Raw genomic sequence first — 72089 nt, forward strand, 5'->3', positions numbered from 1 at the left:
GGGTTGGGCGCCCACAACTTGGGCTTAAGGCCCGACACGATACATGGCCAAGTTGGCCCAAATAGGTGACGCAGCACCTTGCCGTGGTCACACAGAATGATCCACGGACCTTCTGGAGCTGGGACCAGATCCAAAACGATGGCATCGTCGTCCCCTTTCCAACGCATCCAAGAACGGCCCGTTTCGATGTCGTATAAGGAAGTTATGACCGAAACAGTAACGACGTGTCTGCTGAATCCGAGGACGACGTGGCAGCTGAGTTGGAAACGAATTGCAACTTGGGGAAGACTATGGTGTCGGTGTGTCCAGCATGGCGATGTCCTCATCATCCTCCCCTTCTCGAATTGGATGATGAGTACAGGCCCGATCTTCCGAGAGGTAGCCGGTAACTTCGATTTGTGGAGATCTCGACGTTGGCGATCCAGCTTCAAATCAGACACGATTCAAACCCTGCAACCGTTACACCACCGCTCCGTTGGTTATCAACCAAGCACAACTTGATTGACCTCGCCAAGAAGGCTTTTCCTGCAAGCGAATCGAAGAGCACAAGCAAGAAGGTAAAACACGCAATCTGAAATTGCAAATATGAATGACGCGAATATCAATAGAGGGTTCAAGAACTCGGTTCCAAAGGACTAATCGACACAGTGGAGGAGATCAAGAACGGGGGCCCTGGATCACTGTAAAAGGATTTGTCACCACAGTTACAATGAACGATTCAGTTTCTCGAGGGAAAACTAAACTCTAAACAAAACCCCAATTGTGTAGCAGCAGCGGCGGCTGTGTTTATAGTCTAAGACTCGACCTAGGGTTGGGGACGGCCAGGGGTTGGGAGGATGATGAGGACATCGCCACGCTGGACACACCGACACCATGGTCTTCCCCAAGTTGCAATTCGTTTCCAACTCAGCTGCCACGTCGTCCTCGGATTCAGCAGACACGTCGTTACTGTTTCGGTCATAACTTCCTCATACGACATCGAAACGGGCCGTTCTTGGATGCGTTGGAAAGGGGACGACGATGCCGTCATTTTGGATCTGGTCCCAGCTCCAGAAGGTCCGTGGATCATTCTATGTGACCACGGCAAGGTGCTGCATCACCTATTTGGGCCAACTTGGCCATGTATCGTGTCGGGCCTTAAGCCCAAGTTGTGGGCGCCCAACCCCTGGCCGTCCCCAACCCTAGGTCGAGTCTTAGACTATAAACACAGCCGCCGCTGCTGCTACACAATTGGGTTTTGTTTAGAGTTTAGTTTTCCCTCGAGAAACTGAATCGTTCATTGTAACTGTGGTGACAAATCCTTTTACAGTGATCCAGGGCCCCCATTCTTGATCTCCTCCACTGTGTCGATTAGTCCTTTGGAACCGAGTTCTTGAACCCTCTATTGATATTCGCGTCATTCATATTTGCAATTTCAGATTGCGTGTTTTACCTTCTTGCTTGTGCTCTTCGATTCGCTTGCAGGAAAAGCCTTCTTGGCGAGGTCAATCAAGTTGTGCTTGGTTGATAACCAACGGAGCGGTGGTGTAATGGTTGCAGGGTTCGAATCGTGTCTGATTTGAAGCCGGATCGCCAACGTCGAGATCTCCACAAATCGAACTTACCGGCTACCTCTTGGAAGATCGGGCCTGTACTCATCAATTGGTATCAGATTGGTAAAGGCATGCATATACTCTGTTAGGCTCTTGGTACCCTATGTCAGCTTCATGAATTTTGTATGTGTCATGCTCATAAGACCCGGGGGAATATAATGTCCTCTAAATGTAGCCTTAAATTGGTTCTAGCTAATTTGAGCATTCTTAGGCAAAGTGGATTGATGATGACTCCACCACATGCCTGCCGGCCCGTACAGCTAGTGTGATGCGTACTCTGCCTTCATGTGCTCTGTCACCCTTAAGAGATGGAACTTCTATTCAATTGTATTCAGCCATTCATCTGCCTGCAATGGCTCCACTAATTCTTTCAAGATAGGAGGTTTGGTGTCAAGAAAGTCCTTAAAATCGCTGAACTGGTTAGGTTTAGGCCCTTGGCATTGGTCCCTTCCCCATCCATGGCTAGCATTTTGCATAAGACCGCACAACACTTCTCCCATGGAACATTGGGTTTCCATGAGCTGGGCCATCATCTCCACTGCCATGGGATGTGGTGGTGGTGGGAGGTCCTCATTGTCATTGCCATGGGAACCACTACCACCCGCATCATCTTCAGCAGCTCCCCTACAAGTGAGCGTAATCTACAAAATTGCAACCACAAGTAATTATTGTTGATGTCAGAAAAATTGTAGAGGAATTATATAATTATGCCAAACTAAATTTACTAGAGAGAATTTACATTCATATAATAAAATAGAGGCATAATAATTCATTTCCACAACACAACATCACCAATTATATTACTTAGCGATCACGCAATGCATTCCCGTACATGCCAAATGCTTGCCAGCACACAAACCAGCCATTTATTAAGGTTCAACAATGACATGGATTAAACATGCAAGGTTTTGAGATTACATCAAAGAAGTACATCATCAGATCAAAACCTAAATTATGAGTTCATTACATAAAGGATCGAAGATAGAGAGCTAGTGCATCTAGCTAGGTACTATACCTAAGCTACGCCTTGGAGTGGTCATTGTCAATGTTGGACACATCATCACCATAGTCGTCCTCAAAAAGGCTCGACCTCCTCCTACTTAGGCTCAGCCTTGGCGTCCACCTCCATGCCATCATCCTCAGCAATCAACACATTGAGCCCTTCTTCCACCGCTAGAGCTAGAGAAAGAATTGGATTCACCATGTTGTTGAGACAATGAACATCCAGCTGAAGCTCCTCAATCTAGCGTATGAGTTCCTACACTCTATGATCAAACTTCATTGCTTGCCTAGCAACCTGAAACACAGTCCTTATTCTAGCTGCCTCCCTAGCCTCAGCAAGGCGAATGACCTCATCCCTCTCAACATAGACATCCTATATCCTTGCCCTAGCTACATCTCTTTCTACAACAGCATTCACCAATTGAACCCGTGCAAGCTTCCAAAGCTATAATAGCATTATCGGTTTCCCACTAAGCCTCTCTAGCTACCCTCCGATGCCTACGCACATGCCCTCGTAGTTGGCGTTGCGCGGCCTATGCTCGCTAGAGCTCTAGCATGCAGCTGACGTAGCTGTCTTGGCGAGAGTAGAACATCTTTAGGATAGCGAACACAGCGCTCATAGCAGCACTAGAGCTCTTTGCTCGCTCATCATGGTCTCTCGCTTGTGCATTACCGCCCGGCTACATCCAAGCTGTCACCGATGGATCCATCCAGGGAAAGGTTCCAGCTGGACCATTGATGAGCTCATCACCAAACTCCTAACAGACCTCACTTAGTGCCTCCAAAGCTACCACTTGGGCACCTTCCCAAGGAGACTGCCCATCTAACTCAATACTCCAACCTTGCCACTATGAATTGTTTGCACGGTCTAGAATGGTCACCAACACATCATACCATGGCTGCCCCTCAGCTGCCACTAACCTCCAGAAGTAGCGGGGTGGCTCAGTGTACCCAACTGAGGTTAGCACCCTCCACAGCAAGGTAGGAGTGCCAAACACAACCAGCAATGTGTCACTATGAGGTGGGGCTCCTGGTGCTACCATCTGTAGAAAAGTGTGCAACTCTTGTGAGAGGATTTCATACGTGAGAAGAAATTTAATGAATGGGGTAAGCAATTATAAGGGAGGGAGGAATGCAAAAATGTAAATGCATGAGTGAACATGATGTATGCACGTTCCGTACATCCTCACGAATCTTAGAAAAAATTAAAATTCTAATGACATACACGATGGCATACATACGTTCTCTCAATATATGTAACTAATCGGGCTACACGTTTCGCTGTTAGTGTACCTGCACAAAAATTTTATTTCAGCCCAACCCAACAATTATATATGCCAAAATGTAAATCTAAGCTCTAGGTTGCAACTAAATACTTCCATATATATATACCCATACATATACTTATGTATCAAAGCTATCCAAAGTAAATACATGCCATTCATACATATAAATATGCATCTATAGCCGTATCAAAGCTAACCCACAATTAAATACCTTAGTATATATATATGGGACATATATATACCATAGTACCAAAGCTATCTCTCCCCTTAGACTGCATGCTCACCCTTGCGGTCTTGCCACTCTCACCTTGGGTGTAGAAGCAATTGATCCATACATTACCACTCAAGTAAATGGCATCCATACAATAGCACGACGTATGGACAACGAAAGTAAAAACCCCATGTTAGTACTAATTTAGCCACCTAATAGTCCTTAACTGGGTATAGAGGATATGACCACTGGCACACTCTAAATTTAAAATTCAGATATTAACACACCTATATACATAGCTATAAGTTGTCAAACTGATTTTATAAAACAAATCCTTTGTTTTAAATACCCATATGACAAGTTTAGTGTTGAACCTTGCTCTGATGCCAGCTCTAACAGAACCGTCTAATTTATAAGAGCACAAGTACACTAGCAATCACCGAAGTGATCAAACTATCATACTTGAGCCCATATAAACCTGGTAGTCCGTTGAAATCACGAAGGATCTCAATCCAACCAACATACAAGCCAAGATCGTACATGATTCAACATAACAAGTCACATGTTACATCAAAATTTACAAATGGTTCACAAGTATCTCACATACATCGGAGTTCACATAGTTATTACAAACCAAGTTCAAAATAGCAGAAGCAAAGTACTTTGACATCAACATCACACTTAGTTCAAATACATGCCAGTACAACGCTCCTTTCCAGTAAAAGCATAACAGAGAGGATAACTTTGGAGTACCATGCCCATGGTTTAGTCCTCATCCATGGCCAGATGAAGGTAGTTCTTACAGTACCCATAATACATCATATCATCGACAACAAGAGGGAATAAACCCTAACTATGAGAATGTACTTAGCTAGACTTACCCATCGTACACTAGAAATAATATGACACTAGCTCCCTGCATCCTCAGGGATACTACCAGTCTGCTAGGAAATTTAGGCCCGGCCAGCCCTTGGACTCATGCCACTGGCTCCCCGCACATCCTTACTTCCTCTACTGTGCACACTTTCACTTATCGGGTCCCATCCTGAGTTGAGCTACATGGCTTCATGGTCGAAATGGCTTATCCGGCCAACTAAGTGCTAAACATGCGTCCAACATGACATGAGGACGTATAGCGAATCGATCCTTAACCGACATAGACAAGGATAAATAGGCACTAAGAACTCCATGCCTTGTTGCTTCTCTATCAAAATCCCACTCGGTCTCCTTTTATTCATCAACACATGGTTATTCCCATGAGAGCAATTATAGCCAACCGTGACCAGATATCTACCTATATCTTGTAGGCGATAGGAAATCACTTGACTTCTACCAGACTAAGCATGTCTAAGTATATATTCATTCCTGGACCTACATAGGATTCAAGATATATTTGTCTAGACAAGGAAAGTATATGCAGCAAGTAGTTCCAATCAACCCCTAGTACTCAATGCATCAACAAAAAAGGACTCAAGTTGACATTTAGAAAACATAGGAGGCTTAGAATACTCTAGGGCTTGCCTTTCAAAAACGAGGAGGGTTGGTGATCAGGACACTCAGGAAGATCTTCCACATTGACTCCTCCTTCTGCCTGAACCTCCTACTCCTAGGCTGCCTGATGCTCCTCCTGACACTCGGGTTCAAACTCGAGTAGCGTCACTCCTTTCAGGGAACCTATTTCATGCATATGCACAAATGAGTATCATGAATGCATAAGAGATGAGATGACCTGATGAAGTGTATATGCATGAGCATGGTTATCTGCAATATGTATGATAAGTTTAACATTCGTTGACCAAGTAGATGTATAACTTTCTTCTAGCCGATCTTTACTGAGTAGGTGCATATCTCTTCTATAGTACAAGAAACATACACTCACCAAGCTCTAGTAACCTAAGGTAAAGTTGTTCATCATTAGTAAGAGGCTTAGAACCAGTAGCTAACAACTAATCTCAATTAGCCTAAGCATCTACATAAGCATCACATAAGACAAACAATTAAAATTTGACTTAGTCATTTTCTGAACTGTAAATAGCAGCTACTTATTTTGGCCATATCTAGAGTTCTACTCAATCAAATAATATGATCTTGCACTTTCTAGAAAGATTATAAAACTACCTTCAACTTTCTTATAGTCATCTCAAGATGATTCAATGGCTATCAAGGTCAAACAAAGCAATTTCCTAGATCTATCCAGAAAATCCAGAGAATAAGTATTTCTGGAGACCACCTTCTAATAGATATAACTCTCAAACCATTTAGTATATTTCCATGAAAATTTGACACAAGCAATATAAGTAAGTTATCTACAACTTTATTATTGACAAGATTCACAACAAACATTATTTTACCCATGTAATTTACTTAACAACAGAAACCATTCAAAACAGTCACTATAATTGAATTATAGAGCAATTAATATTTCACTACAAACAAGCAATTAAATGTAGCACCCGGTTTTAAAGACAAAACCAGATACACACTATATGTGAGCCTAGGAAGTCAAATCACACATATAGCCACAAATAAGGGTAATATCAAAAGACAATACTTATTACATAACGTATTAGTAAAAGGAAAATAACCTCAGAGTATAAGACAACGGAAAGTCGACTCCGATCTTCTAGCGAAGACTCCAAATCCATAGGGACGACTGACTGGTTGACCACAAGCCTTACTCCTCCAGACTGGCAATCTGGTACCCATCCGGGATTTTTATACAAGTATAGAAAAGTAAAGCAAGCATAAGTACATGTCGTACTTAACAATTATATCATGGGGTTCATGAGGCTCAAAAGGCTGACACTGGTTTAACTGCAATTAGCCTTTGTTTAGCACAATTTTAGCAATTGGTTGGCATCAAGTTTATCCCTAAGCCCATAAGCACATGATCAGGTAAACATGAATAATGTATAGCATAAAACAATTTAATCATTAGTACCATTATCCATTAGTGATCATCTCTATTCCATAAGGGTCCAAGGCCGCTCGTATCCATGAGCACGGCTGTTATAACAGTTTTACACTCTGCAGAGGTTGTACACATTCACTTTGAGTCATGATTTACCCTTTCGCTCGGGGTGATCAGCCCCTTGACCCACTTCCAAGGAAGGTTGGCAGGGTTCACTATGAAGCCTTTCAAAGGTTCGTCTAACAAGTTAGGGCCACTAAGGTTTACCCATAAATAAGCATGAACCCCCCTCCAAGTAGTGACTAGCAAGTGCACCTACTTGGCAGACCGAGATCATACCTGTTGAAGCCCCTCTTGCGCAGTAAAGGTAACCACTAACAAGCTAGAAAAGGTCCTCATACTAAGCTAAAGCCAGAGCCATATAGCCCTCATAGCTATACTATAAGCCCCGGATGATCACTTACAGATGAGTCCTTAGGGAGAGGAATCTAGAGCATTTAGAAAGTAGCTAAACACTCCAGCCCCCTGTTTCCATGTCACTAAAAAGTCATGTTTTAATGTTTATTGCATATATCATTAGTCAAGTTACAAGATCATGGTTTTGATTAAGCACTAGAAAAAACTATCCCATGCAATAACCCAAAGGTTTCAAGGTACAAGATATCAAATATCTAGGATATCCTTATTGGTAACAAGGTAGACACATGCAATATGAATTAAGTGATTAAATGTGAATAGGTAACAAGGATGGTCCCATGCTATACTTGCCTTAACTTGCTTTTCCCCAAAGCAATACGCTCAAAGGCCTTTAGTATTCCACTTTCAATCTTCTGCTTCCAATTCTCAGCTTCTAGTCTTCAGAGAACTGCTTGTTGATCACCACGCAAACCTCACCGATTGACTGAACCATATATCACCACACAAACATCCATACATGGCATACAAATGCATCTATATTAGAACAGTACACCAATCATAGAACAATAAGTAAAAGAGTTTGATATATGATTCTACGCATCGCTACGAACACACAGTTGCGAGAGACACGCTAGATTTGCGTTATAAAAGTAAGCTATAGGCTTTATTTATGTTAACCATATGAATTCATATATAAAAGATATTTTATAAATAATATAGATTAAATTAAGTCAATTTTAGATTTAAATTATAAAACAAAAGTGAAATAAATCATATTTTATTTATAAAATCTAGTTGCATAATCATTAATCAAGATATGATTTAAACTATGATATTTCAAAAATAACTATATAGTAAACACTATTACTAATGCATAGATCTCGTCGCCATGAATCTAACGCAACTTGAACGGACTATTTCGGAGTTAAAATAAATAAGTTATGACTTAAACAAGTTTTACTTAAGTTAAATAATAGATTAAATCTACTCATGAATTTCAAGTGTTGAAAACATATCTAATAGTTGTATAAACATGTAGATAACGTAAATACGGTCCTAACACAATTCGAACGGATCAAATCGGACTTAAAACGCAAAAGTTACGCATGAAATAAGGTGCAGTGGCATTCCTGTAAATAACTCGAACTCATTTTTGAATTAAAACAATTAAAATCTGAGTTTAAACGAATTTTGGACTGTGCTCACTAATTCTATAAACTACAGGGTCCTAAACGAATAAAAACAGGGCTGAATTGTAATTGATTTGAACTAGAACGGACTGCGGGTTGATTCTCGAAAACTAGAAGGGCTTGTCTACAAAAATGGTGCAGCTTGACTGGGGCTTTGACCGCGTCGGCTGACCATGCGCCATGCGGCAGCTGCTGGTTGGCGCGGTGTGCCACGCATGCGGTGGACGCGTGCTGACGCGGCGACGTGCACCGAGTCTATAGCTTGCTGTGGACCGAACCGGTAGGATCTAATCAAGGCCGTCCACGTGAATCCAACGGCGTGGGTGCATGCGGGTGATTCTCCGGTGCTGCTCCTCGTCTCCGGTGAGGGCGCCATGGCCGGCGGCGTTGGGCGCTTGTGCTACGGCATTCTAGGATGCCAAACCGTGAATGGATGGCACAGGAAAGCGGAGAACCTCACCATGATGAGTATGGAGGGGAGCGTAGCGTCCAGGGAGGCTCTAAAGGGGCAGGTCGACGACGACGGTGACATCTGAGAGAGAGAAGGGTGTGGGTGAGGTTGAATCCAAGGAAAACAAGACTACAACGTGAATTAGATGATACCTACTGCTTCAGGGGGACACGACGGAGGTCGTCGGTGCGTCGGCGATGTGGATTGAGGCGCGGGTGAGGGAGATTGCTGGCGGCGGGAGTTGCTGGACGCAAGTAGAGGAAAAGGGGAGAAGGGAGGTGCTCGGTTTAGGCTTTATAGGCGAGCAGCCGCTACGTATGAGGAAGGGGAGCAGGGCTGATTGGCCGCTTACCAAACGGGCGCGGCGGCTTGCCGTTCACGGACGCGCCATCGGCGGGCAAAGAAAGGAAAGGGGAGGAGCACGCCGGGGAAGAAAAGGAAAGGGACGGTGGCGGCTGACGGGTGGGGCCAGGAGTGCAGTGAGGGAGGAAGAGGTGGCATGCGGCGTCTAACCGAGAGGGCTGGGCGCTTGCACATGCGAGCGACGCGCTGGGTAGGCCAAGCAAAGCGGCCCGAGCGGAGCAGCAGGCGCGCGAAGGAAAAGCGCCAAGCAGTGGGCCGGTGCGGGAGCAGGCTAGCGCGCTAGAAAGAAGAAGGGGCGCGGGAGTGGGCCAGCGACGAGCTGGGCCGAGGCTGAGTAAATGGGAAAGAGGGGGGGGAAAGTGGCTGGGCCGCCAAGCAGCGGGCCAAGCCAGGAAGGGGAAGGGAGAAGAGGGCTGGGCCAAATCTGGAGTTGGGCTAAAAATGAGAAAAGGAATATTTTTCAAATACAAATCCCTTTTTCTACTTTGAGTTTCCAAATCCAAGCCAATTTCAAAACAAATTCAAGTATGTTTTCAATATACTTTTCATCTCAAATATAAATGAGTAATTTTTGGTAAGTTTCCAAAAAATAAATTTTACCATTTTTTTAAATCCTCTTATTTTCAATTTTTCTTTTATTTTATTTCAAAGCCATTTTTAATTTCATTTCAAAAGAATTTTAACCATTTTGACTTTTCAATTAAAACCATTCATCCAATAAAATCAAATGCAATGGCATGTATGCTCAAACATGTTGCTACCTTATGATGTATTTTAATTTGATGAAAATTTTTATTTCCCTATATTTCATGTGCACAAAAATTCCAACTTAAATTATTTTAACTCTATTTCAAAAGAGGCAATTTTTAGGGTGTTACAATTCTACCCCCCTTAAGATGAATCTCATCTCGAGATTCAAAAAGGCTAGGTACAAAGAAGGGAGACAGAACTTGGAATAGAACTCAGATAAACTTTCCAACATTTCAACTTGCATTGTAAACCAGCTTAACAAGTTACATCTGTCTCATCTGCAAAGCTTAAGAACAAAAAGATTTGGCTGCACGAACTACCCCTTTAAGTCAAGGGATACAGCTGTCTTGAATACAGAAATCTTAAACTCAAGGGCATAACTAACTTCATATGACACCCCCATCTTGACTTCTAACGTAGTTGTGTTACACCTCAAAGAGATGAGGAAAATCCATCTTCAATTGATTCTCATTTTCCCAAGTTGCACCTTCCTCTGATTGGTTATTCCTTTGAACTTTACACACATTAAGCACTTCTCCCTTAAGAGTTCCCTAGGCTCTTTCTAAGATTCTAACTGGATAATCACCATCTGTCGGATGGAGCTCCTCCAAGGGTGTTTGTTCCTCTACACCATCATCTAGAAACTCACAGTCCACTTTACTATCCTTAGTGTTCACACCTTCTATTAGATCATTTCCATTTCATATTCCTCAGGTGCAGGTTGAAAACCCTCATACTCAATTCTTTCTCCTAACGGTGTGGTTAGAAGCACCGAACGCTGGGCATACTTGATAACTCCTTTACATGCAGACATCCATCCCATTCCAAGAATAACATCAACATCCACTAACTCTAATACAATAAGGTTTGCTTCAAATTTTATCCCCTTTATGTCAAGACTAACTCTTGGGCATATGCGGTTTGCCTTCATTTCTCCTCCTAGGGACTTAACTATCACTGGTTTCCTCATTGGTAGCATAGTTATCTTATGTTCTTTTACGTATGCACTAGAGATAAACGAATGTGACACACTGGGGTCAAACATCACCATAGCATTGGCTGAACCTACTGCAATCCATCCATAAACGACCTCCTTAGCTCCATGAATGGTAGTCATATTCACATTGTTCAATCTTCCAAGGATGTAATTCCGTTTTAACTTATTTCCATGCACCTGCTTCCCATGGACATTATGTTCTCGCTCTTGAGAGCTGACCTGTTGCACTTCACCATTGGGTTGCTGATATTGATTCTGATCTATACTCACAAGTAGATTCATAGGATGTGACTGATATTCTGGTTGTGTAGCAAACCGAGGTTGAGTGTTCCTTAGCTGGCATTGAAGATCATGTTTTCTCTTTTTCTCTTCCATCAGCTGAGTCTGCATCATCAAAGCTTGCTCTTTAGTTGGGGGACTTGTTGGCGATGGGTTAGAAGTGGAAACATTCCTTCCAACATCTTGTGAAGCACTTCTCCTGGTAGAGGCCATCTATTTCCAACATATATGCATTAGGATTCAGTCATTCACAGCATTCTTTATTGTAGTTTTAAGAGATGACAAGAAAGGATTGATAATATAAAAGACTAGAGAAAACCCCAACCATCGAGATATCCAATTTTTCCACATGAAACACTAGAATGCAAGAAAACTTCATCTTGCAAACCCTTCAACTTGGCTACCCCCCTTAAGAAAAGATAAACAAGGGGACACCAAAGTATAGCTTGCATCTTCTTGTGGTTGAAGTCTACTGTTGTCCAAAATTTTTCTCATGACTTCTTTTTATCGTCCAAAATCAGAGATATGAATCGATAAAGATAGGCTGCTCTAAAGACAGGATAGGAAAAACAAAAGAAAACCATAACCCAACTATTTATTTCATTAATCCTTATACCTTAGGCCTATAAACTAAATGAAATTGTGGGAACACCCAATAAGATCATTGCAATCATTACAAAGATGCAAAACAAGCATAATCATAATGACAATTCAACAAGCAATAAAGATGCATAGTTCAATCATTGACTCAACTTACGATACTATTGTTTTTATTACATAAGGGGCACAAACTCCTATTCCCTAACTAAGGATCTTGAGTAGTCTAGCATGACTTCTCCATTCATCATTTTCACTAAATGCTTCTTTCGGGTTGGGTATCACTAACACTTCCTGGTGGAAGTCCGATAGTGATTTGACTCTGGCTACTTCCATGGTGTACTTATTGATTCTTCTGTGGGCAGGATTTAACATAATGTTCTTCCTGCTGGCAATGATGACACCTTCTCTTAGCTAGGTCTTTTGTGATGTCATACTCCATAGAATTGTTGCTTAGAGTATTGTTAGCTTGCTGACTCTGTAAGTTCATCTTTGTTTGACTAGACCGCTTTTTAGCTCACTTGATCTTTCGGGGTTGAAACTCCTTATAGGTGATAGTCCACCCATCTATGCATACCTCATGTGAAGTAGTTTTAGCTTGAGAAGCTTCTAACTCTTTATAGTTTAGATTCATCTGACTATGGGTCAGCGCTAGATGTGACAAATCCAAATGTTGATTGTTTCCCAATACTTGTTCTGTTGAGACCTCCTTTCTCTTCTTATCCATATTAGCTTCATAACTCGGGTTCACATTAACTTCCTCTTATTAGACTTATCCTAAAAACATGCAAAACCATAATGTTTACAGCACTGACATGGATCCTAACTTCCAAGAGTCTTGCTATGAACACCCTCATTATTTAATACTTTGAGTTCTCTCTTACATCCTTGAGTACCACCACACTTTCGCTGCACAAACTAGAACGTAGGACACTTCATCTTCTTCCAAGCTTCTACAACTTGTCTCTTCACTAGTCCCTTTGGTATGTTGGTTTGACCTTGTAACAAGCACTGTTGAAACTCCTATGTTGAGCAATTCCTTCTAGTACTTTGTTGTTGCATAGCTACAGGCTTCTCCTTGTCGAATGCAGTCACGGCTAATGTAGCTTGATCCTCCTGATCTCTAATGTTGGCAGTTAACTCATTACGTTCCATCTAATAGACCAAGAGAGAAGATTCAGAATAGAGACAAAGTTTTCATAACAGACACAGGCTGAAGTAAGCATAACTTTTCGCAAATAACAAGGTTAGAGAGAGAGCAAGAAGTAAGCAGAGATAAAGGCATGCCAATACATCCAGTTCTAACTAGGCTTGCATCCTACAGTCAGCATTGCTCTGATACCACTTTGTAGCACCCGGTTTTAAAGACAAAACCAGATACACACTATATGTGAGCCCAGGAAGTCAAATCTCACATATAGCCACAAATAAGGGTAATATCAAAAGACAATACTTATTACAAAATGTATTAGTAAAAGGAAAATAACCTCAGAGTATAAGACAGTGGAAAGTCGACTCCAATCTTCTAGCGAAGACTCCAAATCCACAGGGACGACTGACTGGTTGACCACAAGCCTTACTCCTCTAGACTAGCAATCTAGTACCCATCCTAGATTTTTATCCAAGTATAGAAAAGTAAAGCAAGCGTAAGTACATGTCGTACTTAACAATTATATCATGGGGTTCATGAGGCTCAAAAGGCTAACACTGGTTTAACTGTAATTAGCCTTTGTTTAGCACAATTTTAGCAATTGGTTGGCATCAAGTTTATCCCTAAGCCCATAAACACATGATCAGGTAAACATGAATAATGTATAGCATAAAACAATTTAATCATTAGTACCATTATCCATTAGTGATCATCTCTATTCCATAAGGGTCCATGGCCGCTCGTGTCCGTGAGCACGGCTGTTATAACAGTTTTACACTCTGCAGAGGTTGTACATGTTCACTGTGAGTCATGATTTACCCTATCGCTCGGGGTGATCAGCCCCATGACCCACTTCCAAGGAAGGTCAGTAGGGTTCACTATGAAGCCTTTCAATGGTTCATCTAACAAGTTAGGGCCACTAAGGTTTACCCATCAATAAGCATGAACCCCCCTCCAAGTAGTGACTAGCAAGTGCACCTACTTGGCAGACCGAGATCATACCCGTTGGAGCCCCTTTTGCGTAGTAAAGGTAACCACTAACAAGCTAGAAAAGGTCCTCATACTGAGCTAAAGTCAGAGCCATATAGCCCTCACAGCTGTACTGTAAGTCCCAGATGATCACTTACAGATGAGTTCTTAGGGAGAGGAATCTAGAGCATTTAGAAAGTAGCTAAACACTCCAGCCCCCTGTTTCCATGTCACTAAAAAGTCATGTTTTAATGTTTATTGCATATATCATTAGTCAAGTTACAAGATCATGGTTTTTATTAAGCACTAGCAAAAACTATCCCATGCAATAACCCAAAGGTTTCAAGGTACAAGATATCAAATATCTAGGATATCCTTATTGGTAACAAGGTAGATACATGCAATATGAATTAAGTGATTAAATGTGAATAGGTAACAAGGATGGTCCCATGCTATACTTGCCTTAACTTGCTTTTCCCCCAAAGCAATACACTCAAAGGCCTTTAGTATTCCACTTTCAATCTTCTGCTTCCAATTCTCAGCTTCTAGTCTTCAGAGAACTGCTTCTTGATCACCACGCAAACCTCACCGATTGATTGAACCATATATCACCACACAAACATCCATACATGGCATACAAATGCATCTATATTAGAATAGTACACCAATCATAGAACAATAAGTAAAAGAGTTTGATATACGATTCTACGCATCGCTACAAATACACAGTTGCGAGAGACACGCTAATCGAAGGTACGGTTGAAAAGTTACAACTACCGAGAGATGTGCGTTATAAAAGTAAGCTATAGGCTTTATTTATGTTAACCATATGAATTCATATATAAAAGATATTTTATAAATAATATAGATTAAATTAAGTCAATTTTAGATTTAAATTATAAAACAAAAGTGAAACAAATCATATTTTATTTATAAAATCTAGTTGCATAATCATTAATCAAGATATGATTTAAACTATGATATTTCATAAATAACTATATAGTAAACACTATTACTAATGCATAGATCTCATCGCCACGAATCTAACGCAACTTGAACGGACTATTTCTGAGTTAAAATAAATAAGTTATGATTTAAACTAGTTTTACTTAAGTTAAATAATAGATTAAATCTACTCATAAATTTCAAGTGTTAAAAACATGTCTAACAGTTGTATAAACATGTAGATAACATAAATACGGTCCTAACGCAATTCGAACGGATCAAATCGGACTTAAAACGCAAAAGTTACGCATGAAATAAGGTGCAGTGGCATTCCTGTAAATAACTCTAACTCATTTTTGAATTAAAATCTGAGTTTAAACGGATTTTGGACTGCGCTCACTAATTCTGTAAACTATAGAGTCCTAAACGAATAAAAACAGGGCTGAATTGTAATTGATTTGAACTAGAACGGACTGCGGGTTGATTCTCGAAAACTAGAACGGCTTGTCTGCAAAAATGGTGTGGCTTGACTGGGGGTTTGACCGCGTCGGCTGACCGTGCGCCACGCGGTAGCCGCTGGTTGGCGCGGTGTGGCACGCGTGCGGTGGACACGTGCTGACGCGGCGACGTGCACCGAGTCTATAGCTTACTGTGGACCGAACCGGTAGGATCTAATCAAGGCTGTCCATGTGAATCCGATGACGTGGGTGCATGCGGGTGATTCTCCGGCGCTGCTCCTCATCTCCGGCGAGGGCGCCATGGCCGGCGTCATTGGGCGCTTGTGCTATGGCGTTCTAGGAAGCCAAACCGCGAATGGATGGCACGGGAAAGCGGAGAACCTCACCACGATGCGTATGGAGGGGAGCGTAGCGTCCAGGGAGGCTCGGAAGGGGCGGGTCGACGGCGGCGGTGACGTCTGGAGAGAGAGAAGGGTGCGGGTGAGGTTGAATCCGAGGAAAACAAGACCACAACGCGAATTAGATGATACCTACTGCTTTGGGGGGATACGGCGGAGGTCACCGGCACGTCGGCGATGTGGATTGAGGCGCGGGTGAGGGAGATTGCCGGCGGCGGGGAGTTGCTGGATGCGAGCAGAGGAAAAGGGGAGAAGGGAGGCGCTCGGTTCGGGCTTTATAGGTGAGCAGCCGCTGCATATGAGGAAGGGGAGCGGGGTTGATTGGCTGCTTGCCAAACGGGCGTGGGGGCTTGCCGCTCACGGACGCGCCATCGGCGGGCAAAGAAAGGAAAGGGGAGGAGCGCGTCGGGGAAGAAAAGGAAAGGGACGGTGGCGGCTGATGGGTGGGGCCAGGAGTGCACTGAGGGAGGAAGAGGCAGTGTGCGGTGTCTGACCGAGTGGGCCGGGTGCTTACGCGTGCGAGCGACGCGCGGGGCAGGCCAAGCAGAGCGGCCAGAGCGGAGTAGCAGGCGCGCGAAGGAAAAGCGCCGAGCAGCGGGCCGGTGCGGGAGCAGGCTAGCACGCTAGAAAGAAGAAGGGGCGTGGGAGTGGGCCAGCGACGAGCTGGGCCGAGGCTGAGTAAACGGGAAAGAGAGGGGGAAAGCGGCTGGGCCGCCAAGCAGCGGGCCAAGCCAGGAAGGGGAAGGGAGAAGAGGGCTGGGCCAAATCTGGAGTTGGGCTGAAAATGAGAAAAGGAATATTTTTCAAATACAAATCCTTTTTTCTACTTTGAGTTTCCAAATCCAAGCCAATTTCAAAACAAATTCAAGTATGTTTTCAATATACTTTTCATCTCAAATATAAATGAGTAATTTTTGGTAAGTTTCCAAAAATAAATTTTACAATTTTTTTAAATCCTCTTATTTTCAATTTTTCTTTTCTTTTATTTCAAAGCCATTTTTAATTTCATTTCAAAATAATTTTAACCATTTTGACTTTTCAATTAAAACCATTCATCCAATAAAATCAAATGCAATGGCATGTATGCTCAAACATGTTGCTACCTTATGATGTATTTTAATTTGATGAAAATTTTTATTTCCCTATATTTCTTGTGCACAAAAATTCTAACTTAAATCATTTTAACTCTATTTCAAAAGAGGCAATTTTTAGGGTGTTACATTAAATCTAGGCACAACCAATGGTACCAGTTCATAGACATCATTTACACTTTAGAAAACATAATGGTCAAGCCCAAATAAATTATTTAGATGCCTTTAATAATTTATTTGGACACTAAGGTAAAATAAGAAACATATATCAAAAGTGTACAGTAAATTCTAAGAAAATGATAGTAGCGTACATATGACCATAAAAGTCTACTGTACAAATTTTATACCATTTGGATAAGTATAGCCATCTCTTAAAAAATGACAATTTCCACAGGCTTATTTTAGCAAAAATAGTTTAGCCTAGTGAAAAGTGTCAAACAAACAGATTTCATATTTTTGTTAGTTTCATCCAAGCACAATAACACCGTGTAAAACTTTGCATGATCATAAGTTATGTATTTTTGCCCCATTTATTTTCACTAGAAACTAGCAATTAATCCAGGTTAAATAGGAAGACCATATTACAGTTATACCTACAATAGGTTTACCATTTTTCCTAGTTATAGCATGTCAACACAAGACCAGTAAAATTGGAATGACAATTTTTGCACTTCCCTAGCTCAAGATATGCATTTTACAAGATGGAAACGAATTTAAACGCATTTATCTAGCCCAATTTAATTCCCCTAGAAAAATATCCCAAACAGTAGGTTTCATATTTTTATCAAATAGTACACTTCATAAAGAATCCAACAAAATTTGGATCACTCAATTTGGACACTCCTAGCTCTAGATATGAATTTTTGAAGTTTGCTACAAAATTTGGAATAATAAATATAGAAAATCAAATTTCAAATCGAGCTCACCTGCTAGGTGAACCTGGTCCAGTGCACCCACTACGACTGACAGCGGGGGCCTGTAGGTCAACAGGTCCCATCCGTCAGTGACACAGGAGCAGAGGACAGCGCTGACCGGCGAAAGCTCACCGACGGCGAGGTCTCTGGCGAAACCCCAGGCACCATCGTGTTCCTCTCATCAATTCGCACCTAGGGGTACCCTAGGTTGGTTTGGTAGCTCATCAAAGCAAGCTCACTGGCAAGCATGGCGGACAGCGATGGTCGCACGGTGGCATGTCGGCCGTCTCCAGCCACGATAGGCTCCGGCAAGAACGACCCTACCTCTATGGTGACCTAGCACAGTTCTAGAGCAAGATCTAGCCATGGTGGAGCTGTGGGGGAGCCTGACCACATGCACAATAGCACGGCGGCACCTAGCGCACATGGTGGGGCTCTCCATTCTGGCTAACCAATGGTGAGAGGTGGGTCTCCATCTTTACGGTAGGAGCTAGGGTTCATGGCCATGCACAAACATCTTTGAGTGGGGGATGGTGAGAACTAGTGGTTGCTGGCTATGCCGAACTTGAGCTCGTGGCCATGGCAGGCTTGGCGAGAGCGGCGGTGCGTTCTCGCATGATGGTACGGTAGCATCTACCCTAGCTTTGGCCTGAGCAGCAGTGACCAAAGGCAACTACAAACTAGAAGATAGGAAGGCGAGAGATATAGTGGAGTGGCCTAGCCATGGTGAGCTAAGAGCACGACGGCGCTCTAGTGATGTCACGGTGGCGGAAATGGCCATAGGCCTTTACCTTAGGCTCGAACGACAGCTCTACTAGGTTGAGGTGGTAGAGCAGAGCAAGGTGTAGCTATTGGCGTGGGTGATTTGGAAATGGAGCGGTGAGGGCTACGAGTGAGCTTGATGAAGCTCACGACGGCAATGGCACATGGCTTCGCCACGATGAGAGGGAGAGAGCGAAGTGAGGCGAGTGAAAGCGAGTGGGAGCGAGCAGCAGGGGCATGGCCCTCTTGTCTGCGCGCTGGCCCATCTAGCCTGGCCGTCACCAGTGTATGGCCACCACGTGCCTACCACATCCTGGCGCCATCGACCACTGACGCCGCGCACATTCGTGGCCATCAGGGCCCGGCGTGCATGTCTAATAGAGCAACTTTGTGACCATGTAACTCCTAATTCATGGTGAATCAATGAAAATGGTATTAGTGAAAGTTGTAGAGCTATGTGAGATCTATAACTTTGCTTTAGGGAGTAACATCTAATTCGTCATGGTTAGCAAGTTACAAAGCTCCAAAGTGGTGCACTTGAAACTAAAATCAGCATTTTGGACTTTGCAAAATTTCTATGTCTAGAAACAACATTTTGTTGATTCTTGTGAGCCCTATTTGGCTATGTTAGACACTAAATTAGCTCATGACCCTTAAATAAAGTTTGTTCCACATAAGATAAGCTACAACATTTATTAAGGGTGCACTACCATGCAAACACTCTATATTATAGTTCAACTTTGGTCAAAGTAGGATAATGAAAAATGACATTTTGAGTAAACTAGGACTTTGAAGCAAAATTGGCCCATGTCATGAATACAAACACTGTTCCATTTACCATCCTAGACATATCTATGGTGTTTTGTGATGTCACAATTGTCGATGAAATATGGTTGGCAGTCTACCTAGGGGTATGCTCAAGGTAGTAGATTGTTGGCACACAGATGCGTAAGCTACAAATAAGATGGTGACGCAAGACAGACATGAGGTTTTATCCAAGTTCGGCAGCCATGAAGGCGTAATACCTACGTCCTGCGTCTGATTATATTGCTGTATGTCAATGAGAGATGTTTTTTAGAGAGGTCCCCTGCCCGTCTTATATAGTTCGAGGGGCAGGGTTATTGATCTGGAAACTAATCCTAGCCAGTTACAATTGTTATAGGTGGCCGAATAAGGATTCGTATTCTAACCGACCAGGATCTTGCTTGACCTCCAAATCTGCCTTGATTCCTTGCGCGGGATTCTGAACAGATTGACCAGGCCGTGCGTCGTCTTCTAGTGGACCAGACCCCCTGATCCGGGCCGGCCCAAGCCTAGCCATAAGGGTATAGGGGTTAATACCCCCACAGCTAGTCCCCGAGCACCATGTATTATGCTGCGACACGCCGTTCGATCTCCTTCAACTAATGCAATCCATCGTCATGTCATCTCCAATTGGTTGAAATATTGACCAATCGAATATGCCAGCATTCTGGTCAGAACAGAAAGTAGTAGACCACGATTATAGCCGAAGATTCCGATTGTCCGAAGAATGCATGGTGCTCTAAAGAAAAAAGAAAAAGATTTCTTTCCTTATCAAGTGTGCCCACTTGTATTTCTAAAAAGAAATGTAAGTGACCCTTGGACAATAGTAGTTCTGGCGAACAGTCAGAGCGTAGGGGTCGATAAAATAAGCACATTCACCACAAGGTGAAGTGTGCCCACTTAGTCCCCGAGCCTGGTAGTAGGTGACATAGGCATGTGGTGCTAGGGTCTAAAAAGAATTTCCACTGAAGTTAAGAATCCAATCGTCGTACAAGCAATACGAGATGCATCGGCAGGTGCATCGTACCGATGTAGTCCCCAAGCTTGCTGGAAGGCAAAGTATAAGCCTTGTAGCAAGGTCCAAATAAATGCCTCTCGATTGTATGTGAGTACAAATCACATGTAGCCGAGGAGAGCAGTCTCCGAGCAGTGGTTAGAACAGTTCCCGAGCAGTATAGTGGTCGGAACAGTCCCCGAGCACGGTTGTGGTCGGAATAGTCCCTGAGCATGGTAGTGGTCTGGACAGTCCCTGAGCACAGTAGTGGTCTGGGTAGTCCCCGAGCATGATAGTGGTCTAGATAGTCCCTGAGCTTGATAGGTGCGGCGAAGAACCAAAGAACCAAATACCACTTGTATTATTATTTTGTGTATTTATTTATCTTCCTACTCTATAAAGTCCAATCTGACATGTCTGGTCAAAAAAGTAGACGGGTATAGCACATCATACTGCCTTCTTGTCCTTTCAAGCAAACAGTTACATGGCACCTGTAAGTAGGTGCGTCAGCGTGGGCCCTCTCACACTGGTAACAAAGAGGTGCATACACTGATAACGAAGAGGCGCATATATTGGCATAGATCTCAAGGTTGTGAAAACAACCGTCTGCGGCGCGTGCGCACGTCTCCCAAAAATCTCGGGCAGACAAAATGGAAGAACTCTTGGTTAAATACATTATAGAATTGGTAAGTTACTTTTTACTGAACCCCATTACCATTCGCCGCCACAGCCTTCTTCTTCCTCTTGCTAACCCTAATACCTCTAAAATCACCACCAATCAATCCTCCACCGTATACTCGTTCATCAGCAAGGTCGGATTCATGGTGAAAAGTGACGCCTAGAAGAAAGCAGGAGTCATGGCGAAGGAGTGGTGGAAATCAAGAAGCAACGAGCAGACCATCGAAGACCTCGTCATCATGGGAGTACTCCACAACAAGGAACTCGCAGGATGGCATACGTCGGAGGGTGAGGGGTACCCCGATCCACAACCAGGTGAGATTGTGGTTTTCAAAGACTTCTTTAAGTAGGGTTTTGGGGTTCTAGTGCACCCTTTCCTTCAGGGGCTCTGTTTGTACTATGAGATTGGGATTTGCAATCTGCATCCCAACTCGATTCTCCTTGTCTCCACCTTCATTCATCTTTGAGAAGCATATGGCGGCTTCTAGCCCCATTTCGACTTCTTTCGCCATCTTTTTTGTCTGCAGAAGAAAGGAAGCGGCGGCTCGAAGATAGCCAGAGGTGTGTACCTCAACCTCCATGACGGAATGAAGGCCCAGTACCTGCACTGCCCTTGGAACATGTCGCTTGACGACTGGTACAAGAAATGGTTCTACATCCACGAAGAGCCAAACACAATCACACTGTGCAACGTGGGGTTCATTCCAGAGAAGAAGACAAGCTAGTCAGAGAAGCCCGAGCACCTGGAGCAGATTTCAGAAATACTTGGGATGATCCCATGGAAGAAACTAGATGGCTCGAGCATGGTCAGGAGCTTCATCAGCCGATGGATCCAGCCCTGCCAAAGGAGGGTACATCCTGGCTATGAGTACCAAGGAAGCGCAGACCCGACGAGGATGAGGCAGGAGGCGCTTGACAAGATTGAGGTCAGGGCTAGAATTAGAGAGCTATTTAACTTGGCTGATCCAAATTATGTCAGATTAAGCGACATCGAGCACGCTTTCAAGCTCGCCCGACCTCCCTCAAAGGTAACTCATCTTGCCTTGTACCCATAGTCTTATATTGTAATAGGAACTTACTGTGTTATCTTCTATTTGTTTCCTAGATTAATGGTTGGGATAGAGCAACAGTGTTTGTGTCATCACCCCTAGGCATAGATTGGCTACAAGTTGCTGACCCAACCACCCAGACCAGTGCTAGGGTCGAAGACATCGACTGGGCCCTGCTCGGAGTTAGAGAGGAGGCAGCGGCCAAAGCTGCTGGTAAGCGGCCGGTGGCTAGCAAGTGTCGTTAGATGATCTTTACTCTGTCGAATGATGACACAGAGGAGGGAGAGGATGCAGACATCTTTCGACTCGTCCGTCGATAGAGGAGGAGGCAACTGGAGCTGATGGAGCAAGGTGGCTCCTCTGTGCCGGTGGGACCCACATCGCCGAGCACTGCGGCATGAAGGACAAGCGGCGGAGGGGTCGAGCACCAAGCCCCAGCATCGGTGCTAGATGTAGAGGGAGACCAGGTGTCATCCGCACAACATGTGGAGCAAGCACGGCCAAAGAGACATGACTTTGCCACATCATTCAACGCTTCCAACATGTAAGTATTTGTAACTTTGATGTAAGCATGCAATTTGTATTGATTATGGTTGCCTTCTGAACTTATCTCGGATGTACTAGTTCGGCGTCCACCAAAAATCCGGACCAACTAGCTGGGAGTGGTGTGGCTCCGCCATCAATTTCAGAGAAGACTGCCCAGCAGCCGGCCATGGAGGAACCCATAGCAGAAAGTCTGCTGGATCCTCAGAACACAAGCAGTCAGACAATAGTCCCTGAGTAGGGGGTCGAGGGAAGAGCCAAGCCAAGCACAAGTGCTCCGAGCACTAACCCTGCTGAGGGCAACACCTCAGCACCAAGGGTAACAGAACAACCCAAGGAGCAGTGGCCAGAGGTGATAGCACATAGCACGTTTGTCGATGCTACAGCCCGTGGGAAGGCCATAGTGATCGTAGAAGCTGCTAACTCTAGACCAGCACCGATACCCAAAGAAGAGGCCGAAGAGGACAAAGTAGAGGAGGTCCTAGGCCATCCACTGGACAAGCGACAACATGTATATGTGTTGCACTAGCGGAATGACCAATGGGTTGTTCATGAGGAAATCCCAGAGGTCGAAGAGACCATGAAAGTATAACGAGTGGCGAAACGACTGGTGATGGAGGTCCAGGTATGCTTTGCTTCACCACCTGATCTTGCTGTCTAGTCAAACTTTCTTACTTAGCTTTTTGCACGCAGGACTTAATGATGACCGCAAGGTACCGTAAGAAATGCTTCAACCAGATTGAGGGGATCACTGCAAGCAATAAAGAGCTGGCGGCCGAAGTGGAACACTTGCGCCACCAACTTGAAGCCGCCAACCATGAGAGGATGAAGCAAGAATCCCAGAACCAGAACCTGGTCATCCAGCTCAGTAACAAAGAGCAGGAAAGAACAAGTAAGTAGTCACTTTATTGCAATGAGTGCATGACAAGTGTTGTTGCGTTGTTGGTAGTAACAGCTGTAGTGCAGGCTTAGAAGCCGAAGTGATCCGTCTCCGAGAGGAGAACAGTCGTGCAGTCATAGAGTGTGATCGCCTAAAGGAGGACAACAGAAAACTGGCGCATGACCAGTCATAGCTCCGAGACCACACGACCAAGATGAAAGAGGAACTGAAAAGTAAGTTTTCCAAACCCCTTTGCTCACTTTTGTTGCCTGCCTTATCTTGTCGTGGTATGACGTTTTAATAGCTTGTGCGGTTTACAGTTTTAAAAGTTGATGCCAAGAAGCGTCTGGAGGCCATGATAAAAGATCATGACGGCTGGAAGGCGCAGTGTCAAGAGATCACCAAGGATTGGGACACATGGAAAAACCGGTGCCAGGAAGTGGCAACGGGCATTTTGCCGGTCCTCGACCTTATCGATCCAGCGCTTATAGAGGACATGCCAAAGACGCCACAGCTCGGACTGGTTGATAGATGCCGAAAGGCATGGGGATGCTTCCAGGAGTTCGTGAAGGAGGCGGGTGAGTACATAGGCGCACATATGCTAAGCATGGTGTGTGCTCACTATCCCTTGATCGATCTCAAGCGCCTGGGGGCTAGATACCCGAAGGAGGTAGATCCAGACAAGGCTAAGGAGCTTCGGATGACCCAGCTGGACTTGTCAACAAAAATAATTGGTGACATTAACCTGTGTGGAGGTGGGTTAGCACCTGTCCAGGGTACGCCATCGACAAGTCATCTGGAAGCGCCATCAGTTTTAAGCCAACTGACAAAGCCTACGGTCTCGACCAGCCAGGCATCGGTGGGGCCATCTTCTTCAGCTCGACCAGTACAAGAGTCCCCAAGACTCGAGCATGATGTCAGGCCTAGCGAGCAGCAGGTGCCGCGTGCCCCGACCAGCCAATAGGATAGGCTATAGCTGTTAGAAGAAGATGTAGTTGTGTTATTGTAAACTTAGACCTTTTTAGGCAAGCTTGTAATAATGTAATTGTATATCAGCATAAGCTTGTTTGTTTTGTAGAAAACATATTTAGGCTTGGATCTCGTGTTGGTGTAACTAAGTGAGAACATGTTAGCGTTCTGTTTAGTTGTACCAGTTTAGTCGACACGTCATCCTGACAGGTTTGTATGGCCCTGGTTTGTCCTATGGTCAGAGTGTGAGGTGCGTAGCCTGTGCACACGTAGACGCATGCAAGTCAAACCAGAGGGGACCTACCGATCACCCATAGCGTAGTGAGTAGATCCCATGCACGCATTGGGAGGAACCAGAGACAGGGCCTGCTCTGAAAACCTGGGAAGGAATGGTGGTCGGTTTTGACTAGTTGAGTTAGGATAACAATAGACTTCGAAGTGACACATTAGAGTGGTCGGAGAAATCATAATAGCTTTATTGAATTAAATGGAAAGTACAAGAAGAGTACATATCTTAGTAGTTAAGCATAGAAACGCCTAAGCTTGTCGATGTGCCATGAATTGGGTACGTCTGTACCGTCCAGGTGAGCTAACCTATAAGACGTTGGTCGTGTAACTTCCTTGATCATGAAGGGCCCTTCCCATGGAGTTGCGAGTTTGTGGACACCAGCTTGATTCGTCTTCCACTTCAGTACTAGGTCCCCAACCACAAAGAACCGCTCCTTAATGTTCTTGTTATAGTACCTACGCAAAATAGCAAGGTATTTGGTTGTACGTACGCAAGAATCAAGCCACTTCTCTTATGCACTATTCACTTCTAGCTCCCACACCTAATTGGCCTTGTCTTCATCGAAGTTCTCTACCCATGCTGATCTGAAGGCTATATCTGCTGGGAGCACTGCCTTAGCATCGTAAACCATAAAGTATGGTGATACGCTGGTATTGCGACTGGGCTGGGTTCTGAGGCCCCAGACCATGGCTGGTAACTCTTTGATCCATCTTCCAGGAGCCTTGTCATTTTCTCTATACATCCTCTTCTTAAGTGCGTCCAAGATCATACCATTTGCCCACTCGACCTGTCCATTAGCTCTAGAGTGCACCACCGAGACGTATTTTACTACTATGCTCCTTTCATTGCAGAAGTCCCAAAAAGCGTTCTCGGTGAACTGAGTACCCAGATCAGTGATGATGCTATTGGGTATGCTAAAGCGGTGGATGACCTGGTCGATGAACGTGACAGCCTTTTCTGAGGATGCCTATACCAGAGGCATGTACTCTATCCAGTTAGAAAATTTGTCGATCAGCACAAAGACACATGTAAATTTCCTAGGAGCTGGTTTGAAGGGCTCGATCATATCCAGTCCCTAGCATGTGAAGGGCCAAGAGGCTGGTATTGTCTAGATCTCGTATGCTGGTACGTGGATTCTCTTGGCGAAGAACTGACAACCCTCACAATGGCGGACTAGCTTCTCTGCGTCGGCTACAGCTGACAACCAATAGAACCCTGCTCGGAAAGCCTTGCCAACCAGCGTTCTTGAGGCCGCGTGGTTACTATAGGAGCTAGAGTGGATTTGGTCCAGGAGATGTTTGCCATCCTCCTGGGTTATACACTTCATCAAGATTTCCTCCTTTATGTTCTTTCGCCATAATTTGCCATCGACGAGCAGATACTGCTTACTGCGACATATCAGGCATTTGTTTTCTGTCTGATCGGTGTAACCGCTACCATCTATCAGGTACTTGATGAAAGGTACTCTCTAGTCAGGCTCATTAGTGGTTGGAGGCGGCTCAGTGGCGTTTGAGGCCGGAACCATAGCCACCAATGGCTGGTCTAGAGGCTTGATGACCGTGGGATCTTCCTCTTCGATGGAAGGCGTGAGCAGGTCTTGAACGAATACGCCATGTGGGACTTTGGCTCGGGATAATCCTAACTTTGACAGTGCATCTACTGCTTGATTTTTGTCCCAGACCACGTGTGTGTACTCGATGTCGTAGAACTTGCCTTCTAGCTTTCTAATCGATTTGTAGTATGCATCCATCTTTTCGCTGGTCGTTTCCCAGTCCTTATTGAGTTGGTTGATGACTAGAGCCGAGTCTCTGTAGACATAGAGATGTTTGACACCGAGCTCAATCGCAATGCGCAAACCATGTAGGCATGCTTCATACTCAGCGACGTTATTAGATGCTGGGAAATAAATCCTGAGGATGTACCGGAGCTGCTCCTTGGATGGTGACACGAAAAGGACTCCTGCTCCTACGCCGTCAATGTTGAGAGAGCCATCGAAGTACATCTTCCAATACTCATTGGGCCCCTAAGAGGCAGGTGTGCTTAAGTCTGTCCACTCAACGATGAAATTAACAAGTGCCTGAGACTTGATCGTAGTACGGCTTACAAATTCCAAGGAGAAAGGGCATAGCTCCATTGCCCATTTGACGATGCGCCCGTCTGCATCCTTGTTGCGAATGATGTCTCCTAGAGAGTACTCGGTCATGACCACCACACGATATCCGTCGAAGTAATGTTTCAACTTTTGGGATATTATCAGTATGGCGTAGATCAGTTTCTAAATCTGTGGGTACCTAGTCTTGGATTCATTGAGTACCTCACTGATGAAATAGATTGGTCATTGTACCTTGTAGGCGTGGCTAGGCTCATCGCGCTCCACCACCATGGCAGTGGAGACCACTCAATTAGTTGCCGCTATGTAAAGCAGGAGGGTTTCGTCTTCTCTGGGAGCAGTGAGGACCAAAGGTGATGTAAGGAATTGTTTCAACTGTGTGAAGGCAGCGTCTGCTTCCTCTGACCACTCAAACTTCTCGGATGCTTTGAGCAGCTTGAAAAATGATAGTCCTTTTTTGCCTAATCTTGATATGAAATGACTGAGAGCAGCCATGCATTCGGTAAGCTTCTAGACATCCTTCACCTTTTTGGGTGGCTTCATGTCTAAGACAACTTTAACTTTCTCTGGGTTAGGGCATATGCCATCATGACTGACGACGTTGCCAAGCAGTATACCAGAAGGAACACCAAAGATGCACTTCTTTGGGTTTAATTTCCATTGGAATGTATTAAGGGCTGCAAAGGTGTGTTCCAGGTTATCAACAAGGGTACGTGCTTCCTTGGTCTTGACAACTACATCATCAACATAAGCCTCAATGAGGTCATCTTTTATCTCGTCTTTGAGGCAGGCCTGTATGGCGCGTTGGTAGGTAGCCCCAGTGTTCTTGAGCCCGAACGACATGGTCGTGTAGCAGTAGGTGCCGAAAGGCGTGATGAAGGATGTCTTAATCTGGTCATCCTTTTTGAGAGCGATCTGGTGATAACTAGAGTAGCAATCGAGAAAGGAAAGCAGCTCACAACTAGCGGTTGAATCTATGACCTTGTCTTTAGGGCAGTGTTTGTTGAGATCAGTGTAATCAATGCACATTCTCCATTCATTATTCTTTTTGTGTACAAGAACCGGGTTAGCTAACCACTCTGGATGATACACTTCTTTGATAAATCTGGTTGCCAAAAGTCGTGTAACTTCTATCCTAATCGCCTCCTTTTTGTCGCGAGTGAACCGTCGTAGCTTCTACTTGATAGGTTTGGCCTTGCCATTGACATTCAAGGAGTGCTCGATCTAGTTCCGAGGTACACCGGGCATGTCAGAAGGTTTCCATGCGAACACACTCACGTTGCTCCTCAAGAACCTAACGAGCGCGTCTTCCTATTTAGGATCTAGGTTGGCCCCGATAAGGGCCATTTTGCTAGGATCATCGTCGACCAGCTAGATCACCTTGTGCTCCTTGGACTTGATGTTCTTGCGTGGAACCTCAAGCTCTGGGATCTCCAGGTGGTCGGCTAAGGTCTTCTTGGTGTCGAGCATGGTCTCAGCCATGCGAATAGAGAGGTCGTGAGCCTCTGCTATTTTGAAGCTATTGTCCTTGCAGGTATAAGCTGCGTATACGTTGCCCCTGAGAGTTAGAACCCCTTTCTCGGTAGGCATCTTGAGCACCAAATACCTATAGTGAGGTATGGCCATGAATTTGGTGAGCGATGGTCGACCAAGGATAGCATGGTAGGTGCCGTCGAAGTCAGCGATTCTCCATGGTATGGTTTGACTTGGGATGGAGCTGGCAGGGCCCTTTCAATGCTTTGGCATAGTCCTCTTCATAGTTATGACATCCGCCACCTTTTTTAATGGTGTTGACCTCGCCGTCGTCTTCCCAAGCACGCTTGCCCCTGTAATCGTCATGGCGGTTATGCTGCTGATTACGCTGGTCGCGGTGGTCGCGGGAGTCGTTGCGCTAGTTGCGGTGGTCAAAATTGTCGTTCCGACCATGGTTGCTGCGGTAGTCATCGCAGTGTGGGGGGTGGTCAGAGCGTGGAACCCTTGCTGCTTCTTCGATGATTATCTTTTTAGCATCGTCGGCGTCCGCATATTTCTTAGCAGTGGCCAGGAGCGCTGTGACTGATTCAGGTCTCTTGCGGAGGAGCTTGTCCCTTAGGGCATCGTGGAAGCGGAGGCCAGTGATGAAAGCCTCGATTGCCTCGTTGTCGGAGATTGACGGGACCTTGATGCGCATCTTCGAGAAACGCCGAACGTACTCGCGCAGTGGCTCATCTTTCTAATCTCGAATCCGCTGTAGATCATATTTGTTGCCGGGTTGCTCGCAAGTAGCAATGAAGTTGTTGATGAAAACTTGCTTGAGCTCCTACCATGAATCGAAGTAGTTCGCCAGCAAGCTGACCAGCCATTGGTGGCCTGCATGGCCGACGATGACTAGAAAGTAATTAGACATGATGTGCTCGTCAGCCATGGCTGATTTGCACGCGGTTTCATAGAGCATAACCCATAATTCGGGGTTCTCCTTGCCGTCATACTTCTAAAGTTTCTCGAGATTGAAGTTCTTGGGCCATATGACTTGGCAAAGGTGAGAAGTAAACTGCTTCAAACCCGGAGGGCCGTGGGTAGTATCGTATTCCATACGGCGATGGCTTTCGTGGGATGCACGATCGTGGGCTCTCTGGTTAATGCGATCGCGCAAATCGCGTTCTCTGAGGTAATGGCGGAAATCGTTATTGCCATCGCGGCGATCCCGGTTGCCACCCTGGTTAACCCTACGACCACGATTATCACGGCGATTGTCACGGTTGGCATGGTGGTTGTCGTCCCGGTAGTTGCGGCGGTTATTGTCCCGACCACCATCATGGCCACCGTTTCTGCCTTGACGGTTGTCTGAGGGGTCATCATTGCGCGAGCCACGTTGGTTGGGTGGCTGTGAGCGACTTGAGTACTGGCGGCTGTGGCTTGACTCGACTAAGATGGATGGAGCCCGGGCTTGATTTACAATCTCTGCGGTCTGGGCCATAGCAGCCGTCATGTAAGCTTGTATATCATCGCGAACTGCCTGGGTTTCTAGGGTATTGGGTAGTCGTTGCATTGTCACCATAGCGATAGCTACGTTGGCGCTTGGAGTCCTGAAGACCTGTTTGTCCCCACCCTATCGAAGGCATTGTTAAGGTCATGTGGTTGGACCCTTATGCATCGTGCCTCCTCTTCTGCCTTGGCTTCGATTTGTCGGTGATTAAACCGGTCAATATTGCGTGCTTCGTGTGCCAGCCTTTCTCATTCTGTTTTGCCAACTGCCGGTGGTTCGTCATTACTGACAACATTGATCAAGTCCCCTCGCCTTGGTGGGAAAGACGGAAATTGTGGGAACCCCAGGGCGTGGTCTAGGATATCCAGATCGTATTCAACGCCTTCATTGTCATGATGCTAGAGCTCGGTGTGGACGGAGGCATTAGATGCGACGCTAGACGAGGAGCTAGAGCCACCCTCTTGAACTGTGTGGACGAATCCTTCTTGATAATCCTCAATCCAGACCATGTTGACAAAGTTGCGCAGGCCATAGGGCTGGGCTTGGTAGTTCTCCATCGAGGCTTCGTACTCGAAGAGCTGGAGACCCGTCGCGGAGGCTGGCCGGCGACGAGCGGAGCGCCCTTCAGGAGTAGATGTGACCACGAGATCCGTACCGAGTCGTGCAGGATGACTGGCCCGAGCTGGTCGAGTAGATCTGTTGTCGGTAGCGATTACCTGCTCATTAGGTTGACTTTGAATTGAACTTACCAGAGCTAGGGTTTCAGCGAGTTTGGTGCCGACCCGATCGATGGAGTCGAGTAGGTCGGTGTTGTTGATCTGCTTCCCTTTGTAGCGAGGAAGCGGACGATGGGTTGTTGATGTGGCTGAAGACGATGCGAGCGTGGCTGGAGCCAGATCCACCATGGTCGGAGCCGTAGCCGATGCAGGTGAAGCAGTGGTCGACGCAGATTGAATCCGTGCCTCCTCCGTGGTCATGGCGATGAAGTCATCGGAGCCAGTGGTCCAAGTGATCTGGCCGATGGTGAACGTGAGGCCGTTCGGCGTAGCCATGGAGCCGGGGATGATGACCATCTTGTTCGCTTGGAGAGCAGTATGCACACCCCCTACCTAGCGCGCCACTGTCGATGAAATATGGTCGGCAGTCTACCTAGGGGTATGCCCAAGGTAGTAGATTGTCGGCAGATAGTTGCGCAAGCTACAAACAAGATGGTGACGCAAGACAGACACGAGGTTTTATCCAGGTTCGGCCGCCGTAAAGGCGTAATACCTACGTCCTACGTCTGATTGTATTGTTGTATATCAATGAGAGATGTTTTTTAGAGGGGTCCCCTGCCCGCCTTATATAGTCCGGAGGGCAGGGTTACAGATCTGGAAACTAATCCTAGCCAGTTACAATTGCCATAGGTAGCCGGATAAGGATTCCTATTCTAACCGACCAGGATCTTGCTTGACCTCCAAATCTGCCTTGATTCCTTGCGCGGGATTCCGAACAGATTGACCGGGCCGCGCGTCATCTTCTAATGGACTAGACCCCCTGATCCGGGCCGGCCCAAGCCTAGCCGTAAGGGTATAGGGGTTAATACCCCCACAACAACCATCTCTTGCATTGGTCATGCATGATCACAAGCATAAGCATGTATATAATCAACATCACATGTGATAATATGTTAAGAATAAGATGAAATTCCATATGCTCATATTCATGAATGCTTGGATGATGCTTGTGCTGATGAAATGCAAGTGTCAAATGCAATGCTTAATACTAGGGTGTTACAATGAGTGCGCTCCTGGGGCCTCACGGTGGTGTGAGCGACGACCCCCACAACTTTGTAGTTGATAACTTTTTTATTTGAAATCATCTATCCATGGAAAATTATGTTTGAAGTTCTCACATTTGAAATTCTAATTTTTCAAATGACTTTAGATAGAGAAATGACCAAAACGAAAGTTGTAGATCTAAAAAAGTTATAGAAATTTGTAGTTGGCAATGTTTTTATTTCAAATCATATATCTATGCAAAATTACGTTTGAAGTTATAAGAGTTGTAGATTTCAAAAAATTATAAAACTGTGTAGTTAAAAACTTTTTCGTTTGAAATCATCTGTACATGAAAAATTATGCTTAAATTTTTCAAATTTGAAATTCATAGTCTTCAAACTACCTTGGATGGGGAAATGATCAAAAGCAAAGTTGTAGATCTCAAAAAGTTATAAAACTTTGTAGTTGACAATTTTTTCTCTTGAATTCGTTTATTATCTCAAATATTCATTTTAAAATGCATGGAGTGGCAAAGGGAGAGGCTTGTGAAGGTTGAGGTCACGGATTCGAGCTCCGCGGCCAAAAATGCGTGGCTTGTGGAGCAGTCTGCGCGTGTGTGTGCGGTGGCCTGGTGAGTCTCCGGGGATTAAAAAATTATTTTGCTATTTTTTAGCCTAAATTTGAAATGGTCCCTACAGAGTCGCCGACCGCCCCAAAAAAGGCCGTTGTAGTAGTGTAAGGTAAAAGGGAACTTATTCTAGCACATTTTTAATTAGCACAAAAATGCCAAAATAGACAATGGTTCTCCAATATGAACAAAGCAAATCTTAGCAAATATTTATTTTTCATTTTTGTAGTTATAAATTTAGTAGATTCAAATACCAGTTATATTTAAGCACTCAAGGAAAAATGGGAGCATGGCTTGAATGCGATTAAACATTACCCCAAAAAATCATATTTCACTATGATACGAAATAAATGTTGCAAACTAGTGCTACTTGTGACACTCATGAAATGGAGCATGCCGTGCTGGAATTGACGAAGAGATAAGTGTACACAATATTTCAGACACTCATGAAATGGAGCATGCCGTGCTGGAATTGACGAAGAGATAAGTGTACACAATATTTCAGATGCCGGAAATAAATGTACAAATCTCTCTAGATTGCATTATTTAGCAGTGTAAATTAATTAATGTGTACGAAATATATTAGCTGTGCATTTATTCCTTCCTGCATGCTTTGACCAGTCAAGTCTTCTGGTTTAGTCTCACCTCTATCTAACTGTTGTTTGTTTGTGCCCTTAGAGACCCTTAAATTCCTCAGTAGCTTTTATTCAGACCACTCACACAGCTAGCTATAGGCATCGATAAAACCCCAAGGCTCAAGTTATTCTTTTTTTTTTTTGGGAATCAAGGCTCAAGTTATTCGGTCACCAAGTTCGAATTGGGGCCCGTGCTGGAGATCCCACCTCTCTGCAGCAGTTCTAAATCATTCTAGTGTGCTGAGGACAACTCCTGGAATCAAAGGTATACTTACCTGGAGAAAATTCTAAGTATCTCTTTGCATCTTTTAGAAGTACGTCCATGATTTCATCTAATCGTAGATCTCTAATTTCATGGGAAGAGAGCTATGCAATGCAACTAGTTGCTCTATTTTCTTGCGTGTGAAGAGAGATGTCTTTAATAACTATGGGAAGAAAAAGTCCGTGAGTACATCAAGGTCCACGTGTACGCCATATTGCACAATGCACGGGCTTATTTTTCTAGACGAGCAAGTTCAATTCATGGGACATCCTATTGCCCTATCTCTCTGAACATGACAACACACAATCTCCTCTGGGAGATCCTATTGCGCAATTGTTACCAACGACTTGGCATCATGAAACATACTGGACTCCACCTCAGATCCACTCGTCCTCAGTTGAATGCATTAACATTCAACTCAGATCCTAGGACCAGTCAGTTTCCTAAATTGTTATACACGCACTTGGAAAGTATCCTGTAGATGGTCTTTCTAGAGACTAACAATAGACACAACATTCTTCAGAACTTGTAGAATTCACGACACTCTACAGCACCGGCCTGATGTATTTCCGTGTTGCAGTAGATGTTAACAGTATAAGGATACGAGCAATACATGTTTCAGTAACACTGACATTCTTCAATCAGCAAAGATTTTCCTAATAGTCTGTGTTATCAACCTTAAGCATTACCCAGTTACTACGGAATAACTGTGCTAAAAAATCCATATATTTATATATATACTGCCCAGGGTCTTGAATTGGCGCTATATGAAAAAGAGTACTATGTAAAATTTATTATTGGTCAAGGGTTTGCAAAGCTTGCGGTTTATTTCTAATGTTAGTTTTTGTTGGTCCATAAGCATAGGCATTAGGTTCACCTCCACATCCAAAAGATTTTGAAACAACAAAAAAGTTATGAGAAAAGGAAAACTTATTGATTGATACTAGTGACTGAATTCTTCCTTCTTTAGGTTTTTTATCTTATATTACTTTGCTTTTCCAGGTGCCTTCACATGAAAATTTTGCATTACAGTCTCCTGTTCTAGCGTTCCTCAAAATCATAGGCACACCATGTCGTCTGTCTAAAGAGTTTGTTCCATGTCATGTGTCAGTCCATTTATCAGTTCACTGACTCCAAGGTTGTCTTGTGCTTTCAAATTATTGACAATCTATCATTCTATCCATATATGTTACTACTGATCCGAAGTAATTATCTTACACCATACTCTATATATGTGTTGCATACATAGTTCACCAAGAGTATATACCTTCAATTTATATATTTTGTTTCCTACTTTTTTTATTTCGTATGGATACATATACACCTATTAAATACTTTAGAGCTAATAACCAATACCATGATATGAAAAGTATTTTGAGGTACGTCAAAATTCAACACCATACATATATATGAAAGAAAGATAATTCTCTCATGGACAGAGCTAATCACTATTTTTTTTACTTGATGGGTCTATCTCTTAAAGCAGTCACATCAAACGTTAAAATTTGGCATGGTGGTTAGCCTCTGATTTTTTCAAATATTTTATAGTTTTTGAATAGTTCATAAAGAGTGTTTGAATATGATATTTACTGTTTATGCTACAATGTTTGATTTTCCCAATTTTAATTATGCTTTTCTTGTTATCAGGTTACTATGGAAAATGAGGGGCAGCAGAACAACAATAATGAACAGGATATCGGTGTCAACATGGGAGATGATGAGTTAATCTACCTGCCATTGGACATGAAAGAATGTGATATGGACGCTCTCATGGGAGAAGAGGATCACTTGAACAGTGATCAGGCTATGGGTGGCGAGGAACACAACATCAACAAGGGGTCATCATCCAAGCGTGCCAAACGCTTCAATGTGGACCAGCTTCAACAACTTGAATCGTAAAACAAACACATGCCATAAACATGAAACCACTGAACATTTTTGTACCCATAATATATTGTGTGAGCTTAGCTCTTCTTTTGTAATGCAGTTCGTTCCAAGAGTGTACCCACCCAGATGATGGAATGCGTCAGGAACTGGCTGCCAAGGTTGGCATAGAAACAAGGCAGGTCAAGTTTTGGTTTCAAAACCGACGCACTCAGAGTAAGGTATATCTCTAAGGGCATGTATAACGTACCTAGCTCGCTGCCATGGCATCATGGTCAGTAACTTTTACCATCTCCATGTCATTGTCTTTAATTTCAATAAAAGCTTCATTTAAAAAAAAAAAGAATCGTTGCCACGTTGGTGCACAAAACACGCAAACCAGGGTTCTTGTGGAGGTAATGGAGCTCTCTCAGGCGGAAAATACTCCCATGAGCTTCATGTGCATTTGGGAGTATTGTGCTTCAGATCTAAGGGAAAAAACAGAGAATGGATGTGCACATTGTGGCCAAGCGTTGCTTAAACAGCCATCTGTTTATTTTTTTTAAACTATCTAAGCATATTTTAATGGTTGGTACCATTGTGTGAGTTACGCCGGGCTCTTCAATATATGCTTCATCTATTCTATGCCATTAAGCATCTAATTAAGCGTCCTTGCATTGACAAGCCTTATAGTAACTTCATAACTATAAATTGCTGTACAGTGTTTTGTTCCCTTAATTTTCATTCACAATTGCTTAAACATGCTCATGTGTCATATGAAAAGTAGTTACATGTATTAATTCTTAAGTTCAAACAAGCAGGTGAAGTCCTGTGGAACTGAGAACAACAAACTTCGGCAACAAAATGCTGAACTTCTTGCAAAGAAGAGGGAACTCCAGGAGCATTTGAAAGAATTGACATGCCGCAGATGTCGCGACCCAACAGCAGAGAAATGGCAGCTGCTGGATGAAAATGCCAAGCTCAGCGAAATGCGCGGGCGCGCCATTGCAGATCTTTCCAAGCTCATGCAGGAGGCAGATCTTCCTCCCTCTGTGACACCGGAGGATCTGGCATTAGTTACTTCCATGAACCCATTGTCCAGCAATGTTGGTAGCAGTAGCACCAACAACCAGGTTACACTTCTCTCATATGCTGAATGTGCTATCAATGAGTTTGAGATTCTAGCAAGGAATGGTCCGCCATTGTGGCTGCCTACCATCGGTGGCGACATGCTCAACAGCCAGGAGTACACCCGCCTGAGATTCCCAACACTACATGGGATCCGCCCACAGGCATTTGTTGTGGAGGCCACCAGGGACACTGCCATAGTTAGGGGAATAGCCTCAGACATCTTAGGCATCCTCACTGACGTGGTAATCTTGATGCAACCATCTACATGTACCAACATCCCATCAATAATGCATGCTAAGCTAGCGTTTTAATAATGCCTTTGCATGGTATTTTCCAGCCACGTTGGTTCAAGACGTTCCCTGGAATTGTAGCAGCTGTACGGGACTACCACGTCGTCTCTAGTGGCATTTTTGCTTCAGGCAATGGGCTAATTCAGGAGGTGAGCTCATGCAACATCTATGTATACATGTATATGTTGATCATGAGGTTGATGATCTTAAATGATTTTATGGAGCTCCTGCAGATAAATGTAGATCTGTCGGTGGAGTCACCACGCCCGCCACTTCGCAGCATGCAATTTCTGAGGATTAGCAAGCAGACTGCAAACAGGGACTTTGATGTAGTGGACGTGTCCTTCAATGGTGTCCATGGAATTCATGAACAAGAAGGAAGCCAAAATAAGCACACGAGCTGCAGGTTGCTGCCCTCTGGTTGCCTCATTCAAGACATGGGTGATGGCTATTGTCAGGTACTCTAGTAGAATTGAGAACACAAAACATTGGAATGCACACATGATGTGTGTGGCTTTATTATTTAATAGTTGTAGCTATATATTGTTTGAAATTTTGGCAAAGGTGATTGTGATTTCATAACATTCGATTGTATGTAGCTTCATTTTAATTTTCATCCCTTCCAATTCTCTGGACACACATGGAAATTGAAGAATATAAAAGCTTCATTATTTATCAGTAGAAACCTGAGTGTGCGTCAAACTAATTTCACAAAATTATAAAACAACTTCCCCAGTATATATGGTATAGATTCAAGAACATGTATTGTACGTCTTAAATTTTCTGATCAATTAACAACACTCAAATATTTGTACTTCGTTTCAACAGGTCAAATTTGAGTATATGTTATACAAATTCATGTCGAAGTCTGCTATTTCTGATGTTCTCATAATATAAATAAATATTGGTTTCCTTTTAAGAAGGAAATTATAGATGTTGTATACCGTAGGATTCATATTTTATAAGCATACCTTTTGTTTGCATGTGTTTTTGTTAATGGGTGAAAATATCTTTATTTATATTTTATACTATCATAGTATAGGGTTTTCGCTAATAAGAAGCTGTGATGACATTACAAAGTATGAGTATATATGTTTTATGTCTCAATATTTTTCTGCATTAATTGTTTCAGGTGACATGGATTGTCCATGCGGAGTACGATGAGACCATTGTGCCACCCATCTTTCGACAATTGTTCCGGTCTGGGCAGGCCTTCGGCGCAAGCCGTTGGCTTGCAGCACTCAAGAGGCACTGTGAGTACATGGCTGTTATCCATTCCAGCCAAGTTCCAAGAGGTGGTGGCTTAGGTAATTAAAACAAAAACTCAGTGCATTCACATTTCATTTGAATTGAAATTGTCTAAATATATAGCTTAGTCATTTGTTTAATTTGTTATGTAAACTCATAGGAGCGGTCGCCATATCTGCTCTGGGTAGATGGAGCCTCTTAGAGCTGGCACAACGGATGATGGCGATCTTCTACAAGACTACATCCGCGATGGCCACTGTAGAATCGGGCAACATTGTCACCAAGTCGGCTGGCCACAGGGGCTCTGCCAGCGAGATTGTTGAGCCAGCTGTGCGTATGGTATTAGGCAATTATTTTGGTGCCATGAATGGAGAGCCATCGTCCCTCAAAGTGCTGAGTGCCACCACAACTGTGTGGTTGCCAGGAACGCCTCCAGAGCGTGTTTTCAACTACCTCTGCAATGGGCAACGCCGTGGCGAGTGGGATACCTTTGTTCATGCTGGCGCAGTGCAAGAGCTAAGCTCTGTTGCCACATTCCCCCACCTCCGTGGCAATGTTGTTTCTATTCTCCGCCCCAATGTGAGTATGCCAGCAGCTTGTTTTCTCCCCCATTTTGCCTCTACCATGGTTTGAAAAGAAATTGGTTTGCTTTCAAGAAAAGCTAACTTGCATTTACTTGAAGCACTTAAGGTTGAGTAAAACATATATAATAATATAGCTATTTATCAGCCATGATGATATTATAGGTTAGTCCACGTGAAGTAATAATCATCACTTGCCAACAAACCGTATATGTCCATTTCATCAAACACTTGCTAACCGGTATATCTTTTTGTGGCATATTATACACTGCAGGTGACTAACGAAGCTAACAACACAACGCTGCTCCTGCAGCAGGAAAGCATCGATGTCTCATGCGCACTAGTTGTGTATAGTTTTGTTGATAAGACCATGATTCGTTCCGTCATGGGTGGTGGCGACAGCACTTCAAGCTTTGTCCTCCTGCCATCTGGATTCGCCATCCTCCCAGATGGCCATGGCAAGCCTCACCATGCTGCTGCCAACTCCTCCAGCGCTCTTGCCGGACACAACAGAACTGCAGGATGTTTTCTTACTGCAGCCTACCAGGTACAGGTGCCATTCAATAATCTTGGTCACCCAGATGTACTGGGGACCTTTGAGAATGCTGGAAAGCGGATCTGCCAAGCGATAAACAAGATCATGGCTGCTGTTGGGACGGATATTGTTGTCCCAGCCTAATGTGGGCTTTATTTGTCGGGCAAGCACCGCGTGGTACCATTTGGGTCTAGATCGAGCAAATTTTTCTCTAATTTCTGCAGCAGCTTTGTTTCTGAAAGACCACCCCATACTATCGTTATCCTTTAAATTAGTTTATCAAAATTTGAGAACCATTTTATTTTTAAGTCTATACATTGTGGGTTGAATACATAATGTCTATCATGAACTAATTGTGTTGGTTTTAATTATGTCAGCTATGTATGATTTGTCGTGATGCTCTAGCTAATGCTGTTTCGTGAATTGTCATCGATTAGGGATCAGTGTTTCACGTGTAGGGATTCAGAGTGGTAGCACATGGGATCGACAAGGATTTGTACTAGTTCAATTACCTGATATCCTATGTCCAGTGTAGAATAGCTTCCTTTTGATGATCATACGTGTGGGCGAATGACTATGAATTAGCCTACCGACCGGGGTAGACCTGTTATAGGATGGACATCCAAATCCAATCAAAACAATCCAGCCAGCATTCAATCAAAATTAAGCTCTCATCCAATCCCATTCAAATAAATTGGCCCCATCATCCAATCCAATCCATTCCAACTCCTCTTAGATCCAAAGTCATCCAACATCTATTTGAGCCTGGCTTGTTGCGTAACCTGCACCTCGTGTTTGAACCGTCCTTTGCTGGGTCGTGGTGGCCACCAAAACTGGAGCCCTTTGGCAGCACCGTCTAGTTTTGGTACATCAACGCTGACAACAAGGTTATCCTGATGGACCTTGTGACACAGGTGATGATGAGGACATGAGCTCCATGCATACGACCATGCTTGGAGACTTACATGGAGACCGAGGAGATCAGCAAGGGTATCTAAAATGAGAAGGAGGCCCAAAGCTTATCTGGTTTGAGTTACCAAGGTGGAGGCCCAAATCAAGTTCAAGTCCACCTCGGAATCCAGGAGCCGTCCCGGATAAAATTGACGCCTAGGGCGCATATAACTCGGTTTTTAACGATCCACATATGCATGGAAAAGATAATTTGATAAGATAACCAATGGTTTTTGTTTCACGTCAAAACTCATTCGGAGTCGACGGGAATCGTGGAAACAAGTTATCGTCCAGAATCTAATAGGGTGCTGCGACACCGTCTTTTGATTCGTTGGGCCGTGTATTATCTTAGAGCCTATTAGACGGCGCGTCCAGGGGGTGACGCCCTAGACTCTAGAATTAGCCACCGTCACACTCGTTAGGGTTGAGTTTTGTTGCGTTCTTGTTTTTCTCATGAAACAGGCATTGTTCGCTGAACTTGCAATGCCATAATCACTCATATTCTTGATCTTGTTCTCCTGTGGCGACTAGTCATTTCGAATAAATACTTGAACTCCTTATCATATTCATAAGCTTCATATGTACATGCAATTTCAGACTACGTGCATCCTGTTCTTCCTTGTGTTCTCGATTACCTTGCAGAAAAGCCTTCTCGACAAGGTGAATTGCGTTGTGTATGGTTGATAACCAATGGAGCAACGATGTAATGATTATGAAGATCCAAATCAATCTTGATTCGGAGCCTAGATCGTGAACGTCGAGTTTTTCACGAATCAAACTTACCGTACCTATCGAAGATCGGTCCGCATCTACGTCAGGTGCTCCCGACCTTGGAGAACCTCAAGTCCGTCCTCTGTCCTCCCTGTCACAACTATCGTGGCCACGAGCATGCTCGGCATGTCACACCTGTCTTCCCAGCAGTGCATGTTCTCTTAAGGTGGCCACACCCGTGATGCTCTGATTGCCTCGTACCTGTCGGTGAAGAGCGCACCACTGCTGGTGAATGTGTACCCGTACTTCGCCTACTCGAGCATCGATGGCAAGGAAGATGTATAATTTATGGTATTCAAGATGAGGGATTGCTACCTGGCTCGTTTTCCCAAGGTCTAAACCAAATAGGCCAGTACGACAGGCAGCTAATTATTAGAAACATGGGTGTTGTTTGGTTGTATAAATGTAATGTCACACCACCGTAGCTAGTTTTTTGTGGTGGATGTAGATGTTCTATATAGAGGCGGTTGGGTCACCTGTAAGCTTACGTTGCTAGAAATTAGCGTTTTGTACAGACGGCTGCCTAACCACAATTAGAAAACGTATTTTAAGAGGTGGTTGGCAACAATAGCCGCCTCTACAAATTAATTTTTATAAGTCATGTAGAAATCATCAAAAAAATCATAAATCAGTCCAAAAAATAGCAAAAAATCTTTAATCCGAGGACTCATCAGGCAGCCACACAAATGATTTTTTGTGTCTTGCTTGCCAGCAGGAATTTAAACTTGAGACCTGTGGCCACACACATAACTCCTCTAATCACTCCACCCAAAAATAGTTGTGTCCACAAGGCATACACATTCCCCTTCTATTAACTTTTCTAGATTTTAAAATGGGTATTTGGGACCCCAAAATGAATGCAAACAAAAAGTTTTTCAACTGCAAAGTTGTTGATATCATCGAGTAGTACAACTTTGATTTTGGTCGTTTCTCAATACGAGATCATTTGAAAATTTTAAATTTCAAATATAACAAATTCAAACATAATTTTTCATGGATAAATGATTTCAAAAGAAATAGTTATCAACTACAAAGCTATATAACTCTTTGAAATCTACAACTTTGATTTTTGTCATTTCTCCATCCAAGGTTGTTTGAAAATTTTGAATTCCAATATGTGAGACCAATTTTTTGAACCATAAATTATTTCAAATCAAAAAGTTATTAATTGCAATGTTTTATATCTTTCGAGATATTTGATTTTGGTCATTTCTCCATCCATGGTCACACTAGTAGAAATCTGCACTTATATGATGAATGGCTTTCATCACAAACGAAGCCAAGTTCATCATAATTCAAGTTTTATGATGAATTTATGAAAAAAAATCGTTTGTCAAAAATGAGGCGTCACATTTGTACATGTATGATGAATTCAAAAAATTCGTCATAGAAGTGATTTGATCTGTGATGAAAAACTGACCGTAATAGAACTATTTTTGCATGCGTAGCAGGGGCAGCCACGTTGGTGGGTGTTTTCGTTGGAGATGCTTTCCACGTGTACATGCTATAGCTGGTTGCATTGGAGATGATTCGGGTCATGTGTCACCTTCTTATTGGATAATGTAGCCATCTCTGGTTCATGCACGTTTTAGGTTCTTACTGGACCACGTGTCTGGTCCTTGTTTTTCCACTTGTCAGTTTTTTATTGGCACACATTTCATGTTGCGGTTGGATCACGTGTCACTTCTTCATTGGACTATAGTCATTCTTATTGGTCTGCGTGGTCGTTTCTTATTCGACCACGTGTCACAGTGTTGTCTGTCCACGTTTCGTATTTTTACTTGGCCATATGGCTTGATGACTTCCTTCCATGTCTTAGATTTTTAATAACCCCTGTGTCGTGTCCTAGATATTTCACGTGTCATGCACTGCCCACATGTTGCATTTTTATTTGATCACGTGGCCTGTCCTGGTTCTACAACATGCAGAACATCATTTCATCAGAAAAGTAATTTAAGATCATAACCTGGCAATTAAATAACAATTAATATTTCATACATCGACAGCAAGCCATTGACAGAGTTTCACCATATCAATCCAGCATATGAGATATGAGCCTAGGGTACCCTCACCGACCATATATCTAGCCCATCAAATGGAGGACGATCGAGGAGGAAGCCTACGAGGACTAGGCGCAACTACCAACTTGGACATCATGACGTATCAAGGATATCCATCATCATCATAGCTATGGTAGTATAGAAGTGATTTGTTGTAACAAACTCAGAATCCAATTTGTTGTACCTATCACCTTCGCTCTAACCCTACCCCTCTGCCTATATAAGGAGGAGTAAGGACCCCATGATCATCACGTCCACCATGACACCATCGCCTTATTCCAATCTACCTCATAGCTAGGAGCAACAGCCCCTGTAACAGAGCATATGAATACAAGAAGAAGTAGCAACTAGACATATGGCTTTTACTCTCTTCCTAGCAACCTAAACCAGTATAAATCTCTGTGTCTCGTGTGCGACCATCTAGATCAATCTACACGATCACGTTGCTAGGCATTGCTAGAGCTAAACAATCCGACAGTTGGCATGCCAGGTAGGGGCCTTTCACATTCAGATTAATATCATGTTTCAGATGGGAATCATCATCAACATCAACGATGTCGCAAAGAGGATGCCACCAGGTGAGAAGATCACGTTTTGTAGCCTTGACTTCATCACTGACTAGTTTGGGGACTTGCATCTGTGAGAACCCAAACTACCCATGGAGGAGGAGGAGCATCCTACCCCGATCTATGCGTTCTTCGCTAGATTGGAGGAAGCTATGGATGTTGAGCTCTTGCCCAACATCTCAACTACTACAGACGTGATGTCTTCAGCAAGCTTGCCCAAGAGAGCGATCTTGAGGCCACCCTCTACTCTAGGTAGATCCAAACTAGACCCCTTGATTGGATATATAATTGCCACCCGATCACTTCCATCCTGGCTTTCCGATCGGGTTATGGAAGGCGGTGGCAACTTACTCTAACTGGCTTCAACAAGCTATCGACCCCTCATTTTTTAGAGTCCTAGGTGCATCTGTACTTTCACCAGGATCACACACAAGTGCGCAAAAATCAACAAAATTGGTACATAGCTACAAAGAAAGATTTTGAGCTTTATTAATATCTAGAATGGTCTTACAACTATAGCCTGAATAGCACAGTTGTAGGCTTATAGAGCTAGCAGAAAAGTACTGCCACGGGGCGGCACTTGTTCATGGTGGTCTCTAATACATGGTATTATACTGCGTAGTGATAACCTATTCCACAAGCAAGCTCGAGCATGACTAAAACCCTAGCTTAGATGTCATCTCCTACGTTTGGACTCATCGCATAACTCCTAATCTTCGTGGTGCGCTTCCTCATCATAACCTTGGTCTTGTTTAGTGCCAAAGTCTGTGTGGATCAACAATGGGTGAGTACTTACATACTCAGCAAGCCCTAACCATTGGGTGGAAATAGAGGTATGGTGGTGGTTATAATTAAGGGTTGGGTCCTAGTGGGGCATTACTATCCTAGCTAGTTCCTGGATTTGTGTCGTATCATTTTAGTTACCAGTTTCATTACACATAAAAGTATCCCATCCTAGCATCTACCCATTCCAAGGATGTGGCTATTCGAATACATTTAAGTAACTCTGTAGAGGTGTACACATTTCCCCACATGATAGGCGCTATCCCCTCCATGATAAGTGGATGAAATAGACCTAATGAGACCTCGTACCCACTTGAGTGCTACCCTAGACTTCCATATAACTCTACCATGACTTCTTAGGGGTTGGAAACACAAAATCAGGATGATTCCAAATCATCCCAACATGATGATACCTAGTCATCACAATAATCAATAATAGTCATGGGCTTGAACACAACCAAAATCAAGGGGCTTAACATGGAAGATCACTTAGCATCCATGCTAAGTAGACCATAGAAGATCACATAGCATCCATGTTTGCTCTTGATATTCCATTTCTGACACTGCCCTCCTAATAGAAATTATACTTCTACCCAGTGGGGTGTGAGATCTAGTCTACCGATATAGACATGTCATTGTATGTAACATCACACTAGGCGAGAGGGACTACGAACCGGTCCTTATGTGACCGAAGCAAGCATCTCCTCGAGAACCCTATCCAGGCATTCCCACCAAGATATCTTATTCCACATAAGTTATCCCCGCTCGCCCTCTGTTGGATGTTTGGTTTTAGGTTTATAAAGTTTTATGTTCTAGTAATTGTTATCCTTAAGTTATCTAGTGTCACGGAGCTCATAAAATAACAAGATAACTCTTTATCTTAAATCATCATTATTCATTTCACAAAACTAAGCTCATATTTTAGGATAGTAATTAATCAAGTTATTTATTTATGGATAGTTAAGTAAGATGGTAGAAGCTGAGAGGAGCTAGGACATGCCTTCACTGTTGACTTCTTTCGGCACGATGGCATAGTTAGGGTCTTTGCTTTCCCGGTAGTCGCTGTCGTCTGTCGACATAGCTTTCAAATAAGACTACCGCCAACACAAAAGAAAAGGAAAAGCAAACATAGAGCAATATGGTGGCACTAGGATGAATGCATAGAGCTAGATTTTATGTGAATTTTAGAAGTGGTTTCACCTAAAAAGGAGCTAGGATGCAAAAGATAGGCATTTTATAAGTTTATCCTATAGCTATTTATCTAGATGGAATTTTATATTTATTTTTTGATGCATGGAATTAGGTGAAAACTATATCGTTAAACTCCCTAATGCATCTAGTTTATTTATAAATTTTCTGGGAATTTTTCTAAGCAAGGAAAGTGGATTTATAGCCTTCTATTTACACTAACTAGGTATACCTAGCATTTTTCCTAATTGCACCCAGCGGTGTGCGTGTGGTGTGTGTGCACGTATGACAGGTGGTGCCAGTGACATCACGGCCATGGGCCCACATGGTAGAGATAGAAAGATGGAGGGAAAAGAATGGATGGGATGGGACGGTAACAGCAACACCATTGCCATCTGGCCCCACAAGATAGAGAGAGAAGGAAGGGGAGAGGGGAGACGGTGGCAACCGAGATGGCCATGCCGGTGATGGAACAGAGGAGGGAGGCACTGATCTCGCTAGAGCAGGTCACATCGATGACGTCAGGCCTCAGTGGTGATGGGTGAATGGTGGATGGTGCTCGGAAGACCATGCTGCAGCTGGTGGTGCCCTCGTCAGTGACAGCAGGTGCCTAAGGTGACAGTGGTGGCTCAACAAAGGTTCCGCGATGGCACCATGTAGTGGAAATGGCCCTAGTGGCCCTATCTATCTGATCTAGCTACGCGTGAGTGTTCGTGGGTGAGTGGTGAGTGCAACAGGGTACTCTAGTGCTCGACCAAGCCTTGCCAACAGCCATGATGGCTCGATGAGGCACGGTGCACAGTGACAACATGACATAGGGTCCTAAACGACTAACTAGCTAAAGCAAAAGTAAGAGGAGGAGCTTAGGTTCTCACTAGCTAACCCAATCGGTCAATGGTGTAGTAGAGGGGGAGAAGGATGGAGGCGGCTCCAATGGTGCCGGTGGCTCCCGATTTGGGGGAAACAAAAACTGAGGAAGAAGGAGAAGGGGAATGGAGAAAAGGTGTGGGAGATGGAGTGTTGCAGCACGAGATGGAGCTAGTGGGGGACAGTCTGAGGTCAGAGCGGTAAAGGTCGGGCCCATTTCTAGGCCGACCATGTTGGGTCTGGCGGCGAGATATTTTCTTCTGTGAGCTTATCCTTTTGCTAGAGCAAGGCGGTGGCGATGGGGCCAAGCAGTTTAGGCAACGACACGGTATTCTCATCGCTCGCCCAAGGTAGATGATGGGCCTAACGACCGGGGTCCACCTGCCAACGAGAGGGAGAGGGAAAAAGGGAAGGCAGGTGCGGTGTGGGCAGGGCACGGTAACTAGCCGACCCAACATGGGGCATGGAGAGATAGGAGGGAGGAGAAGTGGAAATGGGATGCTACTGCTATTGCCATGGGCCAAGGGGGAAGAATGAGCCCATTGCTCATTTTCCAATTTCCTTCCTTTTTCTTTTTTCTAGATTTCCCATATTATGTTTAAATGCAATTTGAATTCAAATTTAAACATGTATGCATGCAAGGTATGCCACCATATGCTCAAGCAAAGAAGCAAACACTCAAGCACACATTTCTACACCTATAGTATTATTTCTAGGTTGGCCTATTTATATTAATTACTAGGTTTATTTATCTAGGTGATTAGGTTATTATGCAAAGTTTTAAAAAGTTCAAATTTTTAGTGGTTTTGAAACTAGGTCAAAATTTTAGGGTGTTACACAAGCCTTGGTAGAACTCGCCAAACCTTGAACCAAGGCTCACCCCATCTGCGGTTCTCATTCTCCCAAATGTTTCAACAACCTGGTTACCTAGTTCGTCGGGATGGTCGCCAACGGCGATGAAGATATGGCCAACATGTTGGAAGATTGGGAACATGTAGAGAACGATGAGCCTGTTCTAGATCTTGATCTTGATGAATATGATTAGTTCCTCCCTAACAACCTAGAGTTGGAGGAGGAAGCATCCAAAGAGGAAGACACTGATTCCAAAGAGCAACTCAAGAGGACCTAGAGCATATCGGCCCCCTAACCCAATCTACGGTTGACCAGTGAACGGGCAAGATGCTCGCTTGTTGATCAATGCATGGAAATAGGAATGTGATACTCGTGGCCCTGTCCAGTGTCCAATACCTCTAGAGAAATAGGCTAAGCCACCGATCAGACTGTTAGTATTTCTTAAGGCATACAGAAATAATCTACAAGCGCATGGAATTACCATTGTAACTTTTCACCCGGAAGTATTCAGGGTATCATATTTCCATGAGGAACAGTGGTGTAAGAGTTTCTTAAGCTAGTTCACCTAATGATAACAAGAAGAAAGATAGCTCAGGTAGCGAGATTTTCTAAGGATAGAGATCCAAAGCTAAGATAGCTTTGCCACTATATACTTACTTCATGCACCGGAGCGCACCTAGTTAGCCTGGCGATACTGGCTTGTAGCCTACGTCGAACCTAAATGTGGGGGAGTACAAAGGATAGAGAGGCCTATCGTCACCTGCCGCCTACCCCTCAACCATAGGGAATAAGGCAAATGAAGATAGCCTCTAGCCTAGACATCACATCTACGCTATCGACTACTACTCTAGCATCGATCTGGGTTACAGGGCCATTTACTAGAGTATTCGTCATAAGGATAAATGATGAACCCACAAGTAAATAATGAACAAGACTAACTTAAAGTAGAACTCACCACTAAAGATAAACATGAACCTTATACTCCAAGTAGTATTCAGAACATAGAGGTACAAGTTGAGAGGAGCCGATGATTCACGACATTCCTTCCGCTAAGTGTACAAGGGGCCCCAAGTACACAAGTGGAGGTAGACAACAATTGCGGTACTTCTCCACTCTTACTCACTCACCCCCTACACTCGAACTAGCTAGAGAAATAAGATATGAATGGAGATCTTCTCTTCTTTTTCACATTGTGACTCTTTTGTGTTGTGTTGTGGAAGCCCAAATTGTGTGTGTAAGAGAGGGGCGGTACCCCTCTACTTATACAAGGCTCTAAGGTGGTGCCTTAGATATTCTTGGTGTGAAACCCCATGCTGCACTGCCCTATCATGGAGCCATGCCACCGCCCATTGAAGGTGAGGCTGAGGAGCACCAATAGAGGGCCAGCCGCCCCCTAGGACTGGCCGCCCCTTGATTGTGCCGCCTCGCCACCACCTTCGCGTGGCAGGCCATGGGCTAGACATGGTTCACTGCTCCATGGGGTTTTGCCCTGGTTTAATTAATTTGATGGGCGTCTCCCTTGTTTTTTTGCGCAAATCAGCGTCGCAAAGCACCTTTGAGTGATTTATTCCATGTATTTGTGTTTGTGACCCACAAAATATTGTTCTCCAAATAGATATGGAACTTGGTTAATAGTTAATGCATATGTGATTAAGATTGCTAAATTCTCCCCTTTTTATGCCTTAATTGGCGGTCGGATTTGGTCGTTGAGGACCGCCAACAAGCTCCCCCACACTTAGTCCTTTTCTCATCCTCCAGCAAAGTTTAAAGTAATCAAGTGCATAACAACCTAAGATATATGCCTTACGTAAAAGTTATTCGAACACATTTTTTATACCAATTTCCTAGGGTTGGGTAACATGTTTCCTTGAGTTGTTGAAAAGTGGAATACTCCTTGAAACAAAGTCATCTTCCCAATTTCATATCTTAGCAACATGGAGTTTTGGAAGTCTTTTCTCAAGAAAAAGCACAGTTCACTTTATACTCCTCAAATGGCACTCTCAAATCACTCAATGGTGTATAAGTCCTTACCAAGGCATAGCAATGTTTTGCCTTCTTTTTATTTTCTCCTACTTCTAAAAATATTTATGTGGAGCTTTAGGTAGGGATAAACAATATAGCATACCTGTATTGCTTATGTTGTAAAGTCAAATCGAGGATCCAAGGAGAGAGGTGTCGTAATCTTAATTAGATCAAGATATCCGTGTGCGTGGAAAAAGGTAAACTAAAACTATACTCCTTTGTAGATACGCTCTCTCTTATAACTTATTATTTTGAAACATAGCTATCTTTTTTCTTCCCCTTTTTTTCAATACTTGAGCCTTCATGTGCTCATCATTTTTTTCTTTTTTACTTGGACCTTTATGTGCCCATATTTTTTTTCTTTTTGCATAGCCCATGTCTCTTCTTCTAAACCAATATTTAGAGATAGATCATTATCTTTTTAGAACATGGAGTATTTGCCTAACAACATTTTGTCTACTCCCAGTGTAGGAGCATAATTTTTTAACGGATCTAGATGGAAGCATATTTGTCCGTACTCCTAGTGTATGAGTAGCAAGTATTTGTGGGTGTATGTGATCTTGATCTTGGGAGCTTGATAGATCTCTCAACAAGGGTCAACAAGACTTGACCAAACGCAACACAATAGCAAGCTGCTTATGTAGAAGGTTTGAAACTTGCAAGATGTCATATTTAGCTTTCGTAGGAATTGCTCACCAAATTGAGGAGTATGTGATACTATGGTTTTATATTTTATCAAAACAAATTCTCCAAGTACTTTGAACAGAAATGGTAGGATTTCTAAGTCAGTACTATATCACACCTCACAACAACTTAGTCAACATGATTATCCTATTAGAATATTTTCCCATAGGCATAAGTGTATGTATATGGAACAAATTTCATGCAAGCTTCTATCATAAACATGTTATGAACATGTCACTTTTCAAAATTTTAAGGGTGGTGAATAGGTGCATTGTTCATCAGGAGAAGATATTAGGGATAAATTGAGTTTAATTTTAGTGATCAAGATTAATATTCGTTCAAACTCAAAACTGGAGGGAGTTGAGGGTTGTGTTATACAAACCATCGTTGCAGAAGGAGCTAAGTCAGAGGTGGTTTGACCAAACCAAAGGTTCAGTCAACCCTCTCTGGAGCTATCCGTCTGTCCTTCTTGCTTGTTGGATCATTTGATGTTTGTGCAACTTGTAGTGGGAGGTTTTGAATGTGTGTTCATTGTGCAAGAGAGAACTCCCCCACACCTGTTTATTTAAACAAAAAGAAACAAAGGTGAAAACTAATAAGGGCTATGCTGGTTTGAACACTGAGGAGCCTAAATCTTATTAATTTTATTATTTATTTATTTATTATTTTTTTAATTTGTTCACCTAACTTTCTACCATAACTCATACAAGCCTATGTTGAACCCGGACATGGGGTTGGTCGAAGGACAGACAGGGCTGTCGCCATCTGCCGCATAACCCTCAACCGTAGGGAATAAGGCAAATGGAGATGGCCTCTAACCTAGACACCACGTCTACGCTATCGACTACTACTATGCCATTGATTGGGGTTATCCATCTCTATCAGGGCCCTTTACTAGAGTATTCGTCACAAGGACGAATGATGAACCCGCAAGTAAATAATGAATAAGACTAACTTAAAGTTGAACTCACCACCAAAGATAAACATGAAGCTTACACTCCAAGTAGTATACAGAACGTATAGGTACAAGTGGAGAGGAGCCGATGATTCCTGGCATTCCTTCCGCTAAGTGTAAAAGGGGCACGAAGTACACAAGTGGAGGTAGCCGACAACTCCGGTACTTCTCCACTCTTACTCACTCACTCCCTACACTTGAACTAGCTAGAGAACTAAGATATGAATGGAGCTCTTCTCTTCTTATCACATTGTGACTCTCTTGTGTTGTGTTGTGGAAGCCCAAATGGTGTGTGTGAGAGAGGGGGGGTACACCTCTACATATACAAGGCTCTAAGGCATTGCTCTGGCTATTCTTGGTGAGAAGCTCTAGGCTGCACTGCCTTAGCAAGGAGCCATGCCACCGCCTGTTGAAGGTGAGGCTGAGGAGCGCCAACAGGGGTTTGGCCAGACCCTAGGATCGACTGCCCCTTGATTGTGTCACCTCGCCACCACCTTCGTGTGGCAGCCCATGGGCTAGACATGGTTCACTGCTCCACGGGGTTTTGCCCTTGTTGAATTAATTTGATGGGCCTCTCCCTTGTTCTTTTGCACAAATCAGCATTGGAAAGCGCCTTTTAGTGATTTATTCCATGTATTTGTGTTTGTGACCTACAAAATAATGTTCTCCAAATACATATGGAACTTGGTTAATAGTAAATGCATATGTGATTAAGATTGCTAAATTCTCCCCTATTTATGCCATAATTGGCAGTCGGATTTGGTCATTAAGGACCATCAACAAGCTCCCCCACACTTAGTCCTTTGCTCATCCTCAAGCAAAGTTTAGAGGTAAAAGTAATCAAGAGCATAACATCCTAAGATATATGCCTTACAAAAAGTTATCCCAACACATTCTTTATACTAGTGGGATATGTGGCGTTAGCTAAAATGTTTCCTTGGGTTGTAGAAAAGTGAATTACTCCTTGAAACAAAGTCATCTTCCCGATTTCATATCTTGGCAACATGGAGTTTTGGAAGTGTTTTCTCAAGAAAAAGCAAAGTTCACTTTATACTCCTCAAATGGCACTCTCAAATCACTCAATGGTGTATAAGCCCTTACCAAGGCATAGCAATGTTTTGCCTTCTATTGTTTTCTCCTACATCTAAAAATGTTTATGTGGAGCTTTAGGTAGGGATAAACAGTATAGCATACTTGTATTGCATATGTTGTAAAGTCAAATCAAGGGTCCAAGGAGAGAGGTGCCATACTCTTAATTAGATCAAGATGTGCATGTGCGTTGAAAAAGGTAAACTAAAACTATACTCCTTTTGTAGATATGATCTCTCTTATAACTTATTATTTTGAAACATGGTTATCTTTCTTCTTTCCCTTTTTTCAATACCTGAGCCTTCATATGCTCATCAATTTTTTCTCTTTTGTACTTGGACCTTTATGTGCCCATATTTGTTTTTGCATAGCCCTTGTCTCTTCTTCTAAACCACATATTTAGAGATAGATCATTATCTTTTTAGAACATGGAGTATTTGCCTAACAACATTTTTTGTCTACTCCTACTGTAGGAGAAGAATTTTTTAAGGGATCTAGATGGAAGCATGTTTGTGCATACTCCTAGTGTATGAGCAGTAAGTATTTGTTGGTGTACGTGATCTTGATCTTGGGAGCATGATAAATCTCTCAACAAGGGACAACAAGACTTGACCAAATGCAACACAATAACAAGCAGCTCATGTAGATGGTTTGAAACTTGCAAGATGTCATATTTAGATTTGGTAGGAATTGCTCACCAAATTGAGGAGTATGTGATACTATGGTTTTATATTTTATCAAAACAGATTCTCCAATTACTTTGAACATAAATGGTAGGATTTCTAAGTCAGAACTATATCACACCTGACAACAACTTAGTCAACATGATTGTCCTATTAGTATATTTTCCCACCAGCATAAGTGTATGCATATGGAACAAATTTTATGCACACTTCTATCTTAAACAAGTTATGAACATGTCACTTTTCAAAATTTTAAGGGTGGTGAATAGGGGCATTGTTTGTCAGGAGAAGATATTAGGGATAAATTGAGTTTCTTTTTAGTGACCAAGATTGACATTTGTTCAAACTCAAAACTGGAGGGAGTTGAGGGTTGTGTTGCGCAAACCATCGTTGAAGAAGGAGGAGCTAAGTCAGAGGTGGTTTGACCAAACCAAAGGTTTAGTCAACCCTGTAACACCTCTAGTGTTTTAAACACTAAAATATGCCATGTCATCATATGCATTGCACATCATTCTTATGTTAGTGAAAACTTTGATATGCATTCACTAAAACAAGTTTATTTTTATGATTATATGTGTTGACTTGTATGGGATGAATCAAGTTCGAAACCTTAGTGTTAAATTGGAATTCCAAAACCCTAATTTCTAGCATTTAATTCTACCCTAGAAAAACCTAATTCAAAATCTAAGCACAATTTGGGGTTGAGTCTAAAAGAAAAAGTGTAGAGCTTGTCAATGTGTACAAAGTTGGTTTTTGGAGTTTTCAAAGTTGTTATATAAAATTTGAAGTAATTTGAAAGGGGATAAATTCTTAAAGTGTCCCCTTTTGATTTTAAACTTGCATTGTTAAATGTAGATAGATTTTGAGTATGGTTATTGAAGCAAAGTTGTAGAACTTTGAATTTGGAGCAACTTTTATTTTTGGAGATTTTTTAGTTACCATACAAATTTGAAAGTAACTTGAAAAATGAAGCGAGTGGCAATTCGGTAAATATCTTGAACATTGCAAGCAGGCAGCTCTCACAGGCGACAAGCTTCCACCGGCTTCCACGCGCGCCCGCGAGCGACACCTCCTGCTTCGATGTGTCTGTGTTGCCATTACGTGTCAAGCGCACTTCTTCCGCCACTCTACACTCACTTGATAAGCTTGGGAGCACCCTCCTGTCGCTCTCTCCTTCCCTCTGTTTCCTGTCGGCACCGCCCAGCTCCATCGAGCTCATGCTAGAGTCATAGAGCCCTCCCAGCCTTAGCTGAGCATGTCACCATGAGCGCCATCACCTAGTGCCTCCATATCACCCACTTGCGCAGCTTGTTCCCCTCTGGTTTGCCCGGTGTAACCTCATCTTCTCCAACTCCAGCGAGGATCCGCCGAGATCCATTCCACCTTGGACAGGTAGTTCGGGTGGGCTTCTTGCTTCATCTTTTGCTATTTCTTGATCTTCATTATGTCATGATATTCATGAGTTTGATCATTGATCATTTGGTCAGTTGCTTTCCTTAGAACGAAGCTTCGCCGTGAGTTCACGTCGCCGCTATCGTCTCCAACGCCGATGACTTAGCTCCGCCTCGCCTTAGCCATCATTCTCACACGTATAAGATTCAGGGTGAGCCACTGATCATGCCTGTGTGATCTATTTTACCTCTACCATGCAGTAGCCACGGGACCATGGGACACCGATGAGTTTTGCTCCGTCGTGTCGCTGCGCGCGTCGCTGCTAGTGTTATGTAGTGTGGTTGGTTCAATTGAGTGCTCGGTTAAGTCCGTTAGAAGGTGCTAAGCATGCCAAAGACCTTACTATTGCCGGCGAAGTTGTAGATCACCATCGCTGTCTCGGTAGGACACCGCCGTGCCGCCATCGTCGCCAGCAAGGTCTCTGTAGTAGTCTAGATGTTCAACCAATACCCTTAGTCGAAGCGAAGCGCTGGGGAGGTCATGTTGGTTCCATCCATACCGCTGTAGACCTCACCGTCGGTGAGTAATCGCAGGTCAGAGGGCCTCGCCATCGTGGTCAGCGCGGGCTGACCGGTGGGGTCACCCTGTCAGTGGTTGTTTAAGTGAAAATGAATTTTTCTATTTTGCAGAATTGGTTAAATAGTGCTATGATTTGTTTATTTTGTGTAGAGATAAATAGAGCTCCAAAAATTATGAAAATTTTTGTGTGACCTCTATGAGATGTGAACTATTTAGCAAAAATATTAAATATTACTTTTCTATATATTTCGAATGTGATAAAAATTGCTCAAATTAATTAATAAATAGGATTCCATGATTTTTCTAGGCTTAAATAATTACCCAAAAATTATGAAAATTGTTTTTACACTTGGTTATCATGTGATGAGCCTTCACAAAAATTTGGGGCTCATTTGGAAAAAGTTGATTTATTTCATAATTTTGAATTTATTTAATTAATTAATAAAAACAAATAGTAAACCTTAATGACCTAGGTTTTGTTTGAATTTGGGATTGAGTGATGACCTTGGGTCATTAGCATAAAATGATCCTTAGCACTTTAAGTAAGTGTTTGAGTTTACGATCAAGTTGTGTTTAAGAAATGTTAATTTGTATAACCCCACTAAGGTCATTAGTGTTAATCTAAGTAAACCCTAGAGGAGGTTTAGTTAGTTGTTAGTTTGTAACTTTTCTATGAAGGAAAGTTATATTCAAGTTATTAACTTTTGCATCCATCATCAAGCATCATGTTTTGTATCTCGCATCATATTAAACATGGCATTGTTACTACGTGTAGTGAATGAAAGTGAGAACTTGGTAGTCAACCAAGTTGTTGAGGAAGTCAACCCACCTATTGAGGTTGGGTTTGATATCTATGGAGCATCTCTAGAACCTGACTATTCCAACAATCAAGGCAAGCCTCAGATGCATTTAAACCTACCTTGTGTTTTACAAATTATATCACTTTTGTTTTTAAATGTTGCATTAAGTGTTTATGAGTTGAGTGGAAACCTAATTGGTGCATTACTAACCTTGTTTTTCCATATCAACCTTGTTTCCAGCTTTAATTTGAGAATGCCTAATTATGCTTAGCCATGCTTAGACCAAGTGATTACTTGTCACCTGCGAGTTATAAATGGTTTATTGGATACGATTGGTTATTTATGAGTCATGAGATATAATCATGTGGAGTAATAAATCTAGACTAGGTGGACTCAGTGTATGAGAGCCACAAGACATGGATGCCTTGTGAGCGGGTTCTTTCCGCTTGTGTCGATTAAGAACCGTCCATTGTTGAATTGCATAAGGTGAGACTTTGTAATACAAGCCACATACTCCGGTAAGCCTTAACTTGGCTATTCTATTACGAGAATGGCTACCCATGCACTAGGAGTGGAGAGATGGCGAGAGTAGCGTGTACCCACATGGCAATGGGCTAGATTGGTGGAGTACTGTGCTCTCAGGTGGCATAGACCTGTTCTTGTTTTAGAGAATCTGAGGATAGGTTGGTATATGTAGGTCAGGGACCTGCATATGTCATGTGGTTGGGAATCCCCAACTAGGTTATAATCGGTTCGAATCGTCATTGCTCCTCGGTTATGGAGACTCAACTCACTGTTCATCATCATAGTTAACAATTAGAACTTGAGTAAGATTTGAGAAAGAGTTTGATATGAAGTTCATGATCTCAATATGGATCATGTCAACTTTATATATGATCTTTGTGATGATTTAAATGTTGAAAGAAAGAATCTTGTTAGAGAGCTTTTACGCAAAAGAACTTTGATTCTTGCTAAAGCCTTACCTTGAATCCCCGAGCCTGCATTCCTGAGTCTTCTCCATTTTTACGTCGGTTAAGTCTTGTTGAGTACTTTCGTACTCAGGGTTCTTTAACCCTTGTTGTAGGTGAGCCTCATGAGCAGGTCTACTTTTGACCATGCTACATGATGGTTGTTCAAATCGAAGATGACAAGTAAATGTGTGGCCCTTGGGTAGGGCACTTTTATTGTGTGTTTTGTTTTATGTTACTAATGCTACTCCACTACTATGGTTTGTAATAATAATCGTACTTGGTTTGTAATATTTGAAACAACTGTTTTGTAACTAAGTTATTGTAAGACTTCTGTTATTTTACTCTGGTGTAAATGAATGAATAAACTGTTGAAATACTATAATGACAATGTAATGGATCCTGCTCGGAAGAAATTGTAGATGATTCTGGTTTCCCAAGGACACCCGATAGGCTTCTTAAGTTACCGAGAACATATGCATAGTCATCAAGGGTCATTGGACAATGACAGGTGCATGTGGGCCCTATAATTTAGGAGGTTCTACCATAGACTGGTATCAGAGCGACCATTACAAAGATTTTTGTAGTATTGTTTTACAAAAACTTCAAAATGAGTTGGGGCAAATAAATTTAACCTATTAATTTGGTCCAAATTGCTTCCGATTTGTCTTAATTCCTTCTCGCAATTCCTTATTTGATTAATAAGGCTTTATATGGTGGAGTAGTAATCTTATTATGCCCTATATAATAAGAACTATTGTTTATGTACCTTAGGAACTTTGATGTTTAAAGTTTCATAAGGACGATTCATGCATCATGATTAATCCACTTGTTAATTACTTTCCCTCTTAGTTTGGGTTGAGTAGTATAAATCCCATTCTTACTACTCTTTAGACTTTTCTCAGATTGTCTTACTGTTATTAAATCTTGCTTTCTATAGTATGGCTCGTACCAAGGTAACACCCCATAAGTCCGTTGGACCCAAAGGAGTTCCTCGTCACCAGCTTACCCCTAGGAGTGATGGTGCTAGCAGTAGCAGCTTTAGGCCTGATCCCCAGGCTGAGATACAGAGGTGTTCAGCAGAATTAGCATAGGCTACTAGAGATAGGGCCTTGGATGCCATCCAGGTGGGTGAGTTACAAGATCAATTGAGGCGTCTCACCACCGCTCATAAGAATAGTGAGCGTATGTTAGTTCATATGATGGAAGGGAGAAATGAGGCTTGGCATAGAGAGAATATAGCTAGAGCCTGAGTTCATGAGTTAGAGTTCTATGTAGAAGACCTAGAAGAATATTATACCAATCTACATGAAGAAGTCCATAGGCTGAACAATCTCCTAAATCCAAATCATGAGCCTCAAGCTGATGCAATGGACCCAGGTGTCATCATTGCAGATGATAATGAAACTGAAGAGGAAGAAGAAGAGGATCCAGAAGAAGTAGTGGTGGTCAATGAAAGTGATGAGGAAGGTGGAAATGTTTCTGGAATGGATACCGATCACGAGGTTTGATGTGATCGAGGAGAAGAGTAGAGTTGTAATATAGTGAGTTCTAGTCAAGCTGGGTAGTCTTGCTTAAGTGCAGACTTGTGTATAAATAAGTGAACCCAATGTAATGTGTTTGTAGTAAGCTCTGTTAATAGTTCAATAAAAGTTTGTGAGTAAAGTTTGGTTTGTCATGAATAGATGCCTCGTACTCGGGCTTCGGATATTCCTAGTTCTTCACAAGATGAGGGTGATATTCCTATTCACCACTAGTTTCGCCAAATTTGGTTGATGCTATCGTGGCACTGGTCAATGTGACCATAGATAATGCTTGGTTGCTTCAGGAGTTAGCTTAAAGAAATCAAAATATGATGCATGGGAATCGTGGCCGTAATCATCAAAGGCAAGAAAATACATATGTTGACTTCATAGATACATGACCACCAGTATTTTCCAAGGCTGATGAATGACTCGAGGCTGATGATTGGCTTCGTACCATAGAGCAGAAGTTTGACCTCATTCAATGCACTGAATTCTAGAAGCCTATCTTTGCTGCCCAACAACTTAGAGGTGCAGCAGGTGCTTGGTGGGCGAACCTTGTGGCCATACAACCAGCTAGTACTCGGTTAACTTGGGCTGAGTTCTGCACTGCTTTCTGTGCCCATTATATTCTAGATGGAGTTATAGCCATGAAGCTTGATGAGTTTCTTGCTTTGAAGTAAGGTGATCAAATAGTCATGCAATATGTGGGCAAGTTCAATCACCTTTCATAGTACGCACCTGAGCATGTTAACATAGATGCCAAGAAGAAGAAGTGGTTCATGCGTGGACTTAATACCAAACTTCAAACCATGATGACTACCTATACAAATGTCACGTATCATGAGGCAGTTAACATTGCTATTGCTTCAGAGGAGAAATATCAATAGCATAAGGAAATTAAGAAGAAAAAGAGCGTGCCATCTGGGTCTTTCGGTGGCAATCAAAAGAGACAGAAGATAATTTATCATCCGATGAATCACTACCATCCTCCTTATCGCCCGCCGTAGTTCCAAACTGGGAAACAACCAAATGTCCGTCCTGTCATAACTTACCCAAACTCACAATAGACAAATGTCCCTGGTGTTCGTGCTCCAACACCCCAAGGCCACAATTACCCATGTTTCAATTGTGGGAAGTCAGGTCATTTTTCTAGGGAATGTCTGTATCCTAAGTAGTATAATCCAAATTTTTAGAAGGCTCCTAGAAATCAACAACAGGGTCAAGCTTAGGACAAGAACAATAACCAAAATGCTCAGAAGAGCAGAAATGAAAAGAAGACAGGGTGGGTTTTCTATACTCAAGCTAGGGAGATTCCAAAAGGGGAACCTGTGATGCTGGGTATGTTTCCTATCGCCGATCATCCTGCAGTTATGCTTTTCGATTATGGTGCATCTCATACATTCATCAATAGAACCTTTGTCATAAAGCATGAAATTCCAGTTGGGGCAACAAAGGAAAATTTCTATATACAGTCGCTCGAGGGACGTCTGTGTACTAAGGAAATGGTGTACCAGGTACCCATAAACCTGGGTGGGCATATTTTTCCCACCACTATGATTATTTTAAAAGATTAGGATATAGATGTGATCCAGGGGATGAACTGGATGTATCAGTATAAACCTGTGGTAGATACTTTGAATAGGACAATAAGGTTGAGCTTGCCAGACAGTAATTCTCAGCTTCTTATCCAACTTCCAATCTTAAAGAGATCAGTGGAAAAAGTTTGTGCAACTTTCATCAAGGAGATTAGAGATATCCCTATAGTTTGTGAATTTTTAGATGTTTTTCCTGAAGATTTACCCAGTCTACCACCTGATAGAGATGTTCAATTTGGAATAGATCTAAAGCCTGGAACAACTCCGATCTCTAAGAGAGCTTATAGGATGCTTCCCAAGAAATTAGCTAAGTTGAAGACTCAATTGCAAGAGTTGATTGATAAAGGTTTTATCCAACCTAGTTCATCGCCTTGGGGATGTCCTACAATTTTTGTGAAAAATAAAGATGAGACCCTGAGATTGTGTGTTGACTATCGACCATTGAATGAAGTGACAATTAAAAATAAATATCCCTTACCTCGGATAGATTTACTTTTTGATCAACTGGCTGGAGCCAAGGTTTTCTCTAAGATTGATTTGAGGTCAGGTTATCATCAAATCAAAATTAGGCCTGAAGATATTCTCAAAACGGCATTTACCACCAGATATGGATTATATGAATACCTGGTAATGTCTTTTGGTTTGACAAATGCCCCAACTCACTTCATGTATCTAATGAATTTAGTATTCATGCCTGAGCTAGACAAGTTTGTAGTGGTCTTCATTGATGACATCTTAATATATTCCAAGAACAAGAAAGAACATGTTCAACATCTCAGAGTTGTCCTAACATGCCTAAGAGAACATCAGTTATATGCCAAGTTCAGTAAGTGTGACTTCTAGTTAAAGGAAGTATAGTTTTTAGGACATATCTTGTTAGCTAAAGGAGTTGCGGTAGATCCAAGCAAAGTTAAGGATATACTAGATTGGAAACCACCAACCACTATTCATGTGGTTCGAAGTTTTCTAGGAATGGTGGGTTATTACCGTCGTTTTATTCTAGATTTCTCTAGAATATCCAAGACCATCACTGGATTGTTGAAAAACCAAGCTAAGTTTGTTTGGTCACCTGACTGTGAAGAAGCTTTCTAGACTTTGAAGAGATTATTAACCACTACACCAGTGTTAGCATAGCTAGATATCGAGAAGTCGTTTGACGTTTATTGTGATGCTTCTAGTATTGGTATTGGGTGTGTATTGATGCAAGAAGGCTGAGTCATTGCCTATGCTTCTAGACAACTTAAGCAACATGAAGAATATTATCCAACTCATGATCTGGAGTTAGCAGCAGTGGTCCATGCTTTGAAGATTTGGCGGCATTATCTGCTTGGTAATACTTGTCATATTTATACAGATCATAAGAGTTTAAAGTATATCTTTACTCAATCAAAATTGAATATGCAGCAAAGAAGATGGTTGGAATTGATTAAAGATTATGACTTGGAGGTGCATTACCACCCTGGTAAGGCAAATGTGGTTGTAGATGCACTCAGTCGTAAGAGTCATTGCAATTGCATGACCATGAAGACAATGGATCTAACTTTATGTCACGAGATGGAGAAGTTGGATATAGAGATAATTCAACAAGGTAGAAATTTGACCAATATAACTGTTGAATCAACTATTCGAGACCAAATTATTGCCACTCAGAAAGAAAATAAGGGTATAGCCCATATCAAAGAAAGAGTCAGGAATGGAAAAGCAGCATGCTTCAGAATAGATGATGTAGGTGTGCTATGGTTCAAGAATCGCCTTGTGGTACCAAAGGTTCCTGAGTTGCGACAGTCAATTCTTGAAGAGGCACATACCACTAGGTTGTCTATTCATCCGAGAAGTAACAAAATGTACCATGATTTGAAACAGAGATTCTGGTGGACCAAAATGAAGATAGAGATTGCTCGATATATAGCCAAGTGTGATACTTATCAAAAAGTGAAAGCTATACATTTGAAGGCCGCTGGAGAGTTACAGCCATTGCCTATTCTAGCTTGGAAGTGGGAGGATATTAGTATGGACTTTATCGTCGGTCTACCCAAGACATCAAAAGGTTTTGACTCAATATGGGTTATTGTAGATCAACTAACTAAGTCAGCACATTTTCTTCTAGTCAAGAGTATATATCCCACTATCCAATATGCCAAGTTGTATTTAGCACGAATCATGAGCTTACATGGTGTACCAAAGACCATTGTGTCAGATAGAGGTACGCAGTTTGTCTCCAACTTGTGGACACATTTGCATGCTTCATTGGGTACCAAACTTCTACATAGTACCGCTTATCATCCATAGATTGATGGTCAGACTAAAAGGGTAAATCAAGTACTTGAAGATATGTTAAGGTGTTGTGTCCTTAACTATTCCAATAAGTGGGATGAATGTTTGCCTTTGGCTGAGTTCTCCTACAATAATAGTTATCAAGAGAGCATTAAGATGGCTCCATTTGAAGCACTCTATGGTCATAGGTGCAGAACCTTGTTAAATTGGTCTAAACCTAGGGAAAGATGGTTCTTTGGAGTTGACCTTGTGAAAGAAAAAGAAGAGAAGGTTAGGCAGATACAAAATAATTTGAAGATAGCTCAGTCCCAATAAAAGAGTTATGCAGATAAACAACGTCGACCCTTGGTGTTTAACAAGGGAGATTATGTATATCTGAAGGTATCGCTAATGAAGGGAGTCAACTGTTTTGGTGTTAAAGGCAAGTTGGCACCTCGTTATATTGGACCATTTCAAATTTTGGAAGGGTGTGGAAAGGTGGCATATCGCTTGAAGTTACCAGAACATCTCTCAGCTGTACACGATGTGTTCCATGTTTCCCAATTAAAGAAATGTCTTCAAGTGCCTAATCAAAATGTTGATGTTGAAGGAGTTGAACTTGAACCTGATTTGACCTATTCTGAATATCCTATCCAAGTTCTGGATCAGAAAGACCGTGTCACTCGAAGGAGGACAATCAAGTTTTACAAGATACAATGGAATCAACATTCCAAAGAAGAAGCTACATGGGAATCCAAAGATTACTTGCTAGAACATTTTTCGGAGTTCCTTGCTTCTATACAAAATACTATTAGTTGTACTCTGTCTTTGTGAAGCATGTATTATAAAAGGACCTTAGTTGTTTTATGGTTAAGCTTAGAATGTATTTGCTTGACACATTTCCTTTTCTATTACTTTATCCTAGGACTTTAAATCTCGGGATGAGATTTCTTTTAGGGGGAAAGGTTGTAACACCTCTGGTGTTTTAAACACTAAAATATGTCATGTCATCATATGCATTGCACATCATTCTTATGTTAGTGAAAACTTTGATATGCATTCACTAAAACAAGTTTATTTTTATGATTATATGTGTTGACTTGTATGGGATGAATCAAGTTCGAAACCTTAGTGTTAAATTGGAATTCCAAAACCCTAATTTCTAGCATTTAATTCTACCCTGGAAAAACCTAATTCAAAATCTAAGCACAATTTGGGGTTGAGTCTAAAAGAAAAAGTGTAGAGCTTGTCAATGTGTACAAAGTTGGTTTTTGGAGTTTTCAAAGTTGTTATATAAAATTTGAAGTAATTTGAAAGGGAATAAATTCTTAAAGTGTCCCCTTTTGATTTTAAACTTGCATTGTTAAATGTAGATAGATTTTGAGTATGGTTATTGAAGCAAAGTTGTAGAACTTTGAATTTGGAGCAACTTTTATTTTTTGAGATTTTTGAGTTACCATACAAATTTGAAAGTAATTTGAAAAATAAAGCGAGTGGCAATTTATGTAAATATCTTGAACAGTGCAAGCAGGCAGCTCTCACCAGCGGCAAGCTTCCACCGGCTTCGACGCGCGCCCGTGAGTGACACCTCCTGCTTTGACATGTCCGTGTTGCCGTTACGTGTCAAGCGCACATCTTCCGCCGCTCTACGCTCACCTGATAAGTTTGGGAGCACCCTCCTGTCACTCTCTCCTTCCCTCTGTTTCCCATCAGCACCGCCTAGCTTTGTCGAGCTCTTGTCGGAGTCGTAGAGCCCTCCCAACCTTAGTTGAGCACATCACCATGAGCGCCATCACCTAGCGCCTCCATGTCACCCACTTGCGTAGCTTCTACCCCTCTGGTTTGCCCGGCGTAACCTCATCTTCTCCAACTCCGACAAGGATCCGTCGGGATCCATTCCACCTCGGACACGTAGTTTGGGTGGGCTTCTTTCTTCATCTTTTGCTATTTCTTGATCTTCATTCTCTTGTGATGTTCATGAGTTTGATTGTTGATCATTTGGTTAGTTGCTTTCCTCAGAACAAAGCTTCGCCATGAGTTCATGTCGCTGCTATCATCTCCAACATCGACGACTTAGCTCCCCCTCGCCTTAGCCATCATTCTCATGCACATCAGCTTCGGGGTGAGCCACTGATCATGCCTGTGTGATCTATTTTACCTGTACCATGTAGTAGCCACGGGACTATGGGACGCCGGCGAGTTTTGCTCTGCCATGTCGCTGCGTGCGTCGCTGCTAGTGTTATGTTGTGTGGTTGGTTCAATTGAGTGCTCGATTAAGTCCGTTAGAAGGTGCTGAGCACGCCGAAGACCTTAGTATTGCCGGCGAAGTTGTAGATCATCGTCGCCGTCTCGGCAGGACACCGTCGTGCCACCATCGTTGCTGGCAAGGTCTCTGTAGTAGTCTAGATGTTCAACTAGTACCCTTAGTCGAAGCGCAGCGCTGGGGAGGTCATGTTGGTTCTATCCATACTGCCGGTGACCTCACCGCCATCGAGTAATCGCCGGTCAGAGGGCCTCGCCGTCATGGTCAGCGCAGGCTGACCGGTGGGGTCACCCTGTCAGTGGCTGTTTAAGTGAAAATGAATTTTTCTATTTTGCAGAATTGGTTAAATAGTGATGTGATTTGTTTATTTTGTGTAGAGATAAATAGAGCTTCAAAAATTATGACAATTTTTGTGTGACCTCTCTGAGATGTGAACTATTTAGGAAAAATATTAAATGTTACTTTTTTGTACATTTTGAATGTGATAAAAATTACCACAAATTAATTAATAAATAGGATTCCATGATTTTTCTAGGCTTAAATAATTATCCAAAAATTATGAAAATTGTTTTTACACTTGGTTATCATGTGACGAGCCTTCACAAAAATTTGGGGCTCATTTGGAAAAAGTTGATTTATTTCATAATTTTGAATTTATTTAATTAATTAATAAAAACAAATAGTAAACCTTAATGACCTAGGTTTTGTTTGAATATGGGATTGAGTGATGACCTTGGGTCATTAGCATAAAATGATCCTTGGCACTTTAAGTAAGTGTTTGAGTTTACGATCAAGTTGTGTTTAAGAAATGTTAATTTGTATAACCCCACTAAGGTCATTAGTGTTAATCTAAGTAAACCCTAGAGGAGGTTTAGTTAGTTGTTAGTTTGTAACTTTTCTGTGAAGGAAAGTTGTATTCAAGTTATTAACTTATGCATCCATTGTCAAGCATCATGTTTTGTATCTCGCATCATATTAAACATGGCATTGTTACTACGTGTAGTGAACAAAAGTGAGAACTTGGTAGTCAACCAAGTTGTTGAGGAAGTCAACCCACCTGTTGAGGTCAGGTTTGATATCTATGGAGCATCTCCAGAACCTGACTATTCTGACAATCAAGGCAAGCCCCAGATGCATTTAAACCTACCTTGTGTTTTACAAATTATATCGCTTTTGTTTTTTAAATGTTGCATTAAGTGTTTATGAGTTGAGTGGAAACCTAATTGGTGCATTACCAACCTTGTTTTTCAATATCAACCTTGTTACCAGCTTTAATTCGAGAATGCCTAATTATGCTTAGCCATGCTTAGACCGATAAAAGTCAGGTGATTACTTGTCACCTGTGAGTTATAAATGGTTTATTAGATACGATTGGTTATTTATGAATCATGAGATATAATCATGTGGAGTAATAAATCTAGACTAGGCGGACTCGGTGTATGAGAGCCACAAGACATGGATGCCTTGTGAGCGGGTTCTTTCCACCTGTGTTGATTAAGAACCGTCCGTTGTTGAATTGCATGAGGTGAAACTTTGTAGTACTGGCCACATACTCTGGTAAGCCTTAACTCGGCTATTCTATTATGAGAATGGCTACTCGCGCACTGGGAGTGGAGAGATGGTGAGAGTAGCGTGTACCCAAGTGGCAATGGGCTAGATTGGTGGAGTACTGTGCTCTCGGGTGGTGCGGACCCGTTCTTGTTTTAGAGAATCTAAGGATAGGTTGGTATATGTAGGTTAGGGACCTGTATATGTCGTGTGGTTGGGAATCCCCAACTGGGTTATAATTGGTTCGAATCGTCGTTGCTCCTCAGTTATGGAGACTCAACTCACTGTTCATCATCGTAGTTAACAATTAGAACTTGAGTAAGATTTGAGAAAGAGTTTGATATGAAGTTCGTGATCTCAATATGGATCATGTCAGCTTTATATATGATCTTTATGATGATTTAAATGTTGAAAGAACGAATCTTGTTAGAGAGCTTTTACGCAAAAGAACTTTGATTCTTGCTAAAGCCTTACCTTGAATCCCCGAGCCTGCATTCCTGAGTCTTCTCTATTTTTATGTTAGTTAAGTCTTGTTGAGTACTTTTGTACTCAGGGTTCTTTAACCCTTGTTGTAGGTGAGCCTCATGAGTAGGTCTGCTTTGGACCGTGCTACATGACGGTTGTTCAAATCGAAGATGACAAGTAAATGTGTGGCCCTTGATCAGGGCACTTTTATTGTGTGTTTTGTTTTATGTTTCTAATGCTACTCCACTACTGTGGTTTGTAATAATAATCGTACTTGGTTTATAGGATTTGAAACAACTATTTTGTAATTAAGTTATTGTAAGACTTCCGCTATTTTACTCTGATGTAAATTAATGAATAAACTGTTGAAATACTGCAATGACTCTGTAATGGATCCTGCTCAGAAGAAATTGTGGATGATTTAGGTTTTCCGAGGACACCCAACAGGCTTCTTAAGTTACCAGGAACATATCCATAGTCATCAAGGGTCATTGGACAATGATAGGTGCATGTGGGCCCTATAATTTAGGAGGTTCTGCCACAAACCCTCTCTGGAGCTATCCGTTTGTCCTTCTTGGTTGTTGGATAATTCGATGTTTGTGCAACTTGTTAGTGGGAGGTTTCGAATGTGTGTTCATTGTGCATGAGAGACCTCCCCCACACTTACTCTTGTACCTATTTATTTAAACAAAAAGAAACAAAGGTGAAAACAAACATGGGCTCTTCTGGTTTGAACACTGAGGAGCCTAAATCTTATTAATTTTATTACTTATTTATTTTAATTTGTTCACCTAACTTTCTACCATAACTCATACAAGGCTAAAGGAAAGTTGCAATTATTGGTTTACCTCCATATTATATTACCTCCATTATTTATGAAAGTAATTGCTCAAAGTTCATTAATCAAAATTCAACACCATGTCAAGATTTGACTAAAGAAAGCTATTTTAACCAAAGCACCATGCTTAATTTAAAAGAGCCTATGGATCTATCACATGTGAATACACCCAAACTAGAGTATATGACATAAACAAGAGAAGCATGAGTTTGCATGAGCAAGTTTCTCTTTTGGAGATATAGCATGAGTAAAGGAGTTGGTGAACTTTTTATTTACCTTTGCATACCTAAGTGTTTTTACCGGCAGCATGTGTGGATGGAAGCTTTGAGGCTGTTGTAGTGAAGGCTTTATCGCTCATGGTCCATCTTAGGTGAACAACAAAGCTTGGCCATACACACAAATAGTGTGCATAGACCCTAGGCCTTCGTTGTAGGAGCAAAGGTCTGAAAGAGGAGAATCCTCCCTCTCTCTCTTTTTATGTATATGATTTTTTTTCACTTCCCTTTTTTTTATATATCACTCTCTTTTTTACTCTTTTTTTATAGCAAGATAGAGATGACATCTTTTCTTTTTAACCAAGATGGCCTTTTGGTGAGAGTCTCACCATTCTCCCCCAAACTTGGACTTTTTGTGAAAGTCAAGTGTGTAGTGTTGGGGTCTCCTTTTGAGTGTGTCGCATCACCAAAGGTTATCAAGGTATGTAGTCGATGCAGCTCCCATGATTTTGAGCATCATATGTCCCCTATTTTTCTTGATTTGAACCTGTCATGGTTAGCAAACAAGAATACCCGAAGGTGCATACTGACTTAAAAACATGATCTTGCTGTTATTGATAAGAAAAAGTTATGTTTGTTCTTTTTATGATAATCCGAGGTATCTCCCATCAGTGCCAAGTTTATCATCATAAGCTTGACCACCAAAGCTAGGACAGAGTTTATCGCTAGAAGCTATGATTGGCTTGATGGTGGTGGGTCTAAGAACTCGTCCTAAAGAGTAGAAAGATTTTTTTTGGATGGAAGGGCTTCATGGTGAAAAAGAATAGAAGGAATAACTTTTTTTCTTTTTGAAAGGAAAGATAAAACACTAGGATACACGGGTGTACTAGGTTTAGAGATAACTACAACAACCGTTCCCCAACAAAGGAGCCAGAATTGCTTGTTGGTATTTCTTAATGCATATAGAAATAATCTACAAACGCATGGAATTACCATTGTAGCATTTCACCCAGGAGTATTTAGGGTATCATATTTCCACGAGGAACGAAGGTGTAGGAGTTTCTTAAGCTAGTTCACCTAATGATAACAAGAAGAAAGATAGCTCTAGTAGCGAGGTTTTCTAAGGATAGAGAACAAAGCTAAGATAGCTTTGCCACTATATACTTACTTCGTGCACCGGAGCGCACCTAGTCTGTCTGGCAATACCGACTTGTAGCCTACATTGAACCCAGATGTGGGGGAGTATGAAGGATGGACAGGGCTATCACCACCTGTTGCCTGCCCCTCAACCATAGGGAACAAGGCAAATGAAGATAGCCTCTAGCCTAGACACCACATCTATGCTATCGACTACTACTCTAGCATTGATCTAGGTTGTCCGTCTCTATTAGGGCCCTTTCCTAGAGTATTCATCACAAGTATGTATGACAAAACCACAAGTAAATAATGAACAAGGCTAACTTAAAGTAGAACTCACCACCAATGATAAACATGAACCTTATACTCCAAGTAGTATTCGGAACATAGAGGTACAAGTGGAGAGGAGCCGACGATTCCCGGCATTCCTTCCGCTAAGTGTACAAGGGGCCCCAAGTACACAAGTGGAGGTAGCCAACAACTGTGGTACTTCTCCACTCTTGCTCACTCACTCCCTACACTAGAACTAGCTAGAGAACTAAGATATGAATGAAGCTCTTCTCTTCTTGTCACATTGTTACTCTTTTGTGTTGTGTTGTGGAAACCCAAATGGTGTGTGTAAGAGAGGGGGGTACCCCTCTTCTTATACAAGGCTCTAAGGTGGTGCTCTAGCTATTCTTGGCGTGAAGCCCTAGGCTGCACTGTCTTATCATGGAGCCATGCCACTGCCTATCAAAGGTGAGGCTGAGGAGTGCCAGCAGGGAGCTAGCCGCCCCTAGGATCGGCCACCCCTTGATTGTGCCGCCTCGCCACTGCCTTCGCGTGGTAGGCCATGGGCTAGACATGGTTCACTGCTCCAAGGGGTTTTGCCCTGGTTTAATTATTTTGATGGGCATCTCGCTTGTTTTTTTTGGGCAAATCAACATCAAAAAGCGCCTTTCAATGATTTATTTCATGGATTTGTGTACTTGTTTGGGACTAAAAGGCTATGTTGTTGTTGTTGCATTTGTGTTTGTGACCTGTAAAATAATGTTCTCCAAATACATGTGAAAGTTGGTTAATAGTAAATGCATATGTGATTAAGATTGCTAATTTCTGCCCTTTTATGTCTTAATTAGCGGTCAGATTTGGTCATTAAGGACCACCAACATAGACCCGAGTATACCCATCCCAAGAATGGCTTTGACCCCTCACAAGAGACAAGCTTATAAAGATATGTTCGAAAAGATCATGAATAGCCCATGTTAGAATCATGGCTTTGTTGTTACCCACCTTGCCAAAGATTGCCTCGCTTACCACAAGCGTGTTGTTTAGGTGGCCAAAAGGCAAACAAATCAGGAAGGGTACTTGGGAGACTGTAACAATGATCAAGGCCCCGATGCGACTACTAGAAGCACCATGCTCATCTTTGGTGGCCCTCAAGCCTATCAGTATCGAAGGCTACAGAAGCTAAATCATAGATGGATCTATGCGACCGCTATACCTACGCTGGTCAAAATGACCAATTACTTACGATTGATACAATCATCTAGACCAGGTGGTTGAGGTAGGCCAATTCCCTCTGGTGGTCACTACGGTCATCAAGAACATGAGGGTGATGAAGATACTCGTGGACGGAGGTAGTGGCATCAACATCCTTTACAAGGATGCCCTCGACAAGCTCAACATGGATATAAGGAAGCTACATGCATCACGGTCTCCCTTCCATGGCATTGTCCTCGGGTGGCTAGTCATGCCCCAAGGTACGATAGATCTCTCTGTGACATTCAGTGATGTGGTACACTACCGAAAGGAGACACTCTCCTGTGAAGTTGTCAACTTCCAGGGACCTTATAGTGCAATATATTGGGAGGTCATGTTATGCCAAGTTCATGGTAGTCTTGAACTATGCTTACCTCAAGCTAAATAAGTCGAGACCATGCGGTGTAATCTCACTGTCAGGAAACTTCCAGAGCACCTACCAATATGAGAGGGATGTTGTGGAGTATGCAGAGGCCAACAACTTGGACTCAGGGGCTCCAAGCTTCCCCTACTCAAGGAAGGGGAAGAAGGTCTTGTCAACAACTCCAGGACAATAGCCTACCACTAGCCTCGACCCATCATCCTCGACTCTATCGCTGCCTCCAACCCCTATGGCCCTCACTGTCAGACCTTGAGAATGTAACCAATGACTCATTGTTATGTTGCCATGCTTACTTTTCCTAAATTTTGCTTATCATTTACATCTTGCAAAGATCATTTATTACATGAATAAATTGTGACCTCTCGAGTACCTTACAAAGAACCTCTATGAGTTGCTCGGGGGCTAATCTTTGTAGCTATTGTGTTCCTATCTAGCATGTTCACATATTATACTAACTTATCAAGATGCTCGGGGGCTACAATGATAACTATATGTGTTGCCCACTCATACTTTTTTCTCGATCGATCAGTGTCTCATAAGGCCTTGAAATGGTATAAGTGCCTAAACAAGACCTTGCGTGGACTCGATCAAAGTGTTTCATTTTGGCCAAATTATCCCTAGGTAGTTGGTCCAAAGCTTAGACCAGCATCAAAAACTAAAGACACTGAAAGATAGTATTCCATAATTCAATTACTATGATGTTGGTGTGAGTCAGAGTTTCTCACTATTTGGGAGAGACAGCAATTCGAATCAATTTCAATGAGCTAGGAATTTATTCCTAACACAAACCTAGGTCTACCAGCCACGGTAGCCTTAGGTCACCTTTGGTATAACTCAGGTCCACATTTCACAGGTTCGACCAGTGCCGCACAATCAGGGACGACTAGCTACCAAAACGATCAGGACTACCCTCCCCTTGGGCTCATGTCTAGCTCACCGCACATCCTTACAACCATCTAGAGTGCACACCTTTATAGAACGAGGCCTGGCCTGAGTTGAGCTACTTGGCTTCATGGTCAAAATGAGTTATCCGACCAGCTAAGTGAGAGGCATGCGTTCAATCTCGATAGTTTCACCAACAATGTTACGGTCCTTAATCAACATAGATGGGATATAACATGCACATAAGACCTCCATGTCCTGCTTTTTCTCAATCACCAGATCACGTCCGGTCTCCGTTTGTTCATCATCACATGGTTATTTTCCATGATAGCAATATAGCCAACCGTGCTTTGGTATCCACCTATATTTCGCCAATGATAGGAAATCACCCGACTTCTATTAGTCCAAGCATTGCTAAGCATATATTCGATCCTGGACCTACATAGGGTTCAAGGTATATTTCTGGACAAGGAAGTTATATGCATCAAGTGGTTCCAATCAACTCTTATAACCTAATTCATCAAACATAAAAGGAATCAAATTGATATTTGTAAAATATAGGAGGCTTAGAATGCCCCGGGGCTTGCCTAGGATCCAACACTAGGTCAGTGTTTGTTAGATGACACTCACTTGGCAAGAATCTCCCATCTCGGCACTTGCTTAGTCCTTCCGTCTTCTGGATGGATTCACCAAACTCCATCTTTGGGTTCGGCTCCAACATCACATCCTTTACGTGGTACATCTAGCATACCTAGATGAGATGAAAAATGCAGATGTATGAATGCATAGAAAACAACTCATGATGCATTGCAACAGGCATACAAAGGCAAGGACAAGGTAACATCATATTGACTTAAGCACTATAGAGCAAGTAATTTAACTAATTATTGCACAGGCCTATCATGGTAAGGTAGCAAGAAGATAACACCAAGCATTCACCAATGAGGCACTCAAATTAAGCTACTTTAAGTAATCATCTAGCACAAGCTAATCCTAGTAATCATACAATCTAGATCAAGCATAAGCAATCAACTCCATGTATATGCACAAAATCTGGACAGCAACATAACAACCACTTAATTTCACCATAACTGGAGTTATAGGCCTCCAACAAGGGTGATCCTAAACTTTCTGGACAGCTAATGAGATTATCTAAAATTTTGTTATTATCATCTAAGGGTGACTTCACAGCTAAAAGGGTTAAACAACACAATAAAGACATCTCTGTCCAGATTTGGATAGAACCTACCATTCCACTTTGAATAGCAATAACTAGATTTCTAGACCACCAAAAGTAGTAATGTCAG

At 42.6% G+C, this 72089-nt stretch overlaps 1 protein-coding gene across 1 annotated transcript; it reads left to right on the top strand.

Annotated features, from left to right (window-relative positions):
• Positions 1-23414: 23414 nt before the first annotated feature.
• On the top strand, positions 23415-39091 carry LOC136495536 (homeobox-leucine zipper protein ROC6-like). The gene is made up of 12 exons (XM_066491442.1): positions 23415-23426; positions 23495-23693; positions 24002-24259; positions 34270-34301; positions 34947-35194; positions 35287-35404; positions 35984-36535; positions 36631-36732; positions 36817-37041; positions 37716-37890; positions 37992-38410; positions 38687-39091. The coding sequence occupies exons 1-12, from the start codon at positions 23415-23417 to the stop codon at positions 39089-39091; spliced, it is 2745 nt and encodes a 914-aa protein (XP_066347539.1).
• Positions 39092-72089: the final 32998 nt, after the last annotated feature.

This window comes from Miscanthus floridulus, chromosome 12 (genome assembly GCF_019320115.1).
Source record: "Miscanthus floridulus cultivar M001 chromosome 12, ASM1932011v1, whole genome shotgun sequence".
Classification (NCBI taxonomy): Eukaryota; Viridiplantae; Streptophyta; class Magnoliopsida; order Poales; family Poaceae; genus Miscanthus; species Miscanthus floridulus.

Bases quoted from the DNA above. Each gene is read 5' to 3' on its own strand.
- LOC136495536 (XM_066491442.1), top strand. The intron at 36,733-36,816 runs GTGAGCTCATGC...GAGCTCCTGCAG, and splicing joins GCAATGGGCTAATTCAGGAG to ATAAATGTAGATCTGTCGGT. The intron at 38,411-38,686 runs GTGAGTATGCCA...TATACACTGCAG, and splicing joins TTTCTATTCTCCGCCCCAAT to GTGACTAACGAAGCTAACAA.